General features: G+C 44.6%; 3 long non-coding RNA genes across 3 annotated transcripts; all 3 read left to right on the top strand.

The window, feature by feature from the left end:
- Positions 1-215: 215 nt before the first annotated feature.
- Positions 216-7,157, top strand: LOC144694218 (uncharacterized). Its single transcript, XR_013579686.1, has 4 exons — positions 216-334; positions 4,833-5,036; positions 5,318-5,518; positions 7,039-7,157. It is a non-coding gene; the product is annotated as an uncharacterized LOC144694218 (long non-coding RNA).
- Positions 7,158-24,139: 16,982 nt separating this feature from the next.
- On the top strand, positions 24,140-42,744 carry LOC144694220 (uncharacterized). Its single transcript, XR_013579688.1, has 3 exons — positions 24,140-24,346; positions 32,823-33,002; positions 42,636-42,744. It is a non-coding gene; the product is annotated as an uncharacterized LOC144694220 (long non-coding RNA).
- On the top strand, positions 25,609-31,422 carry LOC144694219 (uncharacterized). Its single transcript, XR_013579687.1, has 3 exons — positions 25,609-25,789; positions 30,277-30,480; positions 30,762-31,422. It is a non-coding gene; the product is annotated as an uncharacterized LOC144694219 (long non-coding RNA).
- Positions 42,745-72,089: the final 29,345 nt, after the last annotated feature.

Raw genomic sequence — 72,089 nt, forward strand, 5'->3', positions numbered from 1 at the left:
TTGGAGAGTCACCATGTAGTAAATTATGTACAGAACAATACCATGTTTGGAAATTTCAATGTCTAATTTCTCAGATTTAACATCGTGTCATTTAAGTAGAACAAAACAGATTGAGTCCCATCTAGACTGAACTATAATTTTGTTCCTACAGTTACATCACCTGCACCTACTACAACTACTCCTGTTGGAACATCAGCATCTGTACAATCAACACTTACAAAACCAGTCTTTCCAACCACATTGGGAGCAACAACTGCACAGAGCTCCACTCAACCACCAGCAACTGAATCCACAACAACCTCAACAACAGGGATCAGTTCCACAACAGCAGCAAGTAATAAAACAATACACTATCAGGCATTTTACATTGCATGTCCTGGTAGGAAAGCAATTGCCGGATTATTTTAAAAAGAAATGCTAAAATATTATGTATTTTTAGTGCATATTTATGCATATATTTTGTGACCATGTATGGACAGCATTAAGTTAGAGTACATTATTGTTGAACCTACCTTGGCCCAGCCATCGTCAGCTGCTTCATCAATGACCTTCCTTCCATCATAAGGTCAGAAGTGGAATGTTCGCTGATGATTGCATAATCTCCAGCACCATTCGAGACTCCTCAGATACTGAAGCAGTCCATGTCCAAATGCAGCAAGATGTGGATAATAACCAGGCTTGGGCTGACATGACATTCGCACCACACAAGTGCCAGGCAATGGCCAACTCCAACAAGAGGGAATCTAACCATTCCTCCTTAACATTCAGTGGTATTACCATCGCTGAATCCCCACTAGCAGCATCCTGGGGGTTACCATTGACCAGAAACAGAACTGGGCTGGCCATATAAATACTGTGGCTACAGGGGTTCGGAATCCTGAAACTAGTAACTCATCTCCAACACAAGGCAGGAATGTGATGGAATGTACTGCTCCAACAACACTCAAGAAGCTTGACACCATCCAGGACAAAGCAATTCACTTGAATCACATCCCGTCCATCGCCTTCAACACCCCCTCTGCCACCACTGACGCACAGTGGCAGCAGTGTGTACCATCTGCGAGATGCAGTGCAGGAATTCACCAAGGCTCCTGACACAGCACCTTCCAAACCCATGACCGTGACCATCTGGAAGGACAGGGGCAGCAGACACATGGAAACACCACCTGGAAGTTTCCCTGCAAGCCACTCACCATCCTCACTTGGAAATATAATGCCGTTTGTTTTATTAATTCATGGGATATGGGCGTTGCTGGTTGGGCCAGCATTTATTGCCCATCCCTAGTTGCCCTTGAGAAGGTGGTGGTGAGCGGCCTTCTTGAACCACTGCAGTCCATGAGGTGTAGGTACAACCACAGTGCTGTTAGGAAGGGAGTTCCAGGATTTTGACCCAGTGACAGTGAAGGCGATATGTTTCCAAATCAGGGTGGTGAGTAAGTTGGAGGGGAACTTCCAGGTGGTGGTGTTCCCATTTATCTTGTGCCCTTGTCCTTCCAGATGGTAGTGGTCATAGTTTTGGAAAGTGCTGTCTAAAGTGCCTTGGTGAATTCCTGCAGTGCATCTTGTAGATGGTACACACTGCTGCCACTGTGCGTTGGTGGTGGAAGGAGTGAATGTTTGTGGATGTGGTGCCAATCAAGCTGCTTTGTCCTGGACGGTGTCAAGCTCCTTGAGTGTAGTGGGAGCTGCACTCATTCAGGCAAGTGGGGAGTGTTCCATCACACTCCTGACTTGTGCCTTGAAGATGGTGGACAGGCTTTGGGGAGTCAGGAGGTGGCTTACTCATCGCACGATTCCTATCCTCTGACCTGCTCTTGTAGCCACAGTATTTATATGGCTATACCAGTTCAGTTCCTGTTCAATGGTAACCCCCAGGATATCGATAGTGGGGGATTCAGTGATGGTAATGCCATTGAACATCAAGCGGTGATGGTTGGATTCTCTCTTGTTGGAGGTGATCATTGCCTGACACTTGTGTGGCAAGAATGTTACTTGCCACTTCTCAGCCCATGTCTGGATATTGTCCAGGTCTTGCTGCATTTGGACATGGACTGCTTCAGTATCTGAGGTGTCACAAATGGTGCTGAACATGTTGCAATCATCAACGAACATCCCCACTTCTGACCTTATGATGGAAGGTATTTGATGAAGTACTGAAGATAGTTGGACCGGGGACACTATCTTGAGGAAATCCTGCGGTGATGTCCTGGAGCTGAGATGACTGACCTCCAACAACAACAACCATCTTTCTTTGTGCTAGGTATGGCTCCAATCAGTGTAGACTTTTCCCCCTGATTCCTCTTGACTCCAGTTTTGCCAGGGCTCCTAGATGCCAGACTCTGTCAAATGCGGTCTTGATATCAAGGGCAGTCACTCTCACCTCAGCTCTGGAGTTCAGCTTTTTTGTCTAAGCTGGAACCAAGGCTGAAATGAGGTCAGGAGCAGAGTGACCCTGGCGGAACCCAAACTGAGCATCAGCGAGCAAGTTATTGTTAAGCAAGTGCTGCTTGACAGCACTGTTGATGACCCCTTCCATTATTTTACTGATGATGGAGAGTAGACTGATGGGGCTGTAATTGAGGGTTGGATTGTTCCTGCTTTTTGTGTACAGGACATACCTGGGCAATTTTCCACATAGTCGGGTAAATGCCAGTGTTGTTGTACTGGAACAGCTTGGCTAGGGACGCGGCAAATTCTGGAGCACAAGTCTTCAGGTCTATTGCCAGAATATTGTCAGGGCCCTTTGCAATAGACTTTGCAGTATCCAGTGCCTTCAGCCATTTCCTGATATCATGTGAAGTGAATCAAATTGGTGGAAGGCTGGCATCTATGATGCTGGGGACCTCTGGAGGAGACCAATATGGATCATCCAGTTGACACTTCTGGCTGAAGATTGTAGCAAATGCTTCAGCCTTATCTTTTGCCCTGATGTGGTGGGCTCCTTGATCATTGAGGATGGGGACATATGTGGAGCCTCCTCCTCCAGTGAGTTGTTTAATAGTCCACCACCATTCACAACCGGATGTGGCAGGACTGCAGAGCTTTGATCTGATCCATTGGTTGTGGGATTAGCCCTATCATTTGCTGCTTATGCTGTTTGGCATGCAAGTACTCCTGTGTTATAGCTTCACCAGGTTGACACCTCATTTTTAGGTATGCCTGGTACTGCTCCTGGCATGCCCACCTGCACTCTTCATTGAACCAGGATTGATCCCCTGGCTTGATGGTAATGATAGAGTAGGGGATATGCCAGGCCATGAGGTTACAGATTGTGTTCAAGTACAATTCTGCTGCTGCTGATGGCCCACAGTGCCTCAAGGATGCCCAGTCTTGAGTTGCTAGATCTGTTCGAAATCTATCTCACTTAGCATGGTGGTAGTGCACACAACACAATGGAGGGTATCCTCAATGTGAAGGTGGGACTTCATCTCCACAAGGATCGTGTGGTGGTCACCCCTACAGATGCATCTGCGGCAGGCAAGTTGGTGAGGATGAGTTCAAGTATGTTTTTCCCTCTTGTTGGTTCCCTCACCACCTGCCGCAGACCAAGTGTAGCAGCTATGTCGGCCAGCTCGGTCAGTGGTGGCGCTACCAAGCCACTCTTGTTGATGGACATTGAAGCCCCCCATCCAGAGTACAATTTAGGCCCTTGCCACCATCAGTGCTTCCTCCAAGTGGTGTTCAACATGGAGGAGCACTGGTTGAACAGCTGAGGGGGGGGCAGTAGGTGGTAATCAGCAGGAGGTTTCCTTGCCCATGTTTGACCTGATGCCACGGGACATCATGGGGCCCGAAGTCGATGTTGAGGACTCCCAGGGCAATTCCTTCCCCCCCAACCGTATACCGCTGTGCCGCCTCCTCTGCTGGGCCTGTCCTGCCGCTGGGACAGGATATGGTGATGGTGGTGTCCGGGACATTGTCTGGAATGTATGATTCCGTGAGGATGTCTATGTCAGGCTGTTGCTTGACTAGTCTGTGAAACTGCTCTCTCAGTTTGGGCACTAGGTCCCAGAGATTAGTAAGGAGGGCTTTGCAGGGTTGAAAGGGCTGCAATTGCCGTTGTTATTTCTGGTGCCTAGGTTGATGCCGGGTGGTCTGTCCAGTTTCACTCATTTTTTGGACTTTAAAGCATTTGGTTACAACTGAGTGGCTTGCTGGGCTATTTGAGAGGGCATGTAAGACTCAGTCACATTGATGTGGGACTGCAATCATGTGTAGACCACACTAGGTAAGGACGACAGAGGTCCTTCTCTAAAGGACATCAGTGAACCAGATGGGTTTTTACAACAATCGACAATGCTTCCACGGTCATCGTTAGACTTTTAATTCCAGGTCTTTCTTGAATTCAATTTCCACAATCTGCAATGGCAGGGATCAAACCCAGGTCCCCAGAGCATTATCTTGGGTCTCTGGATTACTATTCCACCGACAATAACACTCTGCCACTGCCTCCCGTACACCGTCGCTGGGTCAAAATCTGGGTACTCCCTCCCTAACAGCACTGTGTCTGTACCTACACCACAATGACTGCAGCAGTTCAAGAAGGCAGCTCACCACCACCTTAAAGGCAATTAACGATGGGCAATAAATGCTGAACTAGCAAGTGATGCCCATATCCCATGAATGAATTAAAACAAATTAAAAAGGTTGACATTTTGTTGCTTCCAATTCTCAACTGAAAATACTACACTTAACAACATAATGATAGAATGATATCATAGGATATTTCCGTACTATATTACTCAGGTGTTGTGTAATGCAATTTAAATAGAACAAGTAAGTTCCAGTCTGATGTTATATTCTAAGGTTGAATTTTCATTTTGTTGTCACAGCATCAACTGCTCTGACTACAGCTACTCCTGCTAGATTGTTTACACCTGTACAGTCAACAACTACAACACCAATAATTACATTAGCAACAACAAATGCAACAGAACCAACAACTACAGAGAACTCCACCCAGTCATCAACTACCTCAGCAACTAAATCCACAACATTCTCAACAACAGGAACTGGTTCATCAACAGCAGAAAGTAGTAAGGGTCAGATCTTTTTCTTTAACAGCTATTTCATGCTGATGATTCTGAATATAATAAAACTCACACCAGAGTCTCTGACAGAATTGAAAAACAGTTAAATTTTGCTGCTTTAAATCACAGCTGGAGTGAGAACTCTTAACTCCATGAGCATAGAAAGATGTTATCATTGGACATTGCAATAGGATATTATTCAAATGTTGCATAATGTAATTCATAGACCAAATTAGATTCAATCTCATGTTATATTCTAAGGCAATATTGTCATTTCATTGACTTAGCTACATCAACTGCCGCAACTAATACTACTCCTCCTGGGACAAATACATCTGAAGAATTAACAACTACAATCCCAAACCTTGCATCCATTTCAGGAGCAACAAGCACAACAGAACTAACTACTACAGAGAGCTCCACGAAACTACCAACAAATGAAGCAGCAACTGCCTCAACAACAGGGCTCAGTTCATCAACAAGAGTTTGTAAGGATCAGACCTTCTCTTTAACAGTTATTTTGTACTGAATTCAGACCCCAATTTGATAATTCATCCAAACGACAGGATCTCCAACATAAAAGCGACTCCTCACTTCATCCACTGGAGTATCAGCCTTTTTATCCTTAAATCAATAACTTTCAGATTTAGATGCAAAAGGGCGACCAACTGAGCCGTGACTAACACTAGACACCAGTTCCATTAACAACAAGAAATAGTGAAGATCAGACCTTTTCTTTAACATCCATCTTGTGCCGATCGTAATGAAAATGATCCCGAAGTTGTGACAGAATTAGAAACTGGTTATATTTTGTTGATTTATAATTACAACTGGAGTGACAAAAATGAACAATCTAAGCATAGAAAGACTAAAAGGCAGGACATTGTAATGCTATGTTACAGAAATGATACATTATATTGTTATGAAATTATACCGCATTAGTTCTTGGTCAGATTCAGTTAGGGACCAATAACTTTTTGTTTAAAGTTGACAAAGTTTAAGATTTAAGAAACTTGTTAACAGAATAAAGCCACAAGATTGTGGATTTTGAACAAATAAAAATAAAATTTACCATAAAAGTCAGAAAAATAAAACAATTTACAACCTATCTTGGACTCTAACATTAAGAATTAACATGAGGTAAACATGAACTAACAGGCAAACTGTGATTGAAACGCCACACTACACATGAAATAGCAAATGCAACCAAGACAGGTCCCACAGATTTCTCAGCAACAAACCCAGGCATCAGTGAACACTGTGAGATAAATAATCTCACTGAAACTCTCTCATTCTCGAATGACTCCAAAGTTCTCGCTTTTGAGGACCTAGCCTCTGAATTCCCTCTGAGGCTGCCCCCGCCCAGACTGCCTCAACGACTGCACCCCTCCCAAGGTTTCAATCTCATCACCCAAGACTCAATTGCCCTGGCGTTCCAAGTATGCACCTCAAACTCTAGGCCCAGCCATCTTTAGCTGCTTCATCAATTACCTTCTTTCCATCATAAGGTCAGAAGTGGGGATGTTCGCTGATGATTGCATAATCTCCAGCACCATTCATGACTCCTCAGAACTTTATTAAGCTCCACCCATCTCCATGATGAAGTAACCTTCCAGGGCTCACTGAATGCTTTGAAACTAATTGTAGCTCAAGCTCCAAAAACATAACAACCCTCTGGATGACATTTCCTTGCAAGCAGTATAGGCACCTCATCTCCAATCCTCCAATTTAGTAAACCCATCTGCTGTTTTATCATCTTACTTTTCTAACTGTTAACCTCTTAAGTCAACATGGCCCCGACCTTTTAAGTGTAATAGACTTCAAGCTGCTTTAGTTTCATTTATCCCATTTTCAACAGTTAAACATTAATCTTCCCAGAACTAAAAATTGTCTCTAAAGTTTTACCATGAGCCTGAACTAAGTATTTATAACAATAATTTAAATAAAATAAGTAATGGTGGAGTCTCATCTAACATTTTAAAGTTAAATTTTCATTTTGTTTATACAGCTACATCAACTGCTACAACTACAACAACACCTGCTGAGACATTCTCTATAACCCTACAAACAACTGCAACACCAATCTTTCCATCCACAACAGCACCAGCAAGTACACCAGAACCAGCAACAACAGAGAGTTCCAGTCAGCTGTTAACAAGTCAATTCACGGCAACAACCTCAACAACAGGAATCAGTGTGTCACCAGCAGGAATTAGTAATGGTCAGATCTTATTTTTAATAGCTTTTTCATACTGATGGTGCTCAAAATAATGTCCTGAATCTTCCGAGACCCGGAGCGCCAAAATCAGGACTGAAGTGTGTGATGCGCGTCAGGATCCATTGGAAGCCCTGATGTGCTCACATACACTGTAATTGCCCAGGATGTTTAAAACTCCCCATGGTTTGGTTTGCAGTGCCTGGGACACTATGTGAATGTCTCTTACACTAATCTCAGTGAAGGGGATTTGGGCTAGGTACACGCTACTTACCGGGATACTCACCATGGAAATTCCACACAGTTTAATCTCTGACGTGACTCAGTGATTAAAGGTGCAATTGAACTGATTTCAAACAAGACCCCCATCCCCCACCACCGTAATTATCCCCCCCGGCCTGAGCTGAGTTTCTCTCCCATCACCACCCCATGACACCACTATCCGCACCCCACAATCTGACCCGACTAATCCCTGAGCCAACCTATTACACCCCGACCTGACCCACCTACACATCCCCTGATTGAACTACCCATCTGACCACCCTCCAACCCAAATACCCATCCGCAGCCGGAACTGACACTATCCCCAAACCGACTCAACTACCCCACAAGCTGACCAAGCTACCCATCCCTGACCCAAGTACCCACCCTGACCATACCAACACGCTAGCCCCAACTAAACCCTCCAACCTAACCTGACTTCGCCCTGACCTGACCCAACGACACACGCCCAAACCGAAAACCCCGGTGACCCAACCTAACTACCCACTGCAACCTGACCTGACTACACTCTAATGCAACTGGCTCCCCCCGCCAAACCCAACTAACCATTCCAGTCCCACTCTCTCACTCAGCCACTCAAACCCACTGAGAGACTTGAGACTGTTAAAATCTTACCCGAATAACGCAGCTAATGTTGTAAACAGGGGATATGCCCTCTCTTGCCCATCTTCTCTTCGGCTCGCAGGACTTCCCCTTGAAAGGGTGTGTTGATCTATCACAGCTGTGGCTGGATCAACAGTTCTGAAAAGGGGAGAAAAGTTTGGGTGCAGAAATCTTTGCGGGGGCAGTGGCAATGCACCCGGCATCAATGCTCACCAGAAAATCCGGGCAATTGTCACTCACTCCAGAGTTTTGGATGGAATTAAAAACTGGTTCTATTTTCATTTATTATAATCACAGTTGGAGAGTCACCATGTAACAAATTATGTTCCATGTTTGGAAATTTCAATGTCTAATTTCTCAGATTTAACATCATGTCATTTAAGTAGAACAAGAAAGATTGAGTCCCATCTAGACTGAACTATAATTTTGTTTCTACAGTTACATCAACTGCACCTACTACAACTTCTCCTGTTGGAACATCGGCATCTGTAGAATCAACAACTACAACACTAGTCTTTCCAACCACATTGGGAGAAACAACTGCACAGAGCTCCACTCAACCACCAGCAACTGAATCCACAACAACCTCAACAACAGGGATCAGTTCCACAACAGCAGCAAGTAATAAAACAATACACTATCAGGCATTTTACATTGCATGTCCTGGTAGGAAAGCAATAGCAGGATTATTTTAAAAAGAAATGCTAAAATATTATGTACTTTTAGTGCATATTTATGCATATATTTTGTGACCATGTATGGACAGCATTAATTTAGAGTACAAAACAAAAACAGAATTACCTGGAAAAACTCAGCAGGTCCGGCAGCATTGGCGGAGAAGAAAGGAGTTGACTCGAAACGTCAACTCCTTTCTTCTCCACCAATGCTGCTGGATCTGCTGAGTTTTTCCAGGTAATTGTGTTTTTGTTTCGGATTTCCAGCATCCGCAGTAGTTTTTTGTTTTTATCTCTGTGATTAATTTAGAGCACATTATTGTTGAACCCAGTTAGGCCCAGCCATCTACAGCTGCTTCATCAATGGCCTTCCTTTCATCATAAGGTCAGAAGTGGGGATATTCGCTGATGATAGCATAATCTCCAGCACCATTCGAGACTCCTCAGATACTGAAGCAGTCCATGTCCAAATGCAGCAAGATGTGGATAATATCCAGGCATGGGCTGACATGACATTCGCACCACACAAGTGCCAGGCAATGACCAACTCCAACAAGAGGGAATCTAACCATTGCTCCTTAACATTCAGTGGTATTACCATCGCTGAATCCCCCACCATCAGCATCCTGGGGGTTACTGTTGACCATAAACTGAACTGGTCTAGCCATATAAATACTGTGGTTACAGGGGCTCCGAATCCTGAAGCTAGTAACTCATCTCCACCACAAGGCAGGAGTCGGATGGAATGTACATCTCCAACAACACTCAAGAAGCTTGACACCATCCAGGACAAAGCAACTCACTTGATTGACATCCCATCCATCACCTTCAACATTCCCTCCGCCACCACTGACACACAGTGGCAGCAGTGTGTACCATCTGGAAGATGCAGTGCAGGAACTCACCTAGGCTCCTCACACAGCACCTTCCAAACCCATGACCATGATCATCTGGAAGTACAGGGACAGCAGACACATGGAAACACCACCTGAAGTTTTGCTGCAAGCCACTCACCATCCTCACCTGGAAATATAATGCTGTTTTTTTAAATTAATTCATGGGATGTGGGTTTTGCTGGCTCGGCCAGCATTTATTGCCCATCCATAATTGCCCTTGAGAAGGTGGTGGTGAGCTGCCTTCTTGAACCACTGCAGTCCATGTGGTGTAGGTACACCCACAGTGCTGTTAGGAAGGGAGTTCCAAGATTTTGATCCAGTGACAGTGATGGAATGGTGATATATTTCCAAGTCAGTGTGGTGAGTGACTTGGAGGGGAACTTCCAGGTGGGGGTGTTCCCATCTATCTGCTGCCCTTGTCCTTCTAGATGGTAGCAATCGTGGGTTTGGAAAGTGCTGTCTAAAATGCCTTGGTGAATTCCTGCAGTGCATCTTGTAGATGGTACACACTGCTGCCAATGTGCGTTGGTGGTGGAAGGAGTGAATGTTTGTGGATGTGATGCCTATCAAGTGGGCTGCTTTGTCCTGGATGGTGTCAAGCTTCTTGAGTGTTGTGTGACCTGCACTCATGCAGGGGGTGGTGGTGTGTGTCAGCTTCACCTCTGACTTCTGAGCGGTCTGAATCGCTCCCACTCCCTGGGTTCTAGACCTTGGACTTATTTGGGGGTTGTGACAAAGTGCAGCAGACAACTGGTTTTGGTGCAAGAAAAAACTGGGTTTATTGAAGTGACAAATGAACTTATAACACTGAGATTATATAGACCTACAATGTACACAGTTAAGAATGGGGAGCACACAGCATAACAAGGGAAAAAGCACGCTACTAATCCCCTTACCCTTGTCCTAACCCCAAAACCTAACTAAATTGAACTAGGAGAGGTCAGTGATCATGCTCACCAACCAGGGTCCCTTGACAGTTCGAAGTCCAGCCAGGTAAGCCGGTTGCAGTTTTGGGGTACGCTCTTTGTGTCCTCTGGGGCCTGCCGTCCCCACGTGGTCCTGGTCTGTGGATTCTTCAGTTGGGTAAGGGATGTGGTTGTGGGTGGTCGATCTTCGTGGAGGGCTGCGGTTGCGGCCTTGTTGTCTTCGGTTGAGCCTGCCACCCCGTGCCCCTCGCCGTAATGTTGTCTGCGGGTCTGCAAACCTCCAGATTTCCTTCCTCTGCTTGGCTCAGCTCCCTGCTTAAACTTTGCTTCAACCGCTCCAAAAGCTGCTCACCCCCTTCGTAACCGGTGGCCCAGTTATACTTTTTCTTTGAATTTCTTATCTGACACCAAATCAAGGTTAGTTCTTTGTCTGATTTGGGCTTCTTCAGGTGATTGTTGTCTCATTGTTTTTAATGGGCTCGCGTGATGTTTATCATTGTCATCCTGTCCCCGTAACTAGTCTTGAACTGAAAGCCATTGTATATGTGGAGTATTGATAGGTTTGCATTAATTGCATTCATTGCTGCCTTCCTGCCTTAATAGTTAGTAGCGATTATTTATGCAAGATTTTGATGGGCTTTAGTTTCATATAAGATGAAGTCTTTCTCTGGGTTGATTGTTTTAAAGGGAAGAATGCACATTCTGTCACCGCTCGTTGTCTGGTTACAGGCAACAATACACAATGCATTCAACAAGCCCGGGCATGTCCAGTCCCAGGTCTTCATGGGCTGCAGGGTTCTACACTTAACTCAGCAGTTGGGTCCTCTGCCATAAAAGACCAAAAGTCATATCCTTGTTGATGATATGAAAAATGTGGGAATTTGGAGAACCCTTCACTCACCAAGGCAAGTGGGGAGTGTTCCATCACACTCCTGACTTGTGCCTTGAAGATGGTGGACAGGCTTTGGGGAGTCAGGAGGTGGCTTACTGATCGCATGATTCCTAGCCTCTGACCTGCTCTTGTAGCCACAGTGTTTATTTGGCTATTCCAGTTCAGTTTCTGTTCAATGGTAACTCCCAGGATGTCGATAGTGGGGGATTCAGTGCTGGCAATGCCATTGAACATCAAGCGGTGATGGTTGGATTCTCTCTTGTTGGAGGTGATCATTGCCTGACACTTGTGTGGCAAGAATGTTACTTGCCACTTCTCAGCCCATGTCTGGATATTGTCCAGATTTTGCCTCACTTGGACATGGACTGTTTCAGTATCTGAGGTGTCACAAATGGTGCTGAACATTGTGCAATCATCAACAAACATCCCCTCATTAGCGAATATCCCCACTTCTGACCTTATGATGGAAGGTATTTGATGAAGCAGCTGAAGATAGTTGGACCGAGGACACTACCTTGAGGAACTCCTGCAGTGATGTCCTGGAGCTGAGATGACTGACCTCCAACAACCACAACCATCCTTCTTTGTACTAGGTATGACTCCAACCAGTGTAGACTTTCCCCCCTGATTCCTCTTGACTCCAGTTTTGCTAGGGCTCCTAGATGCCGCACTCTGTCAAATGCGGTCTGGATGTCAAGGGCAGTCACTCTCACCTCAGCTCTGGAGTTCAGCTTTTTTGTCTAAGCTGGAACCAAGTCTGTAATGAGGTCAGGAACTGAGTGACCCTGGCGGAACCCAAACTGAGCGTCAGCGAGCAAGTTATTGTTAAGCAAGTGCTGCTTGACAGCACTGTTGATGACCCCTTCCATTATTTTACTGATGATGGAGAGTAGACTGATGGGGCTGTAATTGAGGGTTGGATTGTTCCTGCTTTTTGTGTACAGGGCATACCTGGGCAATTTTCCACATAGTCGGGTAAATGCCAGTGTTGTTGTACTGGAACAGCTTGGCTAGGGACGCGGCAAATTCTGGAGCACAAGTTTTCAGGTCTATTGCCAGAATATTGTCAGGGCCCTAGAAACTAAAAATTGTCTCTAGGTTTTACCATGAGCCTGAACTAAGTATTTATAACAATATAATTTAAATAAAATAAGTAATGGTGGAGTCTTATCTAACATTTTAAAGTTAAATTTTCATTTTTTTATACAGCTACATCAACTGCAACAACTACAACAACACCTGCTGAGACATTCTCTATAACCCTACAAACAACTGCAACACCAATCTTTCCATCCACAACAGCACCAGCAAGTACACCAGAAGCACCAACTGCAGAGAGTTCCAATCAGCTGTTAACAAGTCAATTCACGGCAACAACCTCAACAACAGGAATCAGTTTGTCACCATCAGGAATTAGTAATGGTCAGATCTTATTTGTAACAGCTTTTTCATACTGATGGTGCTCAAAATAATGTCCTGAATCTTCCGAGACCCGGAGCGCCAAAATCAGGACTGAAGCGTGTGATGCACGTCAGAATCCATTGGAAGCCCTGATGTGCTCACATACACTGTAATTGCCCGGGATGTTTAAAATTCCCCATGGTTTGGTTTGCACTGCCTGGGACACTATGTGAATGTCTCTTACACTGCTCTCAGTGAAGGGGATTTGGGCTAGGTACACACTACTTACTGGGATACTCACCATGGAAATTCCACACAGTTTAATCTCTGACGTGACTCAGTGATTAAAGGTGCAATTGAACTGAATTCAAACAAGACCCCCATCCCCCACAACCGTAATTATCCCCCCCGGCCTGAGCTGAGTTTCCCTCCCATCAGCACCCCATGACACCACTATCCGCACCCCACAATCTGACCGATTAATCCCTGAGCCAACCTATTTCACCCCGACCTGACCCACCTACACATCCCCTGACTGAACTACCCATCTGACCGCCCTCCGACCCAAATACCCATCCGCAGCCGGACCTGACACTATCCCCAAACCGACCCAACTACCCCACAAGCTGACCAAGCTACCCAGCCCCGACCCAACTACCCACCCTGACCAGACCAACACCCTAGTCCCAACTAAACCCTCCAACCTAACCCGACTTCGCCCTGACCTGACCCAACTACACACCCCCAACCTGAAAACCCCGGTGAACTAACCGAACTACCCACTGCTACGTGACCTGACTACACTTTGATGCGACTGGCTCCCCCCTCCAAACCCAACTAACCATTCCTGTCCCACCACTCACTCACTCAGGCACTCAAACCCACTGAGAGACTTGAAACCTTTTAAATCTTACCTGAATAATGCAGCTAATGTTGTAAACAGGGGAGATGCCCTCTCTTGCCCATCTTCTCTTCGGCTCACAGGACTTCCCCTTGAAAGGGTGTGTTGATCTATCACAGCTGTGGCTGGATCAAAAGTTCTGGTTGAAAAGGGGTGAAAAGGTTGGGTGCAGAAATCTTTGCGGGGGCAGTGGCAATGCACCCGGCATCAACGCTCACCAGAAAATCTGGGCAATTGTCAATCACTCCAGAGTTTCGGATGGAATTAAAAACTGGTTCTATTTTCTTTTATTATAATCACAGTTGGAGTGTCACCATGTGTCAAATTATGTACAGAACAATACCATGTTTGGAAATTTCAATGTCTAATTTCTCAGATTTAACATCATGTCATTTAAGTAGAACAAGACAGATTGAGTCCCATCTAGACTGAACTATAATTTTGTTTCTACAGTTACATCAACTGCACCTACTACAACTACTCCTGCTGGAATATTGGCATCTGTACAATCAACAACTACAACACCAGTCTTTCCAACCACATTGGGAGAAACAACTGCACAGAGCTCCACTCAACCACCAGCAACTGAATCCACAACAACCTCAACAACAGGGATCAGTTCCACAACAGCAGCAAGTAATAAAACAATACACTATCAGGCATTTTACATTGCATGTCCTGGTAGGAAAGCAATAGCAGGATTATTTTAAAAAGAAATGCTAAAATATTATGTACTTTTAGTGCATATTTATGCATATATTTTGTGACCATGTATGGACAGCATTAATTTAGAGTACAAAACAAAAACAGAATTACCTGGAAAAACTCAGCAGGTCCGGCAGCTTTGGCGGAGAAGAAAGGAGTTGACTCGAAACGTCAACTCCTTTCTTCTCCGCCAATGCTGCCGGACCTGCTGAGTTTTTCCAGGTAATTGTGTTTTTGTTTCGGATTTCCAGCATCCGCAGTAGTTTTTTGTTTTTATCTCTGTGATTAATTTAGAGTACATTATTGTTGAAGCCAGTTAGGCCCAGCCATCTACAACTGCTTCATCAATGACCTTCCTTTCATCATAAGGTCAGAAGTGGGGATATTCGCTGATGATTGCATAATCTCCAGCACCATTCGAGACTCCTCAGATATTGAAGCAGTCCATGTCCAAATGCAGCAAGATGTGGATAATATCCAGGCATGGGCTGACATGACATTCGCACCACACAAGTGCCAGGCAATGACCAACTCCAACAAGAGGGAATCTAACCATTGCTCCTTAACATTCAGTGGTATTACCATCGCTGAATCCCCCACCATCAGCATCCTGGGGGTTACTGTTGACCAGAAACTGAACTGGTCTAGCCATATAAATACTGTCTCTACAGGGGTACGGAATCCAGAAGCTAGTAACTCATCTCCACCACAAGGCAGGAGTCGGATGGAATGGACATCTCCAACAACAATCAAGAAGCTTGACACCATCCAGGACAAAGCAATTCACTTGATTGACATCCCATCCATCACCTTCAACATTCCCTCCCCCACCACTGACGCACAGTGGCAGCAGTGTGTACCATCTGGAAGATGCAGTGCAGGAACTCACCTAGGCTCCTCACACAGCACCTTCCAAACCCATGACCATGACCATCTGAAAGTACAGGGACAGCAGACACATGGAAACACCACCTGAAGTTTTGCTGCAAGCCACTCACCATCCTCAACTGGAAATATAATGCCTTTTTTTTTAATTAATTCTTGGGATGTGGGCTTTGCTGGCTGGGCCAGCATTTATTGCCCATCCCTAGTTGCCCTTGAGAAGGTGGTGGTGAGCGGCCTTCTTGAACCACTGCAGTCCATGTGGTGTAGGTACACCCACAGTGCTGTTAGGAAGGGAGTTCCAAGATTTTGATCCAGTGACAGTGAAGGAATGGTGATATATTTCCAAGTCAGTGTGGTGAGTGATTTGGAGGGGAACTTCCAGGTGGGGGTGTTCCCATCTATCTGCTGCCCTTGTCCTTCTAGATGGTAGCAATCGTGGGTTTGGAAAGTGCTGTCTAAAGTGCCTTGGTGAATTCCTGCAGTGCATCTTGTAGATGGTACACACTGCTGCCAATGTGCGTTGGTGGTGGAAGGAGTGAATGTTTGTGGATGTGATGCCTATCAAGTGGGCTGCTTTGTCCTGGATGGTGTCAAGCTTCTTGAGTGTTGTGGGACCTGCACACATGCAGGGGGTGGTGGTGTGTGTCAGCTCACCTCTGACTTCTGAGCGGTCCGAATCACTCCCACTCCCTGGGTTCTAGACCTTGGAATTATTTGGGGGTTTTGACAAAGTGCAGCAGACAACTGGTTTTGGTGCAAGAAAAAAATCTGGGTTTATTTTAGTGACAAATGAACTTATAACACTGAGATTATACAGACCTACAATGTACACAGTTAAGAATGGGGAGCAAACAGCATAACAAGGCAAAAAGCACGCTACTAATCCCCTTACCCTTGTCCTACCCCCAAAACCTAACTAAATTGAACTAGGAGAGGTCAGTGATCATGCTCACCAACCAGGGTTCCCTGACAGTTCGAAATCCAGCCAGGTAAGCCGGTTGCAGTTTTGGGGTACGCTCTTTGTGTCCTCTGGGGCCTGCCGTCCCCACGTGGTCCTGGTCTGTGGATTCTTCAGTTGGGTGGGGGACGTGGTTGTGGGTGGTCGATCTTTGTGGAGGGCTGCGGTTGCGGCCTTGTTGTCTTTGGTTGAGCCTGCCACCCCGTGCCCCTCGCCGTAATGTTGCCTGCGGGTCTGCAAACCTCCAGATTTCCTTCCTCTGCTTGTCTCAGCTCCCTGCTTAAACTTTGCTTCAACCGCTCCAAAAGCTGCTCACCCCCTTCGTAACCGGTGGCCCAGTTATACTTTTTCTTTGAATTTCTTATCTGAAACCAAATCAAGGTTAGTTCTTTGTCTGATTTGGTCTTCTTCAGGTGATTGTTGTCTCATTGTTTTTAATGGGCTCGCATGATGTTTATCATTGTCTTCCTGTCCCCGTAACTAGTCTTGAACTGAAAGCCATTGTATATGTGGAGTATTGATAGGTTTGCATTAATTGCATTCATTGCTGCCTTCCTGCCTTAGTAGTTAGTAGCGATTATTTATGCAAGATTTTGATGGGCTTTAGTTTCGTATAAGATGAAGTCTTTCTCTGGGTTGATTGTTTTAAAGGGAAGAATGCACATTCAGTCACCGCTCGTTGTCTGGTTACAGGCAACAATCCACACTGCACTCAACAAGCCCGGGCATGTCCAGTCCCAGGTCTTCATGGGCTGCAGGGTTCTACGATTAACTCAGCAGTTGGGTCCTCTGCCATAAAAGTCCAAAAGTCATATCCTTGTTGATGATATGAAAAATGTGGGAATTTGGAGAACCCTTCACTCACCAAGGCAAGTGGGGAGTGTTCCATCACACTCCTGACTTGTGCCTTGATGATGGTGGACAGGCTTTGGGGAGTCAGGAGGTGGCTTACTCATCGCATGATTCCTAGCCTCTGACCTGTTCTTGTAGCCACAGTATTTATTTGGCTATTCCAGTTCAGTTTCTGTTCAATGGTAACCCCCAGGATGTCGATAGTGGGGGATTCAGTGATGGCAATGCCATTGAACATCAAGCGGTGATGGTTGGATTCTCTCTTGTTGGAGGTGATCATTGCCTGACACTTGTGTGGCAAGAATGTTACTTGCCACTTCTCAGCCCATGTCTGGATATTGTCCAGGTTTTGCCTCATTTGGACATGGACTGTTTCAGTAACTGAGGTGTCACAAATGGTGCTGAACATATTGCAATCATCAGCAAACATCCCCACATTAGCGAATATCCCCACTTCTGACCTTATGATGGAAGGTATTTGATGAAGCAGCTGAAGATAGTTGGACCGAGCACACTACCTTGAGGAACTCCTGCGATGATGTCCTGGAGCTGAGATGACTGACCTCCAACAACCACAACCATCCTTCTTTGTGCTAGGTATGACTCCAACCAGTGTAGACTTTCCCCCTTGATTCCTCTTGACTCCAGTTTTGCTAGGGCTCCTAGATGCCACACTCTGTCAAATGCGGTCTGGATGTCAAGGGCAGTCACTCTCACCTCAGCTCTGGAGTTCAGCTTTTTTGTCTAAGCTGGAACCAAGTCTGTAATGAGGTCAGGAACTGAGTGACCCTGGCGGAACCCAAACTGAGCGTCAGTGAGCAAGTTATTGTTAAGCAAGTGCTGCTTGACAGCACTGTTGATGACCCCTTCCATTATTTTACTGATGATGGAGAGTAGACTGATGGGGCTGTAATTGAGGGTTGGATTGTTCCTGCTTTTTGTGTACAGGGCATACCTGGGCAATTTTCCACATAGTTGGGTAAATGCCAGTGTTGTTGTACTGGAACAGCTTGGCTAGGGACGCGGCAAATTCTGGAGCACAAGTCTTCAGGTCTATTGCCAGAATATTGTCAGGGCCCTAGAAACTAAAAATTGTCTCTAGGTTTTACCATGAGCCTGAACTAAGTATTTATAACAATATAATTTAAACAAAATAAGTAACGGTGCAGTCTCATCTAACATTTTAAAGTTAAATTTTCATTTTGTTTATACAGCTACATCAACTGCAACAACTACAACAACACCTGCTGAGACATTCTCTATAACCCTACAAACAACTGCAACACCAATCTTTCCATCCACAACAGCACCAGCAAGTACACCAGAAGCACCAACTGCAGAGAGTTCCAATCAGCTGTTAACAAGTCAATTCACGGCAACAACCTCAACAACAGGAATCAGTTTGTCACCATCAGGAATTAGTAATGGTCAGATCTTATTTGTAACAGCTTTTACATACTGATGGCGCTCAAAATAATGTCCTGAATCTTCCGAGACCCGGAGCGCCAAAATCAGGACTGAAGCGTGTGATGCGCGTCAGAATACATTGGTAGTCCTGATGTGCTCACATACACTGTAATTGCCCAGGATGTTTAAAATTCCCCATGGTTTGGTTTGCACTGCCTGGGACACTATGTGAATGTCTCTTACACTGATCTCAGTGAAGGGGATTTGGGCTAGGTATACACTACTTACCGGGATACTCACCATGGAAATTCTACACAGTTTAATCTCTGACGTGACTCAGTGATTAAAGGTGCAATTGAACTGAATTCAAACAAGACCCCCATCCCCGAGCACCGTAATTATCCCCCCCGGCCTGAGCTGAGTTTCTCTCCCATCACCATCCCATGACACCACTATCCCCACCCCACAATCTGACCCGACTAATCCGTGAGCCAACCTATTACGCCCCGACCTGACCCATCTACACATCCCCTGACTGAACTACCCATCTGACCGCCCTCCGACCCAAATACCCATCCGCAGCCGGACCTGACACTATCCCCAAACCGACCCAACTACCCCTCAATCCAACCAAGCTACCCATCCCTGACCCAACTACCCACCCTGACCGTACCAACACCCTAGTCCCAACTAAACCCTCCAACCTAACCCGACTTCGCCCTGACCTGACCCAACTACACACCCCCAACCCGAAAACCCCAGTGAACTATCCGAACTACCCACTGCAACCTGACCTGACTACACTCTGATGCGACTGGCTCCCTCCTCCAAACCCAACCAACCATTCCTGTCCCACCACTCACTCACTCTGCCACTCAAACCCACTGAGAGACTTGAAACTTTTAAAATCTTACCCAAATAACGCAGCTAATGTTGTAAACAGGGGACATGCCCTCTCTTGCCCATCTTCTCTTCGGCTCGCAGGACTTCCCCTTGAAAGGGTGTGTTGATCTATCACAGCTGTGGCTGGATCAACAGTTCTGGTTGAAAAGGGGTGAAAAGGTTGGGTGCAGAAATCTTTGCAGGGGCAGTGGCAATGCACCCGGCATCAACGCTCACCAGAAAATCCGGGCAATTGTCACTCACTCCAGAGTTTCGGATGGAATTAAAAACTGGTTCTATTTTCTTTTATTATAATCACAGTTGGAGTGTCACCATGTAACAAATTATGTTCCATGTTTGGAAATTTCATCATCTAATTTCTCAGATTTAACATCATGTCATTTAAGTAGAACAAGAAAGATTGAGTCCCATCTAGACTGAACTATAATTTTGTTTCTACAGTTACATCAACTGCACCTGCTACAACTACACCTGTTGGAACATCGGCATCTGTACAATCAACAACTACAACACTAGTCTTTCCAACCACATTGGGAGCAACAACTGCACAGAGCTCCACTCAGCCACCAGCAACTGAATCCACAACAACCTCAACAACAGGGATCAGTTCCACAACAGCAGCAAGTAATAAAACAATACACTATCAGGCATTTTACATTGCAAGTCCTGGTAGGAAAGCAATAGCAGGATTATTTTAAAAAGAAATGCTAAAATATTATGTACTTTTAGTGCATATTTATGCATATATTTTGTGACCATGTATGGACAGCATTAATTTAGAGTACAAAACAAAAACAGAATTACCTGGAAAAACTCAGCAGGTCCGGCAGCATTGGTGTAGAAGAAAGGAGTTGACTCGAAACGTCAACTCCTTTCTTCTCTACCAATGCTGCTGGACCTGCTAAGTTTTTCCAGGTAATTCTGTTTTTGTTTCGGATTTCCAGCATCCGCAGTAGTTTTTTGTTTCTATCTCTGTGATTAATTTAGAGTACATTATTGTTGAAGCCAGTTAGGCCCAGCCATCTACAGCTGCTTCATCAATGACCTTCCTTTCATCATAAGGTCAGAAGTGATGATATTCGCTGATGATTGCATAATCTCCAGCACCATTCGAGATTCCTCAGATACTGAAGCAGTCCATGTCCAAATGCAGCAAGATGTGGATAATATCCAGGCATGGGCTGACATGACATTCGCACCACACAAGTGCCAGGCAATGACCAACTCCAACAAGAGGGAATCTAACCATCGCTCCTTAACATTCAGTGGTATTACCATCGCTGAATCCCCTACCATCAGCATCCTGGGGGTTACTGTTGACCAGAAACTGAACTGGTCTAGCCATATAAATACTGTGTCTACACGGGTTCGGAATCCTGAAGCTAGTAACTCATCTCCACCACAAGGCAGGAGTCGGATGGAATGTACATCTCCAACAACACCAAAGAAGCTTGACACCATCCAGGACAAAGCAATTCACTTGATTGACATCCCATCCATCACCTTCAACATTCCCTCCGCCACCACTGACGCACAGTGGCAGCAGTGTGTACCATCTGGAAGATGCAGTGCAGGAACTCACCTAGGCTCCTCACACAGCAACTTCCAAACCCATGACCATGACCATCTGAAAGTACAGGGACAGCAGACACATGGAAACACCACCTGAAGTTTTGCTGCAAGCCACTCACCATCCTCACCTGGAAATCTAATGCCGTTTTTTTTAATGAATTCATGGGATGTGGGCTTTGCTGGCTGGGCCAGCATTTATTGCCCATCCCTAGTTGCCCTTGAGAAGGTGGTGGTGAGCTGCCTTCTTGAACCACTGCAGTCCATGTGGTGTAGGTACACCCACAGTGCTGTTAGGAAGGGAGTTCTAAGATTTTGATCCAGTGACAGTGAAGGAATGGTGATATATTTCCAAGTCAATGTGGTGAGTGACTTGGAGGGGAACATCCAGGTGGGGGTGTTCCCATCTATCTGCTGCCCTTGTCCTTTTAGATGGTAGCAATCGTGGGTTTGGAAAGTGCTGTCTAAAGTGCCTTGGTGAATTCCTGCAGTGCATCTTGTAGATGGTACACACTGCTGCCAATGTGCGTTGGTGGTGGAAGGAGTGAATGTTTGTGGATGTGATGCCAATCAAGTGGGCTGCCTTGTCCTGGATGTTGTCAAGCTTCTTGAGTGTTGTGGGACCTGCACTCATGCAGGGGGTGGTGGTGTGTGTCAGCTTCACCTCTGACTTCTGAGCGGTCTGAATCGCTCCCACTCCCTGGGTTCTAGACCTTGGACTTATTTGGGGGTTGTGACACAGTGCAGCAGACAACTGGTTTTGGTGCAAGGAAAGAATCTGGGTTTATTGAAGTGACAAATGAACTTATAACACTGAGATTATACAGACCTACAATGTACACAGTTAAGAATGGGGAGCAAACAGCATAACAAGGCAAAAAGCACGCTACTAATCCCCTTACCCTTGTCCTACCCCCAAAACCTAACTAAATTGAACTAGGAGAGGTCAGTGATCATGCTCACCAACCAGTGTTCCCTGACAGTTCGAAATCCAGCCAGGTAAGCCGGTTGCAGTTTTGGGGTACGCTCTTTGTGTCCTCTGGGGCCTGCCGTCCCCACGTGGTCCTGATCTGTGGATTCTTCAGTTGGGTGGGGGACGTGGTTGTGGGTGGTCGATCTTTGTGGAGGGCTGCGGTTGCGGCCTTGTTGTCTTTGGTTGAGCCTGCCACCCCGTGCCCCTCGCCGTAATGTTGCCTGCGGGTCTGCAAACCTCCAGATTTCCTTCCTCTGCTTGTCTCAGCTCCCTGCTTAAACTTTGCTTCAACTGCTCCAAAAGCTGCTCAGCCCCTTCGTAACCGGTGGCCCAGTTATACTTTTTCTTTGAATTTCTTATCTGAAACCAAATCAAGGTTAGTTCTTTGTCTGATTTGAGCTTCTTCAGGTGATTGTTGTCTCATTGTTTTTAATGGGCTCGCATGATGTTTATCATTGTCTTCCTGTCCCCGTAACTAGTCTTGAACTGAAAGCCATTGTATATGTGGAGTATTGATAGGTTTGCATTAATTGCATTCATTGCTGCCTTCCTGCCTTAGTAGTTAGTAGCGATTATTTATGCAAGATTTTGATGGGCTTTAGTTTCGTATAAGATGAAGTCTTTCTCTGGGTTGATTGTTTTAAAGGGAAGAATGCACATTCAGTCACCGCTCGTTGTCTGGTTACAGGCAACAATCCACACTGCACTCAACAAGCCCGGGCATGTCCAGTCCCAGGTCTTCATGGGCTGCAGGGTTCTACGATTAACTCAGCAGTTGGGTCCTCTGCCATAAAAGTCCAAAAGTCATATCCTTGTTGATGATATGAAAAATGTGGGAATTTGGAGAACCCTTCACTCACCAAGGCAAGTGGGGAGTGTTCCATCACACTCCTGACTTGTGCCTTGATGATGGTGGACAGGCTTTGGGGAGTCAGGAGGTGGCTTACTCATCGCATGATTCCTAGCCTCTGACCTGTTCTTGTAGCCACAGTATTTATTTGGCTATTCCAGTTCAGTTTCTGTTCAATGGTAACCCCCAGGATGTCGATAGTGGGGGATTCAGTGATGGCAATGCCATTGAACATCAAGCGGTGATGGTTGGATTCTCTCTTGTTGGAGGTGATCATTGCCTGACACTTGTGTGGCAAGAATGTTACTTGCCACTTCTCAGCCCATGTCTGGATATTGTCCAGGTTTTGCCTCATTTGGACATGGACTGTTTCAGTAACTGAGGTGTCACAAATGGTGCTGAACATATTGCAATCATCAGCAAACATCCCCACATTAGCGAATATCCCCACTTCTGACCTTATGATGGAAGGTATTTGATGAAGCAGCTGAAGATAGTTGGACCGAGGACACTACCTTGAGGAACTCCTGCGATGATGTCCTGGAGCTGAGATGACTGACCTCCAACAACCACAACCATCCCTCTTTGTGCTATGTATGACTCCAACCAGTGTAGACTTTCCCCCCTGATTCCTCTTGACTCCAGTTTTGCTAGGGCTCCTAGATGCCACACTCTGTCAAATGCGGTCTGGATGTCAAGGGCAGTCATTCTCACCTCAGCTCTGGAGTTCAGCTTTTTTGTCTAAGCTGGAACCAAGTCTGTAATGAGGTCAGGAACTGAGTGACCCTGGCGGAACCCAAACTGAGCGTCAGCGAGCAAGTTATTGTTAAGCAAGTGCTGCTTGACAGCACTGTTGATGACCTCTTCCATTATTTTACTGATGATGGAGAGTAGACTGATGGGGCTGTAATTGAGGGTTGGATTGTTCCTGCTTTTTGTGTACAGGGCATACCTGGGCAATTTTCCACATAGTCGGGTAAATGCCAGTGTTGTTGTACTGGAACAGCTTGGCTAGGGACGCGGCAAATTCTGGAGCACAAGTTTTCAGGTCTATTGCCAGAATATTGTCAGGGCCCTAGAAACTAAAAATTGTCTCTAGGTTTTACCATGAGCCTGAACTAAGTATTTATAACAATATAATTTAAATAAAATAAGTAACGGTGCAGTCTCATCTAACATTTTAAAGTTAAATTTTCATTTTGTTTATACAGCTACATCAACTGCTACAACTACAACAACACCTGCTGAGACATTCTCTATAACCCTACAAACAACTGCAACACCAATCTTTCCATCCACAACAGCACCAGCAAGTACACCAGAAGCACCAACTGCAGAGAGTTCCAATCAGCTGTTAACAAGTCAATTCACGGCAACAACCTCAACAACAGGAATCAGTTTGTCACCAGCAGGAATTAGTAATGGTCAGATCTTATTTGTAACAGCTTTTTCATACTGATGGCGCTCAAAATAATGTCCTGAATCTTCCGAGACCCGGAGCTCCAAAATCAGGACTGAAGCGTGTGATGCACGTCAGAATCCATTGGTAGTCCTGATGTGCTCACATACACTGTAATTGCCCAGGATGTTTAAAATTCCCCATGGTTTGGTTTGCACTGCCTGGGACACTATGTGAATGTCTCTTACACTGATCTCAGTGAAGGGGATTTGGGCTAGGTACACATTACTTACCGGGATACTCACCATGGAAATTCCACACAGTTTAATCTCTGACGTGACTCAGTGATTAAAGGTGCAATTGAACTGATTTCAAACAAGACCCCCATCCCCCACCACCGTAATTATCCCCCCCGGCCTGAGCTGAGTTTCTCTCCCACCACCACCCCATGACACCACTGTCCGCACCCCACAATCTGACCCGACTAATCCCTGAGGCAACCTATTACAACCCGTCATGACCCACCTACACATCCCCGACTGAACTACCCATCTGACCGCCCTCCGACCCAAATACCCATCCGCAGCCAGACCTGACACTATCCCCAAACCGACCCAACTACCCCACAAGCTGACCAAGCTACCCAGCCCCGACCCAACTACCCACCCTGACCAGACCAACACCCTAGTCCCAACTAAACCCTCCAACCTAACCCGACTTCGAACTACCCACTGCAACCTGACCTGACTACGCTCTAATGCAACTGGCTCCCCCCTCCAAACCCAACTCAACATTCCTGTCCCACCACTCACTCAGCCACTCAAACCCACTGAGAGACTTTTGACTTTTAAAATCTTACCTGAATAAGGCAGCTAATGTTGTAAACAGGGGACATGCCCTCTCTTGCCCATCTTCTCTTCGGCTCGCAGGACTTCCCCTTGAGAGGTTGTGTTGATCTATCACAGCTGTGGCTGGATCAACAGTTCTGAAAAGGGGTGAAAAGGTTGGGTGTAGAAATCTTTGCGGGGGCAGTGGCAATGCACCCGGCATCAACGCTCACCAGAAAATCCGGGCAATTGTCACTCACTCCAGAGTTTCGGATGGAATTAAAATCTGGTTCTATTTTCTTTTATTATAATCACAGTTGGAGTGTCACCATGTAACAAATTATGTTCCATGTTTGGAAATTTCATCATCTAATTTCTCAGATTTAACATCATGTCATTTAAGTAGAACAAGAAGGATTGAGTCCCATCTAGACTGAACTATAATTTTGTTTCTACAGTTACATCAACTGCACCTACTACAACTACTCCTGTTGGAACATCAGCATCTGTACAATCAACAACTACAACACCAGTCTTTCCAACCACATTGGGAGCAACAACTGCACAGAGCTCCACTCAGCCACCAGCAACTGAATCCACAACAACCTCAACAACAGGGATCAGTTCCACAACAGCAGCAAGTAATAAAACAATACACTATCAGGCATTTTACATTGCATGTCCTGGTAGGAAAGCAATAGCAGGATTATTTTAAAAAGAAATGCTAAAATATTATGTATTTTTATGCAAATTTATGCATATATTTTGTGACCATGTATGGACAGCATCAATTTAGAGTACATTATTGTTGAAACCAGTTAGGCCCAGCCATCGTCAGCTGCTTCATCAATGACCTTCCTTCCATCATAAGGTCAGAAGTGGGGATGTTCGCTGATGATTGCATAATCTCCAGCACCATTCGAGACTCCTCAGATACTGAAATAGTCCATGTCCAAATGCAGCAAGATGTGGATAATAACCAGGCATGGGCTGACATGACATTCGCACCACACAAGTGCCAGGCAATGACCAACTCCAACAAGAGGGAATCTAACCATCCCTCCTTAACATTCAGTGGTATTATCATCGCTGAATCCCCACTAGCAGCATCCTGGGGGTTACCATTGACCAGAAACAGAACTGGGCTAGCCATATAAATACTATGGCTACAGGGGCTCCGAATCCTGAAACGAGTAACTCATCTCCAACACAAGGCAGGAATGTGATGGAATGTACAGCTCCAACAACACTCAAGAAGCTTGACACCATCCAGGACAAAGCAACTCATTTGATTGACATCCCATCCACCACCTTCAACATTCCCTCCGTCACCACTGATGCACAATGGCAGCAGTGTGTACCATCTGTGAGATGCAGTGCAGGAACTCACCAAGGCTGCTGAAACAGCTACTTCCAAACCCATGACCGTGACCATCTGGAAGGACAGGGGCAGCAGACACATGGAAACACCACCTGGAAGTCTGCAAGCAACTCACCATCCTCACTTGGAAACATAATGCTGTTTGTTTTATTAATTCATGGGATATGCGCGTTGCTGGCTGTGCCAGCATTTATTGCCCATCCGTAGTTGCCCTTGAGAAGGTGGTGGTGAGCGGCCTTCTTGAATCACTGCAGTCCATGAGGTGTAGGTACAACCACAGTGCTGTTAGGATTTTGACCCAGTGACGGTGAAGGCGATATGTTTCCAAGTCAGGGTGGTGAGTGACTTGGAGGGGAACTTCCAGGTGGTGGTGTTCCCATTTATCTTGTTTCCTTGTCCTTCCAGATGGTAGTGGTCATGGGTTTGGAAAGTGCTGTCTGAAGTGCCTTGGTGAATTCCTGCAATGCATCTTGTTGATGGTACACACTGCTGCCAATGTGCGTTGGTGGTGGAAGGAGTGAATGTTTGTGGATGTGGTGCCAATCAAGCTGCTTTGTCCTGGATGGTGTCAAGCTCCTTGAGTGCTGTGGGAGCTGCACGCATCCAGGCAAGTGGGGAGTGTTGCATCACACTACTGACTTGTGCCTTGAAGATGGTGGACAGGCTTTGGGGAGTCAGGAGGTGGCTTACTCATCGCATGATTCCTAGCCTCTGACCTGCTCTTGTAGCCACATTATTTATATGGCTATTCAAGTTCATTTCAATTCAATGGTAACCCCCAGGATGTCGATAGTGGGGGATTCAGTGATGGCAATGCCATTGAACATCAAGCAGCGATGGTTGGATTCTCTCTTGTTGGAGGTGATCATTGCCTGACACTTGTGTGGCACGAATGTTACTTGCCACTTGTCAGCCCATGTTTGGATATTGTCCAGGTTATGCTGCATTTGGACATGGACTGCTTCAGAATCTGAGGTGTCACAAATGGTGCTGAACATTGTGCAATCATCAACAAACATCCCCACATTAGCGAACATCCCCACTTCTGACCTTTTGATGGAAGGTATTTGATGAAGCAGCTGAAGATAGTTGGACCGAGGACACTACCTTGAGGAACTCCTGCGGTGATGTCCTGGAGCTGAGATGACTGACCTCCAACAACCACAACTATCTTTCTTTGTGCTAGGTATGGCTCCAACCAGTGGAGACTTTTCCCCCTGATTCCTCTTGACTCCAGTTTTGCTAGGGCTCCTAGATGCCATACTCTGTCAAATGCGGTCTTGATGTCAAGGACAGTTACTCTTACCACAGCTCTGGAGTTCAGCTTTTTTGTCTAAGCTGGAACCAAGACTGTAATGATGTCAGGAGCTGAGTGACCCTGGTGGAACCCAAACTGAGCATCAGCGAGCAAGTTATTGTTAAGCAAGTGCTGCTTGACCCCTTCCATTATTTTACTGATGATGGAGAGTAGACTGATGGGGCTGTAATTGTGGGTTGGATTGTTCTTGCTTTTTGTGTACAGGACGTACCTGGGCAATTTTCCACATAGTCAGGTAAATGCCAGTGTTGTTGTACTGGAACAGCTTGGCTAGGGACGCGGCAAATTCTGGAGCACAAGTCTTCCGGTCTATTGCCAGAATATTGTCAGGGCCCTTTGCAGTAGACTTTGCAGTATCCAGTGCCTTCAGCCATTTCTTGATATCATGTGAAGTGAATCAAATTGGTGGAAGGCTGGCATCTATGATGCTGGGGACCTCTGGAGGAGACCAAGATGGATCATCCAGTTGGCACTTCTGGCTGAAGATTGTAGCAAATGCTTCAGCCTTATCTTTTGCCCTGATGTGCTGGACTCCTCCATCATTGAGGATGGGGATATCTGTGGAGCCTCCTCCTCCAGTGAGTTGTTTAATTGTCCACCACCATTCACAACTGGATGTGGCAGGACTGCAGAGCTTTGATCTGATCCATTGGTTGTGGGATTAGCCCTATCATTTGCTGCTTATGCTGTTTGGCATGCAAGTACTCCTGTGTTATAGCTTCACCAGGTTGACACCTCATTTTTAGGTATGCCTGGTACTGCTCCTGGCATGCCCACCTGCACTCTTCATTGAACCAGGATTGATCCCCTGGCTCGATGGTAAGGGTAGAGTGTGGGACATGGCAGACCATGAGATTACAGATTGTGTTCAAGTACAATTCTGCTGCTGCTGATGGCCCACAGTGCCTCATGGATGCCCAGTCTTGAGTTGCGAGATCTGTTCGAAATCTATCTCACTTAGCGTGGTGGTAGTGCACACAGCACAATGGAGGGTATCCTCAATGTGAAGGTGGGACTTAATCTCCACAAGGATCATGCAGTGGTCACCCCTACAGATGCATCTGCGGCAGGCAAGTTGGTGAGGATGAGGTCAAGTATGTTTTTCCCTCTTGTTGGTTCCCTCAGCACCTGCTGCAGACCTAGTCTAGCAGCTATGTCATTTCGGACTCAGCCAGCTCGGTCAGTGGTGGCGCTACCAAGCCACTATTGTTGACGGACATTGAAGCCCCCCATCTAGAGTACATTTTACGTCCCTGCCACCATCAGTGCTTCCTCCAAGCGGTGTTCAACATGGAGGAGCACTTGTTGATCAGCTGAGGGGGACTGTAGGTGGTAATCAGCAGGAGGTTTCCTTGCCCATGTTTGACCTGATGCCATGGGACGGCATGGGGCCCGGAGTCGATGTTGAGGTCTCTCAGGGCAATTCCTTCCCTCCCAACCATATACCGCTGTGCCGCCTCCTCTGCTGGGCCTGTCCAGCCGGTGGGACAGGACATGGTGATGATGGTGTCCGGGAAATTGTCTGGAAGGTATGATTCCGTGAGGATGTCTATGTCAGGCTGTTGCTTGACTAGTCTGTGAAACTGCTCTCTCAGTTTGGGCACTAGCCCCCCCAGAGATTAGTAAGGAGGACTTTGCAGGGTCGAAAGGGCTGCAATTGTTATTTCTGGTGCCTAGGTTGATGCCGGGTGGTCTGTCCAGTTTCACTCATTTATTGGACTTTGAAGCATTTGGTTACAACTGAGTGGCTTGCTGGGCCATTTGAGAGGGCATGTAAGACTCAGCCACATTGATGTGGGTCCGCAATCACGTGTAGACCAGACCAGGTAATGACGACAGATTTCCTTCTCTAAAGGACATCAGTGAACCAGATGAGTTTTTACAACAATCGACAATGGTTCCATGGCCATCGTTAGACTTTTAATTCCAGGTTTTTATTGAATTTAATTTCCACAATCTGCAATGGCAGGGATCAAACCCAGGTCCCCAGAGCATTATCTTGGGTCTCTGGATTACTATTCCACCGACAATAACACTCTGCCACTGCCTCCCGTACACCGTCGCTGGATCAAAATCTGGGTACTCCCTCCCTAACAGCACTGTGTCTGTACCTACACCACAATGACTGCAGCGATTCAAGAAGGCGTCTCACCACCACCTTAAAGGCAATTAACGATGGGCAATAAATGCTGAACTAGCAAGTGATGCCCCATCCCATGAATGAATTAAAACAAATTAAAAAGGTTGACATTTTGTTGCGTCCAATTCTCAACTGAAAAGTCTACACTTAACAACATAATGATGGAATGATATCATAGGATATTTCCGTACTATATTACTCAGGTGTTGTGTAATGCAATTTAAATAGAGCAAGTAAGTTTGAGTCTGATGTTATATTCTAAGGTTGAATTTTCATTTTATTGACACAGCATCAACTGCTCTGACTACAGCTACTCCTGCTAGATTGTTTACACCTGTACAGTCAATAACTACAACTCCAATAATTACATTAGCAACAACAAATGCAACAGAACCAACAACTACAGAGAACTCCACTCAGTCATCAACCACCTCAGCAACTAAATCCACAACATTCTCAACAACAGGAACTGGTTCATCAACAGCAGAAAGTAGTAAGGATCAGATCTTTTTCATTAACAGCTATTTCATGCTGATAATGCTGAATATAATAAAACTCACACCAGAGTCTCTGACAGAATTGAAAACCAGTTAAATTTTGCTGCTTTAAATCACAGCTGGAGTGAGAACTCTTAACTCCATGAGCATAGAAAGATGTTATCATTGGACTTTGCAATAAGATATTACTCAAATGTTGCATAATGTAAATCGTAGACCAAATTAGATTCAATCTCATGTTATATTCTAAGGTAATATTTTCATTTCATTGGCTTAGCTACATCAACTGCCGCAACTAATACTACTTCTCCTGGGACAAATACATCTGAAGAATTAACAACTACAATCCCAAACCTTGCATCCATTTCAGGAGCAACAAGCACAACAGAACTAACTACTACAGAGAGCTCCACTAAACTACCAACAAATGAAGCAGCAACTGCCTCAACAACAGGGCTCAGTTCATCAACAAGAGTTTGTAAGGATCAGACCTTCTCTTTGACAGTTATTTTGTACTGAATTCAGACCCCAATTTGATAATTCATCCAAAAGACAGGATCTCCAACACAAAAGCGACCCCTCACTTCATCCACTGGAGTATCAGCCTTTTTGTCCTTAAATCAATAACTTTCAGATTTAGATGCAAAAGGGCGACCAACTGAGCCGTGACTAACACTAGACACCAGTTCCATTAACAACAAGAAATAGTAAAGATCAGACCTTTTCTTTAACATCCATCTTGTGCTGATCATAATGAAAATGATCCAGAGGTTGTGACAGAATTAGAAACTGGTTATATTTTGTTGATTTATAGTCACAACTGGAGTGACAATAGTTAACAATCTAAGTACAGAAATGTATATTAGTTGGGCATCGCAATATTATATTATTGAAATGTTACATTATATTATGATCTTATACCGGACTTCCAAGTTTTTATTAAGATTCATTTAGGGGCCAATAACTTTTTGTTTAAAGTAGACAGAGTTTGAGATTCAAGAAACTGGCTAAGAGAATAAAGCCACAAGAATCCATGGATTTTGGTGAAATAAAAATAAACTTTACTACGTAACGTCCGAAAACTAAAACCATTTACAATATCTATCTTGGGCTCTAACATTAAGAAATAACGTGAAAGAAATTTGAATTAGATAGCAGACTGTTGCTGAACCCCCAGATTACAAATTTAATAGCAAATGCAACTAAAATAGGTCTCACAGATTTCTCAGTAACTAACCCAGACATCAGTGAACACTGTGAGATAAACTCTGTCTCCCTCACAAAGAGCTCCAAAGTTTCCATTTTCAAAGATCTAGCCTCTGAATTCCCTCAAAATCCACTCCGACCCGGACTGCCTCAATGATTGCACCAATCTTCCGAGGCGTCGTTGCCCTGGATTTCCAAGTATGCACTCCCGCCTCTACTTACTGGTTCAATTTCAAGTTACATTCACACCACACAAGTGCCAGGAAATAACTGTCTCCAGCAAGAGAGAATATAAAAATTGCCCTTTGACATTCAACACCATCACTGAATCCCCCACGATCAACATCCTGGGGGTTACCGTTGACCAGAAACTGAACTGGACTAGCCATATAAATGTTGTGGCTACAAGAGCAGGTCAGAGGCTAGGAATCCTGCGGTGAGTAACTTACCTCCTGACTTGCCAAAGCCTGTCCACCATCTACAGGCTTTGATGGTAGGAGTGTGATGGAATACTCCCCACTTGTCTGGATGAGTGCAGCTCCCACAACACTCAAGAAGCTGGACACCATCTAGGACAAAGCAGCCACTTGATTGGCACCACATCCACAAACATTCACTCCCTCCACCGCCGATGCACAGTAGCAGCAGTGTGGACCATCTGCAAGATGCACTGCAGAGACTCACCAGGGCTCCTTAGACAGCACCTTCCAAACCCACGACTGCTACCATCAAGAAGGACAAGGGCAGCAGATAGATGGGAACACCATCACCTGGATGTTCCCCTCCAAGCCACACACCATGCTGACTTGGAAACATATCGCCATTCCTTCACTGTCACTGGGTCAAAATCCAGGAACTCCCTCCCTAACAGCACTGTGGATGTACCTACAAGACATGAACTGCAGCGGTTCAAGAAGGCAGCTCACCACCACCTTCTCAAGGCAATTAGAATGGGCAGTAAATGCTGGCCCAGCCAGCGATGCTCACATCCCTTGAATGAATAAAAAAAACCCAATATGATGAGATGTTGAATTGTTCTTATGTCTGAAGCTCCTACTGAATTAGAATAGGTAGCATAGCACGTAATGCACGAATTAAAATGTCCAACACTGATTTTGTTTTGTTCAAGCAGCCACATCAAACAGTGCAACAACAACAAAAATGTCTTCCTCTGAATCATCAACAACTACATCACAAGCACCTGAACCACCTTCGTCTATACTAGTACTAACAACTACACAGAGCAGAACTCAGCCATTGACGACTCAGAACATGATAACCTCAACAACTGCTGTCAGTTCCACGATAAAAGGTAGTTGTGAACATCAAATCTTACCCATAAAAGCTATTTCTTTCTTATGGTGCTGAAAACAATGCAACTCAAGCAATTCCTGTCAAAGAAATTGTGACAGTATGTATGTCACGATTTCAAAATTTGAGGGCTGGCAAATTCCCATAGGACTGAGTCTCACCAGGGTTTTACTGTAGAAACGTTCAGTTTTAAATCCAGCTTCGACTTCAGGGCAGGCTGAAGCAGCATCCATACATCCGTTCAGTGTGTTAGGAAAGAGAGATAATTTTAAGTAAGTTATATATGTATTTGTGTGTGTTAGGAATGAACAATAGATTTAAGTTTAAGTTTAATTTATATCTTGTATTTGTGTGTTAAGAAAGGGGAAACCTGGGTTTTCGTTTCACTTTAGAATGTTGCCTGCAAGTCTATGGGTTTGTTTGTGTAACTGCATTTTAATGAGGTTTTATGACCCTTGAAGTGGTTTAGGGAAATTAAAACAAAGTAGGGAAAACTGTGCTGTTGCCTAGCTACAGGGGACCCACAGAGACTGAGAAATAGAGAGCAGTTTGAGTTCAGTTGGTGATTATGCTCTAAGGTGAAGGGAACGGTTTAAGTTTCTCTCCAGTTGGACATACTAGTAGATTGCTGAGGAAAATAAGTCTAAGAATCTTAGCTGAGTTGCTCTAAAGTTAAAGTAACAGTGAGTGTCGAATGAATTCTGCATCTCAAGGGAGATACCAAGTTGTCAGCAGTCTACTGGGTGAGGGAACTGCAGGGTGCAGGTCTAAAGAGAAAGGAGAAGTTCCCAAGAAAGCCTTTAATTTAGGTCAAAGGACAAGGACAGGAACCCACAACATTCTAAAAGAAAAAGTCAATTCACCCTATTTCCCAATGTTAACAGAACCATTAAAACATTTCAGGATCTGGATCCAGATCTGCCTCTTCGCCAAAAGCTAATAAGTTCTTACTTGAACAATACTCTATTTGTGTACCAAGTTTCGTCAAAATCCATCCATTAGTTTGCAGTACTCTATTGTTTACAGACAGACTAACAGACTAACAAACAGGGGCTCAAACATTACCTCCGCCCACCTTTCAGTGGTATAGAGGTAACGATGCACATTTATAAAGCAGACTCAAAGTAATTTATAGGCCCTTGAATCAATTAATCAAAAGAATGCAATAAGCCAAGAGTAATTTATAGAATGATTCAGAATGAGTTTAGTGAATAATTTAGTGTGTTTAGTGTGTGATGCAGCAAAGCATTGGAGTTGAAAGAGGTGTAGACAAACTTGCTGAACGAGCCAATTCCAAGAAGATGATTAGGAGATCACGAAACCATGTAACAATGTACACAGTCCCTGAATTCACATAAAGAAAGAAACAATCATCAAAGCTTTTTCCAAGGGCCCTGCACAGGACTCTCTCTGCAATCTTCCAACATGACAACACTGTCTATACTTCAATAAGTTCTTCATTGGCTGTGAAGCATTTGGGATATCTATTGGATGTAAAAGGTACTACATAAAAGCAAGTCATTTTTTTCTCTTTTTTCTAGATAAATGTCAGAAGATTGTAATTATACTTTACCACCAGAGGTCTTGAGATTTCTGTTATATAGTTTTGTTTTATCAAAAAGTTTAATGTTTTTGAATTCGTTGAAAAGTAATGGCGGCAATATTTATTTAATTGAACATTTAACAACTTATAATTCAATGGCAACTTGGATCAATGATTCTAATTAATATGCATTTCAAATTATTTTTAAAAATAATAATTGAGAAATTCACCAGTTCTTGCCATATGGATTTCTTTTATGCTGAAGAATATAGAGAATTGGAGACATCGTTTATCTATATGATTACAAACTGGACATTTTTACAATTCATTTAATCATATTATTGTTATGCTGCTGGTGAAGTTGATTACTTTTAATCTCATGACTTGAAAATTAATTATGCTTCTATTGCCAGTTCTGAGTTCTGCCAAATTCAAATTAATAGCTCAAAAGGAGATGGTTCACTGCACAAAATATCATTAGTTTTGGTCAGAATAAATCACATCAGTTAGATTTACAGAACTTCCTGTCACAACTGATTTAACTTCAGATATTGTTGAATGTGTGTCAAATACATTGGGTGCATTTTCAATTATGGGTAGTGTAATATTGAGTCGTCGCCCACTCTGCAATGGGCCTGTAATTCTTTGCCAATGAAATTAATGGAAGGTTGTATAAAACTGGTTGTATAACAGAGGTCTGATCTGCTGCAGAATGCTTTTCACCCCTGTCAAATTTAAAATTGACCCCACCATCTTGTTTGCTAATCTGCAACAATACAATGGGAAACTCTAACTGCAGTTGTCACAGTGGCTACAGGATCAAATTTACCATGGGCAGAATTTTTCGCTTGCGGGCGGGCAGGCACCCGACCCGAATGAGCGTAAAATGGCATGCAATGACGTCAGGCGAGCGTCCCAACGTCATCGCGCACGGGAGTCGGAGCCACGTCCGCCATTAATTAAGAGGCCAGTTAAGGCCCTTCACAACCCAATTGATGGCAATTTTATGTTGCCCATGTGATCTTTCGCTCATCACATGGGCAAAACGGGCTGGCGGGCAGCCCACAGTTTGCAAAACCTCATCCACAGGTGGGATAAGAAGGGTCAGCAGCATTGTCATTGTGAGAAGTGAGGAGCTTCGGAGATAACTTGCTGCTGGTGGCTTATTGAGATTTAGCAGCTTAAAATCTGATTGGAGCTTCATTTTTAGCATTTCCATGCGTCATTTCAGGACTCATTGGTGCCTTCCAGGCCCCCTAAGGATTCGGACTGTCTGGGCACCTCCAGGTATCAGGCAGCCTTCCCTTATCCTGATAATGGGGATTGTGGTCTCCACTGGGGGCACCTCTCTTGAGGAGGAAGAGAGGGGCAGAAGGGAGAAGAGATGAGGTGTCCCAATGCAGCTTCCAGGGGAGGGACCAGTGGGAGGAGAGGCGCAGGCACCAGGGGCGCAGGGCCAGTAGGAAGTCCTAGGAGAAGGGGGTCGCAGAAGATGCCACTATCCTGCTGCCAGGGTTTACAGGCGGTGATGCAGCTACCTCAATATCTACAATGTGCAATGCTGAAGGAGGCGCTGTCTCTCCAGGGTGACCATGACCTCCATTTGTCAGATGGTTGGGCCTGAGATCAGCTCCGGTTATGTGGGTTGACCCAATGCCAGTGGCTCGGAAGGTCACAGTGGCCCTCAACTTTTATGTCTCCGCCTCTTTCCAGGGCTCAGTGGGGGATCTGTGTGGAGTCTCCCACATCAGCTGTCCACAGCTGTGTCAAGCTGGTGACAGAAGATCTGTTCAGGCGGGTATTGACTTTCATTAATTTCTGTACAGACGAGGCCAGCCAGGCTGAGCGAGCCAGAGGCTTTGCAGCATTTTCTGGTTCCCCTGCATCCAGGGTGCCATTAACCGCAAACATGTGGCCATCAAGGCGCCAACGGGTCAGCCAGGTGCCTTTGTTAGGGATTCCACTCCATGAACGTGCAGTTAGTGTGTGACCACAGGATGCAGATTGTGCAAGTCTGTGCAAGGTACCCAGGCAGCTTCTATGTCGCTTATGTCCTGAGATCCTAACAGGTGCCGGGGCTCTTCAGTGCTCCAGCCCAGCTGGATGGATGGCTGCTGGGTGACAAGGGCTATCCTCTCAGAAGGTGGCTCATGATGCCTCTCCGCTACCAAAGCACAGAGGGGGAGCAGCAGTACAACAGGAATCATGCCTCCACAAGAGCAGTGGTAGAAAGAACCATAGGTCTTCTCAAGGTGCGCTTCCGATGCCTGGACCATTCAGGGGGCGCATTGCAATACCCCCCAGAGCAGGTATCTCTGATAGTGTTTGCATGCTGTGCGCTCCACAATCTGGCACTGGCAAGGGGGGACCCACTGGAAGAAGAGGATGTTGACCCAGCTGCACAGGCCCCAGATGATGAGTCCAGTAGTGAGCCAGAAGAGGAGTATGGTGAGGAGAACACTGAGGGCTTGGAATCCAGACCTCAGTAACTTTCAGGAAGGGAGGGACACCTTGATCCAACGCTCCTTCAGCTAGGCTACCAAATAAGAACTGCCACCTCATGCCAGGGCTGCCGCCTCCATCCTGGATCGCAGAAATGATCCTTTCCTTGGCCCCCAAGATACACTCAGTGCCTGTGCAATAAAGTTTCGAGTCACCCATGTCCAGCATTACATATTGCCGTACCCTGCACCTACAAACAAATGAAGCATATTCAGGCCAATAACATAAAAGCAAATGTAATTTAATGTTAGAACTCACATAGTATTGAACAGAACAATATCCGGTGTTGGTGGTCACACCATTAAAAAAAGAAAAACAAAATGGGGGAACAAAAGATCACCCATGACCAGTCCCTCTTGTGCGTAAAGTGCTTTAAAACTTACGTTTACGGGTGCTACGTCTAGGTGTCCCCCCTTGCTGGCACCAGCATTGGAGACAGACTGCTCACTCTGCTGTCCTGTTGGCCTTGATGACCTTGGCGGTCGTCCTCTGGCTAGTGGAGCCTGTGCTGGCCCCTGGGAGGGAGCGGCCAATGCCACGGCTGGCATCTCCCCAGTTGCCACAGCCTCATCAGATGAGACGGTCATTGGCATGATGAAACTTTACTTAAATGTATGAATCTTATTGGCCATGACTTTCCTCTCCTGCCCTCACCAAACTGCAATGTACCCACCCTGATTTATTTTAAATGACAGGAAGATTGAGTTACGGCAGTTCTGAGCTGGAAAGCTCAAACATTTCATTAGAAACTTTGAAATATACTTGAAATTTCATAGTTATTTATTGACATGCTGCAATAATTTTGTCATATTCTATAATCACATGGTTCAAACATTCTTGTGCCGTCTCATCATTGATGGGAGCCTCATTGCTCATTGATCATTGAAAGATGTTGGCACCATGATGCACGTCTCCATTGTCACACCAGGGTGACTGGTATGCACAGTGACAGTGTGGTGACTTTAACTAATGGCATGTCCTTCTTCTCTCTTAGATCTGCCACCAAGCAACGAAGCACAGCACCTCCAGGAGCTACCCCTGACCCCGGAGGACCACGATGCTCCCCAAGCACCTGCGCCACACCCACTCTTCTAAACCAGGCACCAGCACAGATACCAGCACCTCAGTGGGCATTAGTTCGACGGCTAGTATCTTGGTGCACATTGGTGAGGACGTTTCATACTCGCTTGAGGTGCAGGCAGAGGCAGAGAGTGCCCAGGGCACCTGCAGTCGGAGGACTGATGATGGGACTCTGGAGTCGTCCATTAGGGAGCAGATGCTGGATGTCCAGCAGGGTATGCAGGAGGATCTGACGGAAATCCAAGAGGGTATGCATGCCATGGTCTCCGTTGTGGAGGAGTCCCTACGGAGCATGAGCACTGCATTGACCAACTATGATGAAGAGGCTGCTCCAAGAACAGAATCAAGGGTTCCTGGGGTTGCGCTCGGACCTGCAAGCCCTCACACAGGCACTGACCTCAGCGGCTCAGTGCCCCTGTGTGAGATAGATGAGGCACCCAGTATCCCAGCTAGATGCCCGTCTATCAATGGCCAGCAGGGACGTCCACAGCAACCTCACGTTGGCGCACGAGGTGCATGCCAGTCACCCTGGTGTGACAATGGAGATGTGCATCATGGTGCCAACATCTTTCAATGATCAATGAGCAATGAGGCTCCCATCAATGATGCACAAGAATGTTTGAACCATGCGATTAGAGAATATGACAAAATTATTGCAGCATATCAATAAATAACTATGAGATTTCAAGTATATTTCAAAGTTTCTAATGAAATGTTTGGGCTTTCCAGTTCAGAACGTGCCGTAACTCAATCTTCCTGTCATTTAAAATAAATCAGGGTGGGTACATTGCAGTTTGCTGAGGGCAGGAGAGGAAAGTCATGGCCAATAAGATTCATACTCTTAAGTAAAGTTTTATCATGCCAATTTTTATATTTTGAAGACAGACAACAACATTAATATTGCTGTTGAATAAAGAAGAACCTAAAATTGTATAGTGCATCATGAGGTACAGGAAACATGGTTTAGATTGACAATGTATGGTCTAATGCCAATCAAACCAAGCAAGAAATAATTGGATATTTTTCTCTGGATACCAGTGTGTGCATAGCCAACATATCAACCTTTCAAAAAATCTGCAGCAATACAATTGCAGGTTTCACATGCAGTTGTCACCCTGGCTTCAGCATCAACATCAACATCAACCTCCTTTTTCTTTATGATGGTAGGACATCTTCAAACATACATGATCTGTGCAATTGATGATTTGGAAATTATTTAACAGCTCCTATTGCCTTACACAATCTTGTCTTCAAACAAACTCTTTTACACTCCTTTAATAATTAAATAATCACTGAAAAATGAGACATATTTTGTCAAAGCTTTTTGTCTTGCATTCATCAGAACTACTTTCAAAAATACTAAATGTAAAGGGAACAACAATTTATACTGGTATGAGAAGAGAGTGCTGATTGGCTGGCAAGTGGACACTGATTGGCAGAGGCATTGTCATGGAGAATGCACCAGAAAGTGTCTCTTTTTTCAGCAATACTCAAGTTCTGTCCTACCAAATGATTAATTAAACAATCAGAGACTCACTACAATTCCTTGCTTTCTTTTCAGCAATACTCAAGTTCTGTCCTACCAAATGATTAATTAAACAATCAGAGACTCACTACAATTCCTTGCTTTCCTACATGATATGGATAATGTGATTGCAAGATTTGGTAAAGCTATTACAGGAAATCAACAATTTATTAGGAAATTTCTCTATTCCTACTGAAAAGCTTGTGATGTGCTGTTCTGGACTCACCAATATTCCATGTTCTTGTCATTTAAGATAAATGGGATGGGAACATCGGCCCAGGTCTTCCAGTTTTCAGACCAGAGACCGGATGCATAACCCAAGTTGCATATTGGGACCCCATGGAAGTCCCAACATGCTGACCTCCAAGGGAATTGAGCTGATAAGTAGCAAGTAACATTCATACCACAGAAATGCCATTTCAAATGACCATTTCCAACATAAGAAAGTCTAACCACCACCCGCTGACATTTAATGCACCATCGTCGCTGAATCTGCACCATCAACATCAAGGGGGTCACCGTTGACAAGAAACTTCATTGAATTAATTATATAAATACTCTGAATACAAGAGCAGGTCAATTGTTGGGTATTCTATAATGAGTGACTCATCTTTTGGCTCCTCAAAGCCTTTTCACCATCTACAAGGCACATGGAATATTCTCCACTTGGCTAGGTGAGCGCTGCTCCAGCAACACTCAAGAAGCATGACATCATCCAGGATAAAACAGCCCACATGATTGGCACCCCATCCATCAGCTTCAACATTCATTCCCCTCACCACTGGTGCACCGTGTCTGCAGTGTGCACCATCTTCAAGATGTACTGCGGCAACTTGTAATAGGCTTCTTCATAACAACTTCCACGTCCACGGTCTCTACCATGTCAGAACAAAAGGGCAGCAATCCATGGGAACACAACCAGCTCAAAGTCCCTTTCCAAGTCACACACCATCCTGATTTGGAAATATATTGCTGTTCCTTCATCGTCACTGGTTCAAAATCCTGGAACTCCCTAGTAGCAATAGAATACCTTCAACACGCATACTGCAGCGATTCAAGAAGGTAGCTCACAATGACATTCTCAAGGACAGTTAGGGATGGGAAATAAATGCTGGCCTTGTTAGTGACATCCGCATCCTGTGAATAAGTTAAAAAGTCCATAATCATTTGGTGCAAGTGAGCCATTCTGAAAGACTAATATTGCTTCTACAAGAAGATTTCTAATTTTGTCCCTAATTGGCCACACTGTTCCTTTAACGATCATTTTACTTTTTATACAATTATAAAAGATTGTTGCATTCTCTTTTTCCCCTTTTTCAATTTCCCACTGCACTCTGTGTATTCTGCCTGACTATATTCTGTGCCTGTCGTAAATCTCCTTTTTCTGCTTTATTTTAATCTCCATTTCCTTTTGTCATCCCAGAAGCTCTGGCATTGGATAACCCATTTTTTCTTCTTATATACTTGGTGTGTAACTAAAGTATCGCCACTTTGAAGGCCTGTCCTTGCTCATTTACTGTTCTTATGGGCAATCTCTGCTTCCAGTCCACTTTTCATTGTATGGTTAAATAGTTTCTAGTTTCCTCAGACTTGCACCTCAGATAGCCATTTCAAAATTCTACCCAATATTTCAACAATCTCTCAAATTTCTAAGAGCTTCTATTCATGTAAGGTCAACTTTTCCTACTTTTGAAGTGTAGCCACAGTTGTAAACACCATGATTTCACCACCATCAATGATCTGCTTTTAGTGATTTTGTTTGAGAGCTAAATATTGGACGGGACACCAGGGCAGTTTCTGGGTTGTTGAGAAACTGAGAAGACTGTTAAAAAAAGCATGTGAGACAATTGCTTTACAAATGATGACACAGACTTAAAAAACAAGCAAGTTAAGCTAAACCAATATAGTAAATTTCCTCTGCACCCTTCCTAAGGCCTTGACATCCTTCCTAAAGTTTATAAAATATTGGTTTGGCCAAATCCATGTATCGCATCTAATTCTTGGCACCAAACTTCAGGAAGGATGTCAAGGCCTTAGAGGGGATGCAGGGCACATTTACTGGAATGGTACCAGGGATGCGAAACTTCTGTTATGTGGAAAGGCTCGAGAAGCTGGGGTGGTTCTCATTAGAACACAGAAGATTAAGAGGTTGAAATATGGAGTAGAGTATTAAAATAGCTAGCTGAGGTGCAAGTCTAGAGAAGATAGGAACACTTAACCAGAAAAAGGAAAAACTCAAGTGGACTGGAAACACAGATTAGTCAGAAAAACAATAAATGAGCAAAAGGTCTTCAAAGTGGTGCTATTTAATGGTGGCAATTAAAATCATGAAGGGATTTGATAGAATAAATAAGAAGAAACTGTTACCAGTGACAGAAGAATAACCCAAGGACAGATTCTGCAAAATTGGAAAAGAATCAGAAGCAGGGTAAGGAGAAATTTTTAATGTATCAAGTCGTTATGATCCGGAATCTACTGCCTGAAAGGGTGGTGAAGCAAATGCAATAATAACTTTAAATAGGGAATTAGATAAATGAAGGCAAAATTTGCAGGGCTATGGGGAAGGGGCAGGTGATTAGGACTAATTGGTTAGCTCTGCCAAGAAGCCAGAACAGGCATGATGGGCTGAATGGCCTCATTTCTACTGTATCAGTCTATGATTCTAAGGTTTTATGATGGGTTATACACCTCAAGCGTGAACTATGATTTCTCTTTACAGTTACTGTTGTGTATTTCTAACTCTTTTCGTCTTTATGACAGGATTCCAGCATGTGCAGTTTTCCTCTCTAGCTGACATTTATATGCACAACCTCAAGATTTACACTCAACAATCAAATAACCTAATTACCATCATGTTTCACAGAGCATTTGGTTATCTTTTGTATATTTATACAATTATCCATAGTCAGAGAACTGAAATATTTAAGGAACACCCTGGCTACAGCTTGGTTCAATCATTAATAATTTTTCCACATTATGTGCAGCAAAACGCAAAGTTATCCTAAGGCTTACTGTCACAAGTGATGATGTGAATTTGGCTGATCAACAAACAAGAGAGAGAATTTATCAATATCTTCAAGCTAAACTATTAGGTATGTTGTGGAAAATAACCATGAAATGTGTAGATTCTGTGTTGTTAACGGACTCTTCTACAACTGAACGGGACTGAATGGTTTGTGAAAGAATATTTTACTTCACAATATTTGTGAATGTCTTCCTACCTAAACTCAATGCAAACTCCTGGGAACAACTGAGATCAACCACAACATTCAAGCAGAATATTTTCATTATAAAGGCACAATTTTAAGGTAGTAAAGGGTCATTATTAAGATGCAGAAAGTGCCTTTTTGCTTTACATGTAATTTGACAGCAATTATTGAAACAGAAATAGCACAGAAGGGCTCCATTAACCCTATCGTGTCTAAACTGTTGATTATCAAATTAAAATTGTACTAGAAGCTGGTGCCTCCCAACTGCAGGGAAAATTTATCCCAACAATACAATTGAGATGCTACATCACAGGACATAATTTGCTAAAATCATTGTTTTTGTCATTTACCAGATCCTGCCTCTCTGCAGAAGATTATTAAAATAATAGTGTTTTCGATATATTTTGTATAAACTATAGAAGCAGGTCCACTGGTAAATAATTACAACTATAAAACTATACTTCAGATAATATTCTCACTAGGGATTTCATCCATTCTTAAGTATAAACATCATTATTTGCAAACTAAACACAAATGTATGTGATACAAGTGCAATGACATTGTGCTTCTTTTGAGCAGGAGCATTGAGGAAAGGAGAGGCCATCAGCTGAGAAAAATGCACTCCATGTCTCAACTTGAATAACATTGTGTGATCTTCATTATCCTTAAAGTGGAACAAGATTTTAATATTAAATTTATATTGAGCTCCCTTCCTATGATCTCTACTACCTAAAATCTAATTGTGTAGTTGCTGATTCGTCAATCTGAATGGAAATTACAATACACCAGGTAAATTGACATTTCCACTAAGTATGTGCATGAATCTTTTTAAAGTTGGCACACCTGTTAAATTAATAAAACTACTGTAATGCTAGAATATTTGAACAGCTGCTCCAAGCAATTTTAGCACAGTTACTCAGAAACAACTGGAGGTAGATTTTCAACTTTTTACCTGGTTGTAAAACTGCCATTGTAGATTGGCCACTTAATAGAGAAAGAAACCACCTGATTTCCAATAAATGCAATGAGATTACACAATATGAATTTAAGGTGGTATTAATTTACTTTCTCTATTATCTTGGTGGAAGTACTGTGGCATCTACTAGAATAGTGAGCAAAGGCATTAAACTTTTTGCTTACTAATATTTGCACAATTTAAATTCAAGGCTGAAGTGAATATTTCTGATTGACTATGCAAACTGAATTTCAGAAACTGTCTTCTTTAAAATTGCTATGCCCATTCATAAGTGCCATAATATCAATGATTGTAATCAGTTTGTTAACCTTACAGTAATTTTCTGAATTCATGATCTCAGTGGAAGCTTTGCCCACTGGCAATGTATATTGGAAATTAGATTGTTTTGTAGTTTTCAATATATACTTCTGGCATGTAAGGCTCCCTGCTGTGAGAGCTGGAGGAAAGTTATTCCATATTAGATTATATATAAATAATTATTCCTGATTATGAAAATAAATGAATTAATGTTTGACAAAATTGTCCCAGATTTGCACTAAACACAGTAGCGGGCATGAAAAGCAACATTTTACCCTTCCGGCCACAATGGCAAGTTTTTATGCCACATTGTCTGCTTCCCGCCTCATTAATTTTGCAACACACAGTCTCGCTGGCGGGCGGCCTCTGAATCGCCCACCATGCCATTACTTCACTGTTTCCTGATTCCAGGTGACACATCTAAACTGCAACTGCACACAGAGTTCTCAATGCTTACGGCCCAGGACAGCTTCCAGTGAAGACATGGCCCTGAAAGTCAAGAAGAGTTAAGTGACCCATCACTGGAATGCCTATTGGAGGCTGACCATGATGTCCTCCACCCCTGCTCCAGTTGCAGGAGGTCCAGCAACCTCACCTCTCTGGCTTGGGAGGCGGTGGCAGAGCTGGTCAGTGCCAACGCTGCACAGAAGAGGTTGACCATCCAGTGCAGAAAGAGGATGAATGATCTCATCTGTACCGCCAGTGTAAGGCAACCATCTCACCATACTAAACTCACACACTCACAAGGCCATCACACATTCACTGGCATCTCACTCACTGCCAGCTCAGGGGGCATAACCACTCACCCTCTCACACACATCCTCACATCTCCATCTGGCCTCATCTCCTCTGGAGACTGCCTCCTCAGCCCTCACCATCTTGAGACCGCTTGCACAGATCAATATTTGCCCCCACACACACCCTGGGATAGCTACCTTCCTCAGTACAGCCCTCGTCCTCAGCCTCTTCCTTTGCCTGAGGCCATTCTCCCTCTGCCCCAAGCAAGCCCTAGCTCTGCAGCTGTTGAAAAAACACCCCTACCTTACAGTTGGTCTGGTAGGTAGAGACCTGCCCGTGAGCCCCCCTAAAAGTGATGTGGTGCTGCCTACAAAGCTTGGCGCTGATAACCACAAGTGCTGCTCGAAGTAAGGTAAGCAAGCAAACCTGGAAGTCCCGAGCGAAGTGCAGCTCACCAGATTTACATCGCTTATGTCCAGTTTCGAAACATGTCGGTGTGATTGCCCAGATGATCTGATGTGGGGCAATGGTTCCAGCGAGCAGGGCTTATAATGAGACGCTAAAGCATTGAAGTTAGCTTCCCGACGTGTGGCAGTGGGAAACGCGGCCCGCCATTGGCTGGTGGAGCGTACGATCGCAAATTAGTTTCATGATGGCATAAAACTGATTTTTGGCCTTCTCGCCATATTGTTCGTTCATGATGCCTGCTGCCAGTGGAACCAGATGTTTCCACTCGATGAGTGGATAATATTCACCTGACATTGGGTTCTCCTGTGCTCAGGGAGTTCTGAGGGCGGGGGGGTGGTGGGGTGGGGGGGTGGTCGCACCAGATCATTCCAAAGTCTTTTGAGATTCCCTGGCTAAATTAGATGTAACCATGGTCTTTGCCAAACTGAAAGTCAACAGAGCAATAGTCCTGCCCACTCTGCTCGACACATGCGAGACTTGGACTGTGTACCAGTGTCATGCCAAGAAGCTTTCGCTTGTCCTGTCTTTGGAAGCTTCCGAAGATCAAATGGCAGGACAAAATACCAGACACTGAAGTGCTCACCTGAGCTGGCTTGCCAAGCATCCACACCATCCTGAGACAGTCACAACTGAGTTGGGCTGGTCATGTATCCTGAATGCCTGACACTTGCTTACCAAAGCAAATCCTCGATGGACAGCTTGGGTCTGGAATGCGCTCTCATGACGGTCAAAGGAAGCGCTAGAAAGACACGCTCAAGGCTTCATTTCGGGGTTTTGATATCAATTCGAGCCCTGGTAGAATCTCATCCAGGATCACTGCACCTGGCATAACCAAATAAAAAACGGAGAGGCCACCTTCAAAAGCAAGAGCGTATCAGAGGCAGAGAGAAAATGTGAGGAGAGGAAATCCTGAGCCAGCAACTCATCCAAAACTCTATCATCTGCGGTATCCTGTCCTATTTGCAGCAGAACCTTTGCCCTTAGCAGCCACCTCTGAGCCACTGGAACCCTACCAAACACCCCAGATGATGAACATGGTCACCTTCAACTCAAAGGAAGAACAAGAAGATAGCTGCAACCAGTGATTCTCAAAGGTTTGCTTGTGAGATAGTGCAAAAAAGAAAATGAAACATAAATAACTCTCACTTACATGAGACTTCGTCACATCTGATGCCTCAACAAGAAACTTTGTCTCTTTCTTTCAGGTGCTAAGGAACGCAAGCTCTAACAACTCATCGACACCAACACCGATCCAAGGCCCTTCACCCCTGCCCGTCCCTCTGATCCCATCCCGTCTTCCAATCCCAGCCCCAGCCGCGTATTCACCATACCCCCTGCCCTTCCCCTCTCTGATGCTGAACGTTCAGTGCTCAGCAAGGGACTCAGTTTCATACCCTTACGCCCTCATCTCAATGAATTTCGGGCTCGGCATGATGCTGAACTCTTCTTCTGCCGCCTTCGTCTCCGTGCTCACTTCTTTGGGCAGGAGTCCTCTCCCCATTCAACGGATCCTTTTACCTGCCTCCAATAATCTCCCTTCACCTGGACCCCTCCCTCTGGATTCTTACCTGCTCTTGATCTTTTCATTGAGAACTGTCAGTGTGACATCAGCCATCTCAATTTCTCTGCGCCTCTCACCCACTCTAATCTGTCTCTTTCTGAACTTACTGCACTCCGTTCTCTCAGGTCCAACCCTGACTTTGTCATCAAACCTGCTGACAAGGGTGGTGCTGTTGTTGTCTGGCGCACTGATCTCTACCTCGCAGAGGCTGAGCGTCAACTCGCAGACACTTCCTCCTATCTCCCCCTGGACCATGACCCCACCATTGAACATCAAGCCATTGTTTCCAGGACTGTCACTGACCTCATCTCCTCTGGAGATCTTCCTTCCACAGCTTCCAACCTGATAGTCTCCCAACCTCGGACGGCCCGCTTCTACCTCCTACCCAAAATCCACAAACAGGACTGTCTCGGCAGACCGATCGTGTCAGCCTGTTCCTGTCCCACGGAATTCATTTCTTGCTATCTTGACTCCATTCTCTCTCCCCTTGTCCAGTTTCTTCCCACCTACATCCGCGATTCCTCTCATGCCCTACATCATATCAACAATTTCCAGTTCCCTGGCCCCAACCGCGTCCTCTTCATCGTGAACATCCAATCCCTCTACACCTCCATTCCCCACTGGGATGGTCTGAGGGCTCTCCGCTTCTTCCTCAAACAGAGGCCCGAACAATCCCCATCCACCACTACTCCTCCATCTGGCTGAACTTGTTCTCTCACTGAACAATTTCTCCTTAAACTTGTCTCACTTCCTCCAAATAAAAGGTGTGGCTATGGGTACCCGTTTGGGCCCCGGTTATGCCTGTCTCTTTATGGGGTATGTGGAACATTCCTTGTTCCAGTCCTACTCAAGCCCCCTCCCACAACTCTTTCTCCGGTACATCGATGATTACTTCGGTGCCGCTTCATGTTCTCAGCTGGACCTGGAAAAATTTATTAATTTTGCTTCCAATTTCCACCCCTCCATCATTTTCACATGGTCCATCTCTGACACTTCCCTCCCCTTCCTTGACCTCTATGTCTCAATTTCTGGTGATAGACTGTCCACCAATATTCATTACAAGCCTACCGACTCCCACAGCTACCTCGACTACAGCTCCTCACACCCCGCTTCCTGCAAGGACTCCATCCCATTCTCTCAGTTCTTTTGCTCTGTTGCATCTGTTCTGATGATGCCACTTTCCAAAACAGTTCCTCTGACATGTCTTCCTTCTTCCTTAACTGAGGTTTACACCCACAGTGGTTGACAGGGCCCTCAACCGTGTCCGGCCCATCTCCCGTGCATCCACCCTCACTCCTTCCTCTCCCTCCCAGAACCATGATAGGGTCCCCCTTGTCCTCACTTATCACCCCACCAGCCTCCGCATTCAAAGGATCATCCTCCGCCATTTCCGCCAACTCCAACATGATGTCACCACCAAACACATCTTCCCTTCACCGCCCCTGGTGGCATTCTGGAGGGATCATTCCCTCCGGGACACCCTGGTCCACTCCTGCATCACCCCCTACAACTCAGCCCCCTCCCACGGCACCTTTCCATGCAACCGCAGAAGGTATAACACCTGCCCCTTTAAATCCCCCCTCCTCACTGTCCAAGGGCGTAAACACTCCTTTCAAGTGAAGCAGCACTTCACTTGCACTTCCCTCAATTTAGTCTACTGCATTCGCTGCTCCCAATGCAGTATCCTCTACATTGGAAAGACCAAATGCAGACTGGGTAACCGCTTTGCGGAACACCTTCGGTCTGTCCACCAGCATGACCCAGACCTCCCTGTCGCTGGCCATTTCAACACACCACCCTGCTCTCAAGCCCACATGTCCATCCTTGGCCTGCTGCAATGTTCCAGTGAAGCTCAACGCAAACTGGAGGAACAGCACCTCATCTTCCGACTAGGCACTTTACAGCCTTCTGGACTTAACATTGAGTTCAACAACTTCAGATCATGAACTCTCTCCTCCATTCCCACCCCCTTTCCGATCCCCCTTTTCCCAATAATTTATAATTTAAAAAATATATTTTTCTTTTCCCACCTATTTTTAAATTTATTTCGATCTATCGTTTCATCTCCACCTTTTAGCCCATTTCGATCCCTTCCCCACATCCCACCCCCACTAGGGTCATCTGTCACTTGCTTGTCCTGCTTTCTTCCCTGTCACCATTAGCACATTCCTTAGATAATATCACCACCATCAACATCCCTTTGTCCTTTTGTCTATGACATCTTTGGCAATCTCTTCTTTGCCTCCACCTATCACTGGCCCTCTATCCAGCTCTATCTGTCCCACCCCCCTCAAACTGCTTATATTTCACCACATTTCTATATTTTCTTGATTCTGATGAAGAGTCATACGGACTAACTGTGTTAAGTTAACTGTGCTCCTCTCCGCAGATGCTGTCAGACCTGCTGAGTTTTTCCAGCTATTTTTGTTTTTGATTCACTTACATTGCTGCTCTGACATAGAATTACATTCAAATGCCAAAGAAAGAGAATTTCGCTTCTTCAGCATTCATAGAATTATGGAATCGCTACAGCAGATCATTCAGCCCATCATGTCTGTACTGGCTCTCCTAAGGAGAAATTCACATACGACCACTCCCCTGCCCTCTTCCCACATCCCTGCACATTCCTCCTTTTCAGATATTTTAAAAATTCAGAAAATGTAGAAAAGTTTATGGCACAGAAGGAGGTCACTCTCCATCGTGTATGCGCTGGCTGGCAAATGAGCCATCCAACACTTTTTCAGCCTTTTTCAGCACTTGGCCCATAGTTCTGGAGATTACAGGACTTCAGGTGCATATCCAGACACCTTTTAAATGAGTTGAAGGTTTCTGGTTCTACTACCCTTTCAGGCAGTGAGTTCCAGACCCCTACCACCCTCTTGGTGAAAATTATTTTCCTCAACCTCTCTAATCCTTCTATCAATTGCTTTAAATCTATGCTCAATAGTTACTGACCTCTCTGTTAAGGGAAATAAGTCTTCCCCATCCACACTAATACAAGCCCCTCAGAACCTAGTACACCTCAATCAAATCCCCCCTCAGCCTCCAATGTTCCAAGAGAACAACCCCAGCCCCTATAAAATCTTTCCTCATAAGCTGCAATTTTCCAATCCTGGCAAAATTCTCGTAAATCTCCTCTGTGCCTTTTCTCATGCAAGTACATAATATCTGTAATGAGGTGAGCAGAACTGCAGACATTACTCAAGCTGTGGTCTAACTAGTGTTTTAAATAGCTCCAGAATAACCTCCCTGTTCTTATATTCTATGCCTCGGCTAATAAAGGAAACTATTCCATTTGCCGCCTTAATCACCCTATCGAAGGCCACTCACTCCTTCTATACCTCTCAATATCCTCTCATTTATTGTGTATTCCTTTGCCTTGTTTGACCTCCCCAAATACATCGCCTCACACTTCTCCAGGTTAAATTCCATTTGTTATACTCCCCTGGATCTTATGGGCTTTTTTTTTTAACCAGTCTGCCAGGTGGGACCTTGTCAAAAGCCTAGCTAAAATCCATGTAGACCTCATTAACAACACTAGTCTCATCAATCCTCCTTGTTACCTCCTTAAAAAATTCAATCTAGGTAGATACCTTCTTTCCTTAACAATTCTATGCTGACTGTCCTTGATTACTCCATGCCTCTCTAGGTAACAGTTTATCCAGTCTCTCAGATTTGATTCCAATAATTTGCTCACCACCGAAGTTAGATTGACTGGTCTGTAATTATTTGGTCTAGCTCTTGCTCCATTTTTAAACAAGGGTACAATGTTAATTGGCCTCCAGCGCCACAACTACATCCAGTGAGGATTAAAAAATGACAGTCAGAGGAACTGCTATTTTCTCCCTGGCTTCTTTTAACTGGGGTACATTTCATCTGGCCCCAGTGAGTTATCTACTTTCAAAGATGCTAATCCCTTTAATACTTCCTCTCTTTCAATCTTTATCAATCCAATATTTCACAATCCTCCTCCTTAACTACAATGCTTGCAACATCCCCTTTTTTGTGAAGACAGACGCAAAGTATTCATTAAGAACCATACCCACATCTACATATAGGTTACCTTTTTTGCCTTTTGTGGGCCTTACTCTTTCCTTTGTTAACCTCTCATTCTTAGGGCAGGATCTTCCCCCCATTGGGGGGATTTTGCGGGAGTGGGAAGGTTTCTGATCGGCGCCCCTGGTTGGGGGAGCGCCGCCATTTTCCGTGGGCGAGCCAATTAAGGCCCGCCCAGCATGATGTCCACCAGGAAGCGCTACACGCTCCCTGTGTGGGCGGGGATTCCCTGAGCCGGGAATGAGCTCTTTTGCTCATGTGCGCGAAAGAGCGCACAGATCTCCCTGAGGCAAAGTGCTGCCTCAGGGAGATTGGCTCAGGTTTGAAACATTAAAGAAAGATGAGAAAAAAATTACTGACGTGTCCCCTCATGTGCCACTCTCACATCAGGTGGGACATGTCAATTTCTTTTATTTAGAGATTTCATACAAATTTTAATAACCTCATGAAACCTCATACCGCCTGTGGATAGGGTTTCATGTTTTTTCAGAAGCCCGCCTGGGCTCCCGGACTGCCCGCCAACCTTAAGGTCCATTAATCACTTTAATTACTTTTTTAATGGCCTTAATAGAACTGAAAATCTAAATGACGCGGGGTGATGTCGGGACGCACGTGTCATATTACACGTCAGCTAGCGGGCCCCGCCCCTGCTCACTGACCAGAAGATGCAGCCCTTAATGTATTGATAAAGCACCTTTGGGCTCTCCTTGATTTTACTTGCCAATATTCTTTCATGCCTTCTTTTTGCTTTCTTAATTTCCTTTTCGATTTCACCTCTGCAATTTTCTATACACCTCTCAGCTTTCTGTAGTATTGAATTCTCGGTGCCTGACATAAGCTTTCCTTTGCTGCCTTATCTTACCCTGTATGCTCCCTGACATCCAGGGGGCTCTAGGTGTGGCCTTCCCATCCTTTTTTGTGGGAACATGTTTACTCTGAACCCCATGAATCTTCCACTTGAATGTCTCCCGCTACTCTAACAGTGATTTACCTTCAAGTAACTGCTTCCAGTTCACTCTTGCTAAATCACTCCTCAGCATTGTGCGAAGGTCCTTCAGGTACAAACAGAACTGTTAGAAAAACAGTGATAAGTTGTTGTGGATGTTGGGAATTGGGGGCATGGTGGGGGGTGCGGGGGGTCTTCTCGAATAGAAAGGCTTAAAACAAAACTATATATCCAGGTTGTGAAATAAAAAGAATTTGGAAAGATTCTGCTTATGGCAATGTTGTAGACAGGATAGGAAGGAGGGGCAGCACAGGAAGTCTGTAGCAGATTGGTACAATAGCGGTGTGTAATGAAGTTTACTACCTAAAAATTAAACAAATGTTTATTTGGTTGTGTATGAATGTAATGACTGTATTAAAAAGAGTTTTAATTTAAAGAATCATAAGACCATAAGACATAGGAGCAGAAATTAGGCCATTCGGCCCATCGAGTCTGCTCCGCCATTCAATCATGGCTGATAAGTTTCTCAACCCCATTCTCCCGCCTTCTCCCCGTAACCTTTGATCCCCTTACCAATCAAGAACCTATCTATCTCGGTCTTAAATACACTCAATGACCTGGCCTCCACAGCCTTTTGTGGCAACGAATTCCATAGATTTACCACTCACTGGCTAAAGAAGTTTCTCCTCATCTCTGTTCTAAAAGGTCTTCCCTTTACTCTGAGGTTGTGCCCTCGGGTCCTAGTCTCTCCTACTAATGGAAACATCTTCCCCATGTCCACTCTATCCAGGCCTTTCAGTATTCTGTAAGTTTCAATCAGATCCTCCCTCATCCTTCTAAACTCCATCGAGTATAGACCCAGAGTCTTCAAACATTCCTCATATGTTAAGCCTTTCATTCCTGGGATCTTTCTCGTGAACCTCCTCTGGACCCTCTCCAGGGCCAGAACATCCTTCCTGAGATATGGGGCCCAAAATTGCTCACAATATTCTAAATGTGATCTGACCAAAGCTTTATAAAGCCTCAGCAGCACATCCCTGCTTTTATATTCTAGTCCTCTCGAAATAAATGCCAACATTGCATTTGCCTTCCTAACTACTGACTCAACCTTGCAAGTTAACCTTAAGAGAATCCTGGACTAGGACTCCCAAGTCCCTTTGCACTCCAGATTTCTGAATTCTCTCCCCATTTAGAAAATAGTCTATGCCTCTATTCTTCCTACCAAAATGCATGACCTCACACTTCCCCACATTGTATTCCATGTGCCACTTCTTTGCCCATTCTCCTAACCTGTCCAAATCCTTCTGCAGCCTCCCCGCCTCCTCAATACTACCTGTCCCTCCACCTATCTTTGTATCATCTGCAAACTTAGCCAGGATGCCCTAAGTTCCTTCATCTAGATCATTAATGTATAAAGTGAAAAGTTGTGGTCCCGACACTGATCCCTGCGGAACTCCACTAGCCATCCTGAGAAGGGCCCCCTTATCCCCACTCTCTGTCTCCTGCCAGACAGCCAAACTTCTATCCATGCTAGTACCTTGCCTCTAACACCATGGGCTCTTATCTTACTGAGCAGCCTCCTGTGCGGCACCTTGTCAAAGGCCTTCTGGAAGTCCAAGTAGATAACATCCATTGGCTTTCCTTTGTCTAACCTACTCATTACCTCCTCAAAGAATTCTAACAGATTTGTCAGGCATGACCTCCCCTTGATGAAACCATGCTGACTTTACCCGATTTTACCATGCAATTCCAAGTATTCTGAAATCTCATCCTTAATAATGGACTCTAAAATCTTACCAACGACCGAGGTCAGGCTAATCAGCCTGTAATTTCCCGTTTTTTGCTCACTCCCTTCTTAAACAGGGGATGTTTAGCAATTTTAACATTAGCAATTTCCCAGTCCTCTGGGACCCTCCCTGACTCAAGTGATTCCTGAAAGATGACCCCGAATGCCTCCACTATCTTTTCAGCTATCTCCTTCAGAACTCTGGGGTGTAATCCATTTGGTCCAGGTGATTTATCATGAAAAGTCTGTATGTCTAAAGTAAATTATATAATTTTACTGATTTTTTTCATAACACAAGTTGACCTTGATGAGTTGCGAAATCCAATTCTCTCTCTTACCTGTTTCTGCTGTCTTTGTGTTTCTGTTTGTCTGTCTCTCCTCTTCTGTTGCTATATTTTTTGTCCTTCTTCTTTACCCTGAACTCTGCTTTCCATTTCTCTCTCGCTGGTCTTATGCAACAGTGTCTTGCATTTGCTTACCTTTTCTTCCTTTTTGAGTGGGAGATGCTGAGTTGCATGAGGTGGTGTGACTGGGAAAAGCTGGGCCAATGAGAGCTTCATACTGCTTTTGGGGTGGGACATTGATGAAATATTTGGCTCTCACCAGCTCCCTTCGTATCCCTCCTCCAGTCACAAATTCTTTGAAAGCAACGGATTAATATTAACACTGAAGCTCTGGTCTTAACCTGAGTGAGAATTGTGCATGAGGGCGGCGGAGTCAATGTCAAGTTCCCATATTTTTGGCCATTTTAACTCTTGAGACTTATTTTAGTAAGACTGTCAGGGTGGCCACCCTCTCACATCATGCCCTCAATTTATGGCATGACACCTGGTGCCTTAAAGTAGGGTTACATTTCTTAAAGTGCAGTTGCATCCCTTGCTTGGGCTTTTCATTGCTGAACTGTGGAACACAATTTAGGTGATACTCCCTCCATGGAGGACCTGAGGACAAGAAGGGAGCAAGGGCATACTCAAAACCACCATGAAGCAAGACTGGACAAAGGGTAAGTGCCCCTACCATCACTCCCAGGATCTGGATACAGTATAGAAAGAGGTTCAAAAATCTCACGACAGCAGCAAAGATAAGTAATGCTCTACAATTTTTTTTCTTATTCATTCATGGGATGTGGGCTTCGCTGGCTGGGCCAACATTTATTGCCCATCCCGGCTGTGGGCTTCTCTGGCTGGGCCAGCGTTTATTGCCCATCCCTAGATGCCCTTGAGAAGCTGCCTTCTTGGACCGCTTCAGTCCATGTGGTGTAGGCACACCCACAGTGCTGTTAGGAAGGGAGTTCCAGGATTTTGTCCCAGTGACCGAAGGAACAGGGTCAAAATCAGACATACTGAGGTAGCTGCTTTGCCGCCTGTACATCCTGGCAGCAGGATAGTGGTGTCTTCTGCGGCCCCTTCTGCCTTAGACTACCGTTTGGCCCCGTGGCCCTTTCCAGTGCAAGATTGTGGAGAGCTCAGCATGCAACCACTATCACCGACACACGATCTGGGGGGTACTGGAGTGCACCCCCTGAGCGGTCCAGGCATCAGAAGCGCATCTTGAGAAGACCGATGGTTTTCTCCACCACAGCCCTCGTGGAGGCGTGGGTCTTATTGTACCGCTGCTCAGCTTCTGTTCTTGGATGGCGGAGAGGCATCATGAGCCACCTTTTGAGGGGATAGCCCTTGTCACCCAGCAGCCATCCATCCAGCCGGGCTGGAGCATTGAAGAGCCCCGGCACCTGGGATTGTCTGAGGATGTAGGCATCGTGGGAGCTGCCAGGGTACCTTGCACAGACTTGTAGAACCAGCATCCTGTGATCACACACTATCTGCACGTTCATGGAGTGGAAGCCCTTCCTGTTGACGAAGGCACCAGGTTCACCTGCTGGCACCTTGATGGCCACATGTGTGCAGTCTATTGCACTCTGGACGCGGGGGAAGCCAGCAATGGCACGAAGCATGAAGGTCAATGCATGCCTGAACAGAGCATCTGTAACCTGCTTGACACAAGTGTGGACAGCTGATTGGGAGGCAGCGCAAAGATCACCCACCGAGCCCTGGAAGGAGCCAGAGGCATAGAAGTTGAGGGCAACTGTGACCTTTAGAGCCACTGGCATGGGGTGTTCACCCGCACAGTTAGCGGAGATCTCAGGCCCTATCATCTGACTGTCTTCCTTGAGAGACAGAGCCTCCTTCGGCACTGCACCTCAGACCTATTGAGGTAGCTGCTTTGCCACCTGTAAACCCTGGCAGCAGGATAGTGGTGTCTTCTGCAGCCCCTTCCGCCTTGGACTACCTCTTGGCCCTGCGCCCCTTGTGCCTGCGCCTGTCCTCCCAAAGTGGCTCCCCTGGAGGCTGAATGTGCGCTCCTGGCCTCCTCCCCCTTCTAGCCCTCCCTTCCTCCTCAGAGGAGGTGCCTCCAGTGGAGAGTTCAGCTCCCATTCCCAGGCTAAGGGAAGGCTTCTTGAAATCTGCAGGCCCAGAAAAGATTCCTCACTGCAGAGTGCTGACCTGAAGGTTAAGAGTCCAGACAAAGTAGCTGGTCTGCATTTTGAAGTATTGCAGATCACACAGGAAAGTTTCAAAAACTTTCAGAAATAAATACCTGACTGTGCACACTGTAAGCCCTCTTATCCCGCCCGTGGATGAGGTTAATACAAATGTGTCCTACCCGCCTGCCCATTGCGCCCGTGTGCTGAGCCAAAGATCGCATGGGCACTGGAAAATCGGCATTAATTGGCACCTCAAGGGCCTTAACTAGTCTGTTAATTAATGGCGGGTGCGTGTCGGACATTATCGTGCGCCCGCCCAGCGAAATATCACGATGGCATGCGGTGATGTCAGGACGCTCGCCTGACGTCACTGCACATCATTTTACGCGCAGACGTGCGGGGCCCACCTCTCACATGCCAAAGGGAAAATTCAGCCCTCTGTCTTTTACAGTTGTCATCACATGTATTACTTTCCAAATGCACTTTTTAATACGCTGTTGTCAGATATGAATTGTTAAGCTTCTTTTCTTGCAGAAAAAAGAAAGATTTACATTTGTAAAATGCCTTCCATGACCATAGAATATCCCAATGTGCTCTAGAGCTAATGAAGTGCAATTTGAATTGTGGTCGCTGTTGTAAAGCTGGAAATATGGCAGACAGTTTGTGCACAGCAAGCTCCCACAAACAGCAGTGTGATAACGAGTTAATCTGTTTTTGTGATGTCAATTGAGGGATAAATTAAAGACAATTAAAAATTAAAAACAAAAAGATAATTAAAGACGTTTGGAATAACTCCCTTGCTCTTCTTTGTAATTGTGCTATGAGATCTTCTGTGACTACCTGAAGGGGAAGACAGGCCTCTGGTTAACATCTCCTCTGAAAGCTGGTACCTGCAACAGTGCACATTTTCCTCAGTACTGCACTAGATTGTTAGCCCTGAATTTTGTGCTCAAGTCCTAGACTGGGACTTAAACCCACAACCTTCTGACTTGGATGAGAGTGCTACTAACTGAGGCAAGGTTGACATTGCAATTAATGTGGAGAACAATTAATCAAATTAATCAAATCTCATCTTGATTCAACTAACTATACATCCCTTCCTGGGATGGAAAGCAATAAAAATATACAACATGTCAGGAAACTATCATATTTTTTCCTAATATTACTGTGGGATACTGTAAAGCTGGCTTATGTGTGTGTGTGTGTGTGTGTGTGTATGTGGTTATGTGTGTGTGGCCAATTTAATTAAGCTAGAGGTGACTAGACTGCAAGGTTTAAATTATCAAAGAAGTGAGGTGCAAGTCGGACATTTGAAATGGAGGTGAGTAAAGCTAGGGTAAAGTCAGCAGATACGGTGTAGATGAAATTAGCATTTTTAGATAAGTGGAGAAGTGTTTGATTTTCAAAGGGATGTGGAAAATGTTTGCAACTGGCAAAATAAATAAGGCAAGGTTATTATGTTGATTTTTCACAAAAGCGCTGGCCATAATGATAACATGAAAGATTTTTATATTCTGGGAAAAGTGACTTCTAAAGGCAAGTTGAAACAATGGAATTTAAAATCAAAAGGGGCAAAATATATTTAAAGGAGGATGGAAGGCTGTGAGGTGTGGCCATGTGCGATCTTGAAAGGTGACTGTGGGAAAGAGACTTGGGGGAAAGCTTCTAGCCACCCTGCAGAAGTTTTGCTGCTCCAGTAACCAAAGTTGTGTTAAAAGCCTTTGGAATTCCATTGTCCAATGGGTGCATGTGGTAGTATGGCTGGATGACTTTATAAATTTGGAACCTAGTTGGATTGTTGCCTTAAAGTGGGTGTGTAGTCAGAAGTCTGATTAAGTAGAAATTTTAGGAGCTATTATAACTGTGTAACTGTAATATTGTGTTTGTTTAAGTTTGTTCTTCTTTTGTTAATAAATGTTTTGATTTAATTTTTAAAATCTCTAAAGGTGATAGTGGACTCATTACTTCTGACTTCAGTGCACAAGTCTTCTTATAATAAATACAAATTGCAAAATCGTTGTGATAGCGTGGCCAAGTTTCCCTTTGGAATTTGATGAGCCTGGCAAATACCACCTGCTATATCATAACACACACTATTCCACTTAACTTCTTTGGGTCAAGCTCCTTATCCTGACTAGTTCTGGGCTTTAGGTGACTGCATTTCTGTTCATTAGCATGCTTCCTTCCACAACCTAGCTGACTGGGTGAGTGCTTAAGTGTCTCTTTGTTCTCTTCTTCCACTGTTCTGACCAAGTCAGATAGCTACCTCATTACTCACTCGATGACATCAGTAGACCTGTCAACCCTACTCAATGCTTTTCCTCCTTTGAGGTGTGGCTCTCCATTGACCATCTCCTTTTGTAACCAAAGTGAATAGGGACTATCATTACCTCTGCCACTGAAGGTAGATGGAGGTAATGTTTTCACCCCATCTGTTAGTCTGTTACTGTTTGTAAACAATATATATCAAAAACGAATGGATGAATTTCATTGAAACTTGGTACATAGATAGGGTCTGGCTCAAAGGAGAATTGATTAGTTTGTGGCGAAGATGCGGTTCTAGATCCTGGAAAATTTTTTAAAGGATCCGTTAGCATTCTGAGACTGGGCAAATTGACTTTTTTGTTTAGAATGTTGTGGGTTGTTTTAAAATGCTGTGGATTATCTCAACTGCTGTGGTGGAATTTATCACATCTGTCAAAAGGTGAGCAGAGTTTTCAAAGCAGATTGTTGGATGTGAATTGGTCTGAAGGTTCTTCAGTGCAATGGAAGCTCTTAACAAAAGTATTCTTTTTAGCTTTGAGCATCAACCAGGGAAAAGCCTCAAGGGAGAGTTGCATAATTGTAATAATGTTGAACTAACACAGGTGGCAGAGGTATGCGCTCTGAGTGTCCTCTTCACTTGTTAGCTTCATGAATCAGGGATGAGTGAATTGATATTCCTTGTCTCCATTTGAAGTGGATAACTAACTGTCATTCTGCATGTTGGTTTGTCTACCTTTGGCAAACATCCTTATTTACTGCAGTGGGTGACTTTTAAACCTATCTAAATTAACTTTGTTTTTGAATGCAACATTTAAACATTTCCTAAATCCTATTTGCCTGTCTGGCACCAGATAATGGAAGAGTCGGAAATCTTTTGCAATCGTGCACCAGAAAGAGCAAAATAATTGGGCTGGAATTTTCTGCAAAGTTGAGATTATCACCATACATTGTAATATAAAGGAACTATCATATTCTTCCTGATATTACTGTGGGATACTATAAAGGAGGCTTATGTGTGTGTGTGTGTGAATAAGTTAAGTAAACTGCAGACTGTTAGACTGCAAGGCTTGAATCATCAAAAGGGTTAAGTGTAAAAACAGGTATTTGAAATTTTAATGGAAGATCTAAATAAAATGGAATTTGCATTTTTAGATAAGTGAAGAGGTTGTTGGCTTTTCAAAGGGACATGGTAAGAGGTTTACAACAGGCAAGTTAAATAAGGCAAAGTTATTACATTTATTTTCCCCAAAAGTGCTGGCCATAATTACAAAAGAAATATTTTATACTCTGGGAAAAGTAACTTCCATAGACAGGTTGAAACAATAGAATTTACAGATCAAAAGGGAGGAAATATTTAAAGAGGATGGCAGCTCTGTGCCTCAGGGAGATTTCTGCGCTCTTTAGCGCGCCTGCACAAGTAGCACTGAGCACTACCAGGCATGTGTCACGCTGGGAGGGCCTTAATTGGCCCGCCCACGTAAAATGGTAGCATGCAGCCGATCTTTTTCATTTTTTCATTCCTCATCTGACTTGTTGTTCAGTACCTTTTGATTACCCGAATATAACCATTTTTCCTGGAGGTATAGATTTTGATGTCCATAACCTTTTTACACTAAAGAGCAGCTCTTGCTGCTTATGCAAAATATAATCTGTTTTACAGGTTGTGTGTAAACCTCAGTTTGCAAGCCTAATTGTATAAAACAAATGTCCTAAATATTTATTATCTTTTAGAAGTGGCTGGTGCAAAATAGGACCCAGAGAAAACTTGCATGTGATCTTTTTTCTAATGTAGCTGCTTCATTGTAACAATCTTCATAGTTTTAATTATTGTTAGACATTATAAGCTTAACTTCGAATATTGTAGAACAACAGAGGGGAAAGAAAGCAGGGACTCGATCATGGCATTGGCTGAAATGTGGCACAAGTACATAAAGGTCTGGCGGGTTTAAATAGATAAACATGCATAAATAAATTTATGTAGCTAGCAATGTTCAGCTTATTGGATTCAATAAATGATATTAAAAGTTAGGTGCATGGTTAAATGGTGCCAACTTAGCTTTTTTAAAAATCCTAAAGTGGCTCATGGTTCTATGTTCTGCAGCAAAGAGTAACATGAATTTTTATGGTCATGATTTTTATGTTTAAGGATCCAACATAAAGAAGATATTGAAGGCAACAGCCTCTTTCTACCTCATTGCAAGATCCTGATCAGCATCCCATGGATAATGACACTCCACAACTTGTTGAACAATGTCCATCTACAAAGAAACTGTCAAAATCTAAAGGTTTATTATCTAGCTGTCGTTAGATTAATGTGTGGGAAGGATTATTCCAATGCTTATAGGGAAACTGAAACTGAGAAGAAATGAAAATATAATGAACTGTGTTACAGTTCTCCCAAATGACACATTGAAAAAGATTTAAATAGCTTTTCCTGTGCATTTGAAAATGGTTTTTTTTGTAATACACTGGTTTTCTAGTAGAAAAGTGAATGACTGCTGAATCATCCTTTCTTATTAAAAGGTACTGGTTACAAGCTGACTTCTGGAGTGATAATGCATTCATACGTTCATATAGAGAACAGTGAACAAGAAATAAAAATACCTGGAAAAACTCAGCAGGTCTGGCAGCAGCTGCAGAGAGGAACACAGTTAACATTTTGAGTCCGTATGACTCTTCAACAGAACTAAGTAAAAATAGAAGAGAGGTGAAATATAAGCTGGTTTAAGGGGAGTGGGGGGGCGGTGGACAGGTAGAGCTGGATAGAGGGCCAGTGATAGGTGGAGATAACCAAAAGATGTCATAGACAAAAGGACAAAGAGGTGTTGAAGGTAGTGATATTATCTAAGGAATGTGCTAATTAAGGGTAGGAAGCAGGACAAGCAAGGGACAGATAGCCCTTGTGGGGGTGGGGTGGGGTGAAGGAATTGAAAAAGGCTAAAAGGTAAAGATAAAACAATGGATGGAAATACATTTAAAAATAATGCAAATAGGTGGGAAAAGAAAAATCTATATAAATTATTGGAAAAAAAAGGGGGGGTTGGAAAGGGGGTGGGGATGGAGGAGAGAGTTCATGATCTAAAATTGTTGAACTCAATATTCAGTCCAAAGGCTGTAAAGTGCCTAGTCGGAAGATGAGGAAGATGAGGACACCTGCCCCTTTACTTCCCCTCTCCTCACCGTTCAAGGGCCCAAACACTCCTTTCAAGTGAAGCAGCATTTCACTTGCACATCCCTCAATTTAGTCTACTGAATTCGTTGCTCCCAATGCAGTTTCCTCTACATTGGAGAGACCAAACGCAGACTGGGTGACCGCTTTGCAGAACACCTTCAGTTTGTCCGCAAGCATTACCCAGACCTCCCTGTCACTTGCCATTTCAACACTCCACCCTGCTCTCATGCCCACATGTCCATCCTTGGCTTGCTGCATTGTTCCAGTGAAGCTCAACGCAAACTGGAGGAACAGCATTTCATCTTCCGACTAGGCACTTTACAGCCTTCCGGACTGAATATCGAGTTCAACAATTTTAGATCATGTTATCTCTCCTCCATTCCCACCCCCTTTCCGATCCGCCCTTTTTTTTCCCAATAATTTATATAGATTTTTCTTTTCCCACCTATTTCCATTATTTTTAAATGTGTTAAAATGTATTAAATGATCCATTGTTTTATCTCTACCTTTTAGCCTTTTTCGATTCCTTCCCCCCACCCACCCCCACTAGAGCTATCTGTACCTTGCACACCTTTAACACCTCTTTGTCCTTTTGTCTGTGACATCTTTTGGTTATCTCCACCTATCACTGGCCCTCTATCCAGCTCTACTTGTCCCGCCCCCCCCCACCCCCTTAAACCAGCTTATATTTCACCTCTTAGTTCAGTTGAATAGTCATATGGACTCAAAACGTTAACTGTGTTCCTCTCCGCAGATGCTGCCAGACCTGCTGAGTTTTTCCAGGTATTTTTATTTTTGTTTTGGATTTCCAACATCTGCAGTTTTTTGCTTTTATCTTAGTGAGCAAGAAATCTTGTTCAATAATCTCAAATTGAGGCACTTAAAAAGAATCAACAGGCATGAAATCTGGTTGCTCAAGAACACATTGTAAAGAGATGAAAAGAGTACTGGGCTCTTTGATGCAATTAATGGTTTCTTTAGCATTAGAACTAAGAAGCCAAACTTTAGTTTGAGAATTCCTTTACGAAGCAAAATCGGTCAGCATGAAATTGGAGAAATGTCACTGGATGTAAATTGCATTTAAAAATGTAGTTGAATAACTTTAAGAATGGGTATTCTAGTAGTTATAACTCAAACATGATTACATTTTTCCAATGAAAGGCAAAAGCTCATTTTTAAACCTGTTGAGATGTTTCATACATTGGGCTAGAAATTCTTTTACATAGCACTGCTTGTAGCAACACTACAGAGGGGTCGCACCACTTTCTGGATGTGGATTGCATCACCTGTTGCTTCCTACATGGCTTGCATGACGTGAGGACAAAAGAAGGGTGGACATGGGTGTGTCCCCTGCTTGCTCTGATGCTATCCTGATGTCACACAGTCAAACCAGTTGATGCAACACCAGATTCAAAACTTTGTTTATGGAAGTTTAGTCTATGAGTTCATTACGTCATTCACCAAAGATCGAGGTGCAGATGCAAGATGGGATCTGAACCACTGCAACTTTAAGGGCTGCTACACAAGTTGCAGGTGGGGTGGTTTTCAGTAACCTTTACTTGTGCAAAGTTTGTGGTAGCTCTGCGCTGTGTTCCTAGAGGTGCTTTATGCCACTTTAGAATAGCTTCCAATAGCACCAGGGGGTAGAGAAGTAGGGGAAACCAAGTTCTACAAGGAGAGCAGGAAGGGGAGGTATCCCGCCCGTGGATGAGTTTTCCTGAAAAACGCGAAGGCTGCTTGGGTGTTTTGCCTGCCCGCCAACCTTAAGGTTGGACAGGCAGCATTCTTAGCTACTTTAAGTAATTTCTAAATGAATAGGCCCTTAACCTTTCGGTGTGTCTGCAGCCAACTGTGGCGCATGCCGACCAAATGAAATATTGCGATGGCGCGCATGACGTCGGGATGCACACCCGACATCATCACGTGTCATTTCACGCATCGGCGAGTCAGGCCCGCCCCCGCACGCCGATTCTGCCCCATATCTTACTGCACTGTGAAGATATATATGAATTTTCAAGCATGATGTTTTGAAACCACTATAAACACCACAATCATCTTCGTTATGGTGTTTATAATGGAAGGCTGTACCATTTACCAATTTGTCCCAAACAACTCTAAAAGCAGCATGCTACATTTGTATACATTCAGAAAAATTTCTCAGTACCAAATAAGGTTTTGAAAAAGAATTGTTTGGTTTTTGAAGTGAAATGTTAATGAATGAGATTGGAACACAAATTTGCTAGCACAAGGGCATTTCTTCTTGGTGCCTGTTGAAAGTTTTGTTTCCATGTACAAGCATCTCATCCTCCGTTAAAAAAATGTATTTTGTCTCTCCAGGTGACTGATGCCATAAAGCACTGTAAGTATTACTTTCTGGAGCAATTCAATATTACATAAGCCTAATGGTGTTTAGGGGTGGTGCAGAGTGTTTTCAAACACTTATGGTCCCCAAAGAGTCAGCAGTTAATTTAGTTCCTTATAAAACAGCTTATCACACCAAGTGAATCAAAATAAAGGATGTAACAAATTTCTGTGGAATACCTTTTGTAGCAATTGTATTCTATATCAACTGATATGATTTGGCTATAAATAGTGAACTCATGAAATCTTCCCCTTGTGAGTTGGACCAGAAGTATCTTCAGCTATTTACAGCCTTCCTGTCTGGGATTACAAAGAATCTTGTATATTGAGGGATTGGAACACATGGATAATTGAGAAGTAGTGGCACATGACTGTTAGATTATTGTAGCAATAGCATTCCACTCTGGCAATAAATACTGACTTGAATTATTCAGGAGGGATTGGATTGATTCCTTATACAACAGTAAATTGAAGGAATAAGTGTTTGGAATAGAAAAATGTTTCTAAAACAAAAAATGACCAGATTGGGTTCTGAAGCAGAATCTGCAAAGCAGAATAAATTGAATGGTTTTTTTTTTGTTCATGAAAAGCCAGCATTTGTTGTCTATCCCTAACTGTCTTTAAGAAGGTGGTAATGAGCCACTGCAGTCCTAGTGATGTAGGTACACCCACAGTGCTGTTGGGGAAGGAGTTCCAAGATTTTGTTAAGTATTTATTTTCTAAACGTTTGCTGTTTCCACTGAAGAAATGATAGCATTTAGGCTACTGTGGAGTAGGCAGATATTTGAACCATTATGATCATAACGAAAAGCACAATAAGATTGAACACCTTACTGAAATATCCCTTGGTAAAATATTGAAGATGCTGGAGATCTGAGAATGAACCTTAAAACCTGAAATATAAATAGGCTGACCTGTTTCTCCATAGACCTGCTGATTATCACTAGTTTTTTTAACTTCTTACTACAAGACAGTTCCAAATATCACAATGAAACAAATTGATTTTCGAGCCACTAGAGGGAAGCAAACATCATGTTTTCAATGTTCTTCATACTGGCCAAATTAATTTCATCCAGATACTACAAAGGCTTTGGCACAATTTTCATTTTGATTCAACATAAATGCATGTCTCTGGCGTTTTTAAAGTTTATTTATATATAATTAATTGGTTTCTATTCCCATTTGGATCTTCTCTAGACCCAAGGGCAGGATTTTTAGTTTGGCAGGCGCCCAGAATCGGTGGACCCGGGAGTAGCAAGGGAACGGACCCCTCACCACAATCGGCCCCCGACCGTGACTGACCAGCATGAAAGGCTCGGCGCTACCGAGATGTGGGCGGGAGGAGGGCGAACGCTGAAGTCAGCACGGGCGTGGATGTGCGCGGAATGAAAGGTCCCTGAAGGCAAAGAGCTGCCTCAGGGAGCTGATAAATTTAAAAGCAAAAAAATAAAGATTTTAAAAACCGGGGAAAAATGCGCACGCATCAAAATCAGTCACCGGAACATATGGATGATGAAAATTCTGTCCAAACATTTTAATTTTTAAAAATTAATATCGGAATCCTCATCCCGCCCGTGGATGGGGTTTCCTGAAAAATGCAAAGGCCGCCTGGCTGATTCACCCGCCCACCAACCATAACGTTGGACGGGCAATGAAAAATGTCAGTTAATTACTATTTTAAGGGCCCTAATAGGCCTCTTAATTGTCGGCAGGCACGCTGCTGACTCTCATGCACGCCCGCTGACCAAAATATCACATGAATGTGCCATGACATCGGGACACTCACCTGATGTCATCACGCGCTATTTCATGCTCGGCCATGTTGGGTGCTCGCCCGCATACCGAGCGAAACATTCTGCCCTGAGTTTTGTTTCTTTACTTGTACCATTATCATTCCCTTTTGAGCCTTGCATCATTATCCATTTTGTTATTTCATATCTTCTGCCTTCCATCCTTCCACCCTGTTCTTTCCTCACCTCCTGCTTTACCTATGTCTGCAATAGCTTGGAACGTGTTACATCTCCAGATTTTTGCAACCCTGATGGAAGGTCACCGACCTGAAACATTAATTTTGTTTCTCTCTTCACAGTTGGACCCTGATCCATTGAGTGTTTCCAACATTTTCTATATTAAGATAGACATTGGGGAGAATTTTCCCCATGTCGGCCATCCGAGCGGGACTGGGTGACCTGGCGGCCTGTTTAAAAGAAGGCCTGGCAGCCTTTGCAAGGCTTCTCACAATGGCCGGCAGAAGGGCTCAGCAGGGGGCTACTGTTCAGCGTGCAAGTCCGGAGGGTACGCCAGCAGGGCAGGCCAGGCCGGAGGGTAAGCCAGCAGGGCAGGCCAGGCTGGAGGATAGGCCAGCGGGGCAGGCCAGGCCGGGGGGTAGGCCAGCGGGGCAGGCCAGGCCGGGGGGTAGGCCAGCAGGGCAGGCCAGGCCGGGGGGTAGGCCAGCGGGGCAGGCCAGGCCAGGGGGTAGGCCAGCGGGGCAGGCCAGGCCGGAGGGTAGGCCAGCAGGGCAGGCCAGGCCAGGGGGTAGGCCAGCGGGGCAGGCCAGGCCGGGGGGGTAGGCCAGCGGGGCAGGCCAGGCCGGGGGGTAGGCCAGCAGGGCAGGCCAGGCCAGGGGGTAGGCCAGCGGGGCAGGCCAGGCTGGAGGATAGGCCAGCGGGGCAGGCCAGGCCGGGGGGTAGGCCAGCGGGGCAGGCCAGGCTGGAGGGTAGGGCAGCGGGGCAGGCCAGGCTGGGGGGTAGGCCAGCGGGGCAGGCCAGGCTGGAGGGTAGGGCAGCGGGGCACTGTGCCCCTTGTTTTTCAGATGAGTGCCTAGCTACCCAGCTGGAGGAGGTGGCAGCCCAGCGGGAAGTCCTGCTTCCAAGGGATGGGAGGCGGAGGCCTCTCCACCTGACCAAACGTGCATGGAAAGAGATGGCTGAGAGTGTGAGCTCCCATGATGTGGCGTGATGCACATGGTACCAGTGCCGAAAAAGATTCACCGACCTCCTACGCTCGAGAAGGGTGAGTATCATGTAGGCTGAGGTGACCTAATGCAGCCGACACCCTTCCCCATTCCCCCCCCCCCCCAGCAATTCTGAGTACAGTTACAGCATTGATTCCTTAACAGCATCTATCGCTCGCTGGGTGGGCAAGCAGATATTGCCCATGCCGTGTTCACCTTGAGAGGGTTGTGCTGAGATGGGTTCTGCACCCGCAGCATGTGTGGCACTGACACCCAGAGTATAGAATGGGGGTGAAACTCAAGGATCTGTACCTAGGCCTAGTGCTGGGACTGGGAAGCATGTCAAAGTCAGGGTGCCAACATGCTGGGAGGGGAACTTCCAGGTGGCGGGGCACCAATCATTGTGGTGCCAAATGTGATGGAGGCAGCATTTGGACAATGGGGTGGGTCAGCTCTGGCTTCCTTGTGTGAGTGTTCGGCAGCTGAGGGGTAACGAAGAACTGGAGTCCTGCAATGTCCCCACTCTGGCTGGGTTGGCAGGGATGCGATGGGAATCCAGGTACAGGCTGCACTAATCAATGCTCTTCTCTCCTTTTCAGGAGAAATCTGCACACAATTCTGCTGAGCAGATGCGGACTGGCGGAGGCCAGGCCCAGGCGGCCATCTTGACTCCTTTTGAGCAGCAGGCCATGGATCTAGAGAGATGCCATGCGCCCCCAGGACCACAGGTAGCGGTGAGGCTGGGGTGCAACAGGGAGGTATGTTTGCTGAGCACTGAGGTCACCATGTGTGTCCCAGCAGCCATGGCACTGCTGAATGCTCAATGATTGAAGTTTGCAACATGGGTTGACCATTGATTATGGAAGGATGAGCGCATAATGATCCGGGGGACAGGCATACAAATTGACATTGTCTCCACTTTAACTAATCAAATGTCCTTGTTCTTCCTTTCAGCATCACTGGAGCAGGGCCGGGAGGAGGAGGCAGAAGGGCCACCTCTCACACCTGAGGGCACAGAGGAAATTGACTCACCAGTGTCACGCCAGCTCTGCCAGGCAGGCACCCGCGCAAACACTAGCACCTCGGTAGGAATTAGATCTTCGGCTAGTGCCCTAGGGCACAGCGGTGAGGGCACTTTACACTTACTTGAGGTGCGGGCAGAGACAGAGAGTGCTCAGGGTGCCTGCAGCCAGAGGACTGCTAGGGACCAGGCACATGCTCGGTCGGTGGCTGATGATGTGCCTCTGGAGTCACCCGTGAGGCAGCAAATGCTGGAAGTGCAGCAGGGTATGCGGGAGGATCTGGCGGAGATACATGAGGCTATGTGTGGCATAGCACATGCCCATGCTGGAGGAGTTCACGTGGAGCATCACCGATGCAATGAGCCTCATGGCCGAGTGCCATGCTTCCCCCATGGAGAGAGTGGCGACTCTCCTGGAGAGGCTCCTCACGGGGACCAATCAGAGCTTCCTGGGGTTGCGCTCGGACCTGCAAGCCCTCACAGCGGCCATTGCCCGTATGGAAGATGGTTTGGGCACTAAGTATCCCAGCTCGGTGCCCATCCATCTATGTTGAGCAGCTCTTCAACCAGAAGAGGCATCTCTCTGACCTCCAGTTTGCCTGTTTTGGAACTTTCCTGGACTGTATTTAAATCTTAGAAGATCTCTGCTTATGACACCTCAGCTGCATTCACTTTAACCTCTGCTTCTTCTGTTCCAGCACCTTTATTGTTCTCCAGCCCTGGTTGGCCTCTTTAAATTGTAGGTGCTCTATCCTGGCCTCTTTAACATCTATTGGTGTACAAATCTTTACTGGGAATATCACCGCCTGTGGGATCTTTGGGACTCTCTCACTCACCTCTCTGCATCTGTGCAAAGCTTTGCTTGTTTCTCTTAGTCTGCTCAGTCAGCATGGATTGCCCTGGACTCTTACATAACTTACAACTGGCTAAGTCATTACCTAACTAAAGGTCCATCCCTGCACGGGTAAGCTTTGGATCATCCCCACCATTACTAGCCCATAACTAGCTGGCTCTACAGTCTTTATTAAAGGAACCTCTATGAACTCTCCAATAAGCCCCGTAAGCAACTCTCTGGCATACACTCTGCTTTCAGGAAGAAAATCTCCATTTCCGTGCTTCTGGCCCAGAGATGGGGACATTACCACTGCACCACAAGACCTCCTGAAGGTGAAATTTAGCTCATTATTGAAGTACAGTTCATGTTTAATTTATGTTGATTCTGAATTGTGCTAAAGTAAAAGTTGCAAAAAGTGAAATCTTGTTGGTAATTTCTTCCTTGGTGCACATTTGGTAAATTTTGTTATTTGTTTCATGGTTCCCCCATGGCCATCATAACGCACCTCATTCATCACTGCTTAACTTTTTCAAGAATTTTTACAGTGAAAGTGTAAAAAGTGCAAGTTCTCATCAATTCAAGTGGTTTGTAAGATTTCCACCTGCAAGGGCTTCTTTGGAGGAACGGGGAATCACTGACAGCAACATCTGGATATCCACTTTGAACTGCACACGAAGTTACAGTGTAGTGACAGTGAACGTTGACAGTTTTTCTGACAGCTGCAAAATACGAGCCATTATCTGGCCATTATCACACGACTGTTTGTGGGGGTTTGCAGTGCACAAATCAGCTGCCACATTTCCTAGATCACAAGCAACTACACTTCAAAAACTGTTTAATTAATTGACTGTGAAGCAATTTGGCACATCCTCAGGTTGGTTGTGAAAGATGCAAAATAAATGTATGTTGTTCTTTCTTTCGTTAAGAGAATATCATTTTTCCTAATATTATTGTGGGATGCCGTGAAGCAGGCTTGTGGGGGATGTGTGTGTTGTGTGTCTATGACCAATTTAATTAAACTGAAAACAGTCAGGCTGCAAGGTTTACACCATCAAAGGAGTTAGGTGTAAGAGCAGGCATTTTGAGGTGGAAATGGACGAGCTAATATGGGGCACAAGTAAATAGGTTAGATCTAACATTTGCATTTGTAGATTAGTTGAGTGGCTGTTTGGATTTCAAAGGGGAATTAGAAGATAACAAGGAAATTGTTTGCATCTTGCAGGAGTCCATAGGTAAACAATCATTGGGCATATCATATTTTTATTGACCCAAAAGCAAGACAAGATGGAAACATGAAAGATCTTACATTTGGAAGAGTTTGAGTTTCAAAGAAAGTTTAGAGGTAAAAGGGGAAAATATATTTATGGAAAGATTGAAAGCTATATGAGGGAAGTGGCCATGTGAGATCTTGAAAGGTGGGCTGTGCAAAGACAGACTTGTGATTAGCAACCTCCAGCCACCCCAGATAAGTGCTTGTTCCAGAAAGCAAGGATTTGTTAAAAGCTTTGGAATTCCATTGTCAAGTGAGAGAGTAGCCTTGTGAAATACCTCCCTTATAGCAACAGTGGGTGCCTTATGGTAATATTACTGGATGTTTTAAAGATTAAGAATTTATTTGGACCTTTCCCGGGGAGAAAGGTGTTTATTTTGGAGTCTAGCTAAGCAGAAATCGTCTGGGCAATGTTGTAAGACTAAATTTAACTGCATAAGTGTAATCTTGTGTTCAAGTTTTCTTTTTCTTTACTTAATAAATGTTTTAATTTAATCTTTAAAATCACCACAAGAAGTAGTGACATCATCAGTTCTGACTTCCGTGCACTTACCTTCTCATAATAAAATACAAATTGTGAATCGTTGTGATTGCTTCGCCAAGTTTCGCTATGGGATTTGGTCAGCCTGGCAATTCCCAGCTGCTCTGTATCAACACTTTCAATAACACTGCTGTCTTAGGAAATACTAACCTGCCGCTCAAAAATCGTAAGAACTCTCACTGAAACCATTTTCATTATGGAATTGAGGTTCACAATGATGCTTTTGACAATTGAAAAGCGATAATTATACATACAGAGATTCTTAGTATCATTAAAATCCACATGCCAAACCAACGATGATGCTTGGAATTCATGAGTGTTGAGCAAACCATGTTCTTCCCTAGACACAATCTTTTCATTTTTAAAATTTGTTTCATTTCATTTGAATAATAGCATCGTATTTTGTGGAGCTGGTGTAATGAGAAAATTTGTTCTTTTCAGAATTTACTATAACACTAAAATCTTGAAGAACATATTGTGGAATTGTATGTGTATTCAGCAAAGGAAACTAATCGCAGTTTGGAGCCAAATTGATACAATAACATGACACACAACTTTTCAATTTATTGCCGAAGTGAAACTTTAAAGTAAGTGAGTTCAGGTTATCTCAAATGACTTTTTAATTTTAAAAAATTTGTTCATGGGCTGTGGGCGTCACTGGCTCGGCCAGCATTTATGGCCCATCCCTAACTGCCCTTGCTCAGAGGGCAGTTAAGAGTCAACCACATTGCTGTGGGTCTGGAGTCACACATAGGCCAGACCAGGTAAGGACAGCAGGTTTCCTTCCCTAAAGGACAATAGTGAACCAGATGGGTTTTTACAATAATCGACAATGGTTTAATGGTCATCATCAGACTTTTAATTCCAGGTTTTTATTGAATTCAAAGTTTACCATATGCTGTGGTGGGATTCGAACCCGGGTTCCCAGAGCATTACACTGGGACTCCGGAATGTATTCATAAAATGAAAGTCAAAAGTTTGATATTAAATTTCAAAAGTTAGATAGTTCAACTGATTAAGAAGGCTGTAAGTTTTATTGAGGTGTGTCTAAGTGTAGTTTATTGGGCAGACTGCGTTTGTTATGTTAAGCTGCAGTACATGCTGCCTTGTAAATTCACAACTGATTATTCAGGTTGTGATAATGTAAGTAGACAATTGTCTTGCCCTGCACTACATAGAAGTAGTATTAAACAAGCATTGGTTGCGCATCAAATTGCATCCTGTTCAGGCTTTGATATCTTTGATGTGGGCGAAGAGAAAAATTGGCTTAGCCAATTCCTGATGGTGATCAAGCTTAGCTGAGTTAGTTTATGGAGCATGACTTGAGAGACAATCTCAATTATATAGCCAAAAAATTACCCCAGACATAACCCCACATTTTTAATATTATTCTTAAATTTTTGCCCATCAACCTTCAGGAAAAATACAGATCGACAAAGCTGGTAAATACTCTACCTTCCATGTCCTTTGTGTGTTGGGAGAAGCAGAAGCATAGTCT

Source organism: Cetorhinus maximus, chromosome 19 (genome assembly GCF_964194155.1).
Source record: "Cetorhinus maximus chromosome 19, sCetMax3.hap1.1, whole genome shotgun sequence".
NCBI classification, from domain to species: domain Eukaryota; kingdom Metazoa; phylum Chordata; class Chondrichthyes; order Lamniformes; family Cetorhinidae; genus Cetorhinus; species Cetorhinus maximus.